Consider the following 72,089-nt stretch of genomic DNA (forward strand, 5'->3'; position numbering starts at 1 on the left):
GTCTTTGACAAAAAAATCTCAATAAACATATTTTTATTGGTTTGCGCAAAAGTTATAGCGTCTACAAACTATGGTGTAAATACTGGAATGTATGCAGCTTTTACTTTCTGACTGCCTATCTCATTTCATGAAGCGCTAAAAGGGCAGGGCAGTACACCCCCCCCCCCACAAACTTTTCATTGAAATTATATATTGCTCACGCATGCCATGGGTATATGTGTAATTACACCCCAAAATATATTCTGCTGCTTCTCCTGAGTACAGGGATCCAACATGTGTGAGACTTTTTGGGAGCCTAGCTGTGTACGGGACCCGAAACCCAATCTCCACCTTCAGAATTTCAAAGGGCGTAAATTTCTTATTGCACAAACCCCCCCAAATGACCCCATTTTGGAAAGTAGACACCCCAAGCTGTTTGCTGAGAGGTATGGTGAGTCCATGGAATATTTTATATTTTGCCACAAGTTTTGGGAATATTACATTTTATTTTTAATTTTTTTTTTTAACACAAAGTTGTCACTAAAAGATAAATTTCCCACACATGATATGGGTATATGTGGAATGAAACCCCAAAATACATTCTGCTGCTTCTCCTGAGTACAGGGAAAGCACATGTGTGAGACTTTTTGGGAGCCTAGCTGTTTACGGGACCCCAAAATTTTATCACCACCTTCATGTTTTCTAATGGCGTAAATTTCTTATATTGCTTCCTCACTACCTCTCACAGTTTCGGAGGCTCTGAAATTTCAAGATAGCACAAAACCCCCCCAAATGACCCCATTTTGGAAAGTAGACACCCCAAGCTGTTTGCTGAGAGGCATGGTGAGTCCATGGAATATTTTATATTTTGCCACAAGTTATGGGAAAATGTAATTTTTTAATAAACATTTTTAACACAAAGTTGTCACTAAAAGATACATTTCTCACACATGACATGGGTATATGTGGAATGACACCCCAAAATACATTCTGCTGCTTCTCCTAAGTACAGGGATACCACATGTGTGAGACCTTTTGGGAGCCTAGCTGTGTACGGGACCCCGAAAACCAATCACCACCTTCAGGTTTTCTAATGGCGTAAATTGCTTATTTTACTTCCGCACTACCTGTCACAGTCTCAGAGGCCCTGAAATTTCAAGATAGCACAAACCCCCACCCCCCCCCCCCAAATGACCCCATTTTGCAAAGTAGATACACCATGCTATTTGCTGAGAGGCATGGTGAGTGAATGGAACATTTTATATTTTGCCACAAGTTCCCGGAATATTATTATTTTTTTATTGTTTGTTTTTTTACACAAAGTTGTCACTTAATGATATATTGCTCACACATGCCATGGGTATATGTGAAATGACACCCCAAAATACATTTTGCTGCTTCTCCTGAGTATGGGGATACCCCATGTGTGAGACTTTTTGGCAGTCTAGCCACGTACAGGACCCCGAAAACCAATCACCACCTTCAGGCTTTCCAAGGGCATAAATTGTTGATTTCACTCCTCACTACCTATCACAGTTTCGGAGGCCATATAATGCCAAGACAGCACAACCCCCCCCCAAATGACCCCTTTTTGGAAAGTAGACACCCTAAACTATTTGCAGAGAGGCATGTTGAGTGTTTTGCGGATCTCACTTTTTGTCACAAAGTTTTGAAAATTGAAAAAAGAGGAAAAAAAATGCATTTTCCTTTTTTTTCTTCATTTTCCAAAATAAAGAGCTGCAAAATACTCACCATGCATCTTAGCAAATACCCTGGGGTGTCTACTTTTCGAAAAGTGGTCATTTTCGAACCCCCCCCCCCAAAAAAAAAAGAGGAGAAAGAAAGATTGAAAAAAAAAATGTGTCCATTTTCAGCCCACTAGGGGCGCCGGACCGTGTGGTCAGTATGGGGGGGGGGGTGGGGTTTTTGACCCCACGTGAGCCCAATAGAGGCGCCGATTGGCAGCCTTCTGGGGGTCATCGTGGCGCAGAGCAATGCGCCCTGACACTCCCCACTTTACTGGATTCCTGGCTGTGATTGGTCCAGACTCCAGCCTGGACCAATCACAGGAGGACATCCCGGGACGGTCCTGTGGTCACGTGACGCGTGGGGGCAGTCCACCGCCCCGGCGTCACGTCCTTTCCGCCCGCCCGCCCACCGGCTCAGCCGGAGAGAGAGAGGAGAGCCGCGTCACGAAGGAGTCGGATCTCACGGAGGAGTCGGATCTCGGAGAAGTCAGAATGCACTGGCATTCGGATCTGCCACTCACACGCACCGGCCGCAATGCTCGCAAGAGTCCTGTCTTGGAGTGACACTGGCTGACCGTGACCACCCGGAGGACCGGAACGTTCGTCTCCGACCAACGGTAGGAGATCTCTGCACTGGGGGGTCGGGTCATGTATCACTGCATTGGAGGCACGCATGCTGATCTCTGCATTGGGGACATGTACACTGGTCACTGCATTGGGGACATGTACACTGGTCACTGTCTGCATTGGAGGCACGCACGCTGATCTCTGCATTGGGGACATGTATCACTGCATTGGAGGCACGCACTTTGATCTCTGCATTGGGGACATGTACACTGGTCACTGCATTGGAGGCACGCACGCTGATCTCTGCATTGGGGACATGTACACTGGTCACTGCATTGGGGACATGTACACTGGTCACTGCATTGGGGGCATGTACGCTGGTCACTGCATTGGGGACATGTACGCAGGTCACTGCATTGGGGACATGTACGCTGGTCACTGCATTGGGGGCATGTATGCTGGTCACTGCATTGGGGACATGTACACTGGTCACTGTCTGCATTGGAGGCACGCACGCTGATCTCTGCATTGGGGACATGTATCACTGCATTGGAGGCATGCACGCTGATCTCTGCATTGGGGACATGTACACTGGTCACTGTCTGCATTGGAGGCACGCATGCTGATCTCTGCATTGGGGACATGTACACTAGTCACTGTCTGCATTGGAGGCACGCACGCTGATCTCTGCATTGGGGACATGTACACTGGTCACTGTCTGCATTGGAGGCACGCACGCTGATCTCTGCATTGGGGACATGTATCACTGCATTGGAGGCACGCACGCTGATCTCTGCATTGGGGACATGTATCACTGCATTGGAGGCACGCACGCTGATCTCTGCATTGGGGACATGTACACTGGTCACTGTCTGCATTGGAGGCACGCACGCTGATCTCTGCATTGGGGACATGTACACTGCATTGGAGGCACGCACGCTGATCTCTGCATTGGGGACATGTATCACTGCATTGGAGGCACGCACGCTGATCTCTGCATTAGGGACATGTATCACTGCATTGGAGGCACGCATGCTGATCTCTGCATTGGGGACATGTATCACTGCATTGGAGGCACGCACGCTGATCTCTGCATTAGGGACATGTATCACTGCATTGGAGGCACGCATGCTGATCTCTGCATTGGGGACATGTATCACTGCATTGAAGGCACGCACGCTGATCTCTGCATTGGGGACATGTATCACTGCATTGGAGGCATGCACGCTGATCTCTACATTGGGGACATGTATCACTGCATTGGAGGCATGCACGCTGATCTCTGCATTGGGGACATGTATACTGGTCACTGCATTCGGGGCATGTATACTGGTCACTGCATCGGGGGCATGTATACTGGTCACTGCATTGGAGGCATGTATGCTGGTCACTGCATTGGAGGCACGCACGCTGATCTCTGCATTGGGGACATGTATACTGGTCACTGCATTGGGGGCATGTATACTGATCACTGCATTGGAGGCACGCACGCTGATCTCTGCATTGGGGACATGTATGCTGGTCACTGCATTGGAGGCACGCTTGCTGATCTCTGCATTGGGGACATGTATACTGGTCACTGCATTCGGGGCATGTATACTGGTCACTGCATCGGGGGCATGTATACTGGTCACTGCATTGGAGGCATGTATGCTGGTCACTGCATTGGAGGCACGCACGCTGATCTCTGCATTGGGGACATGTATACTGGTCACTGCATTGGGGGCATGTATACTGATCACTGCATTGGAGGCACGCACGCTGATCTCTGCATTGGGGACATGTATGCTGGTCACTGCATTGGAGGCACGCTTGCTGATCTCTGCATTGGGGACATGTATACTGGTCACTGCATTGGGGGCATGTACGCTGATCTCTGCATTGGGGGCAATGAACTGGTCACAACATTGGGGGCACGCACGCACGCTGGTCACTGCATTGAAAGGGGGTCTGTACTGTGGGGTTTGTGCTAGGGGGCCTGTACTGTGGGGTTTGTGCTAGGGGGTCTGTACTGTGGGATTAGTGCTAGGGGGCCTGTACTGTGGGGTTTGTGCTAGGGGGTCTGTACTGTGGGATTTGTGCTAGGGGATCTGTGCTGTTGGATTAGTGCTAGGGGGTCTGTACTGTAGGGTTTGTGCTAGGGGGCCTGTACTGTTGGATTAGTGCTAGGAGGCCTGTACTGTGGGGTTTGTGCTAGGGGGTCTGTACTGTGGGGTTTGTGCTAGGGGGCCTGTACTGTGGGGTTAGTGCTAGGGGGTCTGTACTGTGGGGTTTGTGCTAGGGGGCCTGTACTGTGGGGTTTGTGCTAGGGGGCCTGTACTGTGGGGTATGTGCTAGGGGGCCTGTACTGTGGGGTTTGTGCTAGGGGGCCTGTACTGTGCAGTTTGTGCTAGGGGGCCTGTACTGTGGAGTTTGTGCTAGGGGGTCTGTACTGTGGGGTTTGTGCTAGGGGGCCTGTACTGTGGGGTTTGTGCTAGGGGGTCTGTACTGTGGGGTTTGTGCTAGGGGGTCTCTACTGTGGGGTTTGTGCTAGGGGGTCTGTGCTGTTGGATTAGTGCTAGGGGGCCTGTACTGTGGGGTTTGTGCTAGGGGGCCTGTACTGTGGGGTTTGTGCTAGGGGGTCTGTACTGTTGGATTAGTGCTAGGGGGCCTATACTGTGGGGTTTGTGCTAGGGGGTCTGTACTGTGGGGTTTGTGCTAGGGGGCCTGTACTGTGGGGTTAGTGCTAGGGGGTCTGTACTGTGGGGTTTGTGCTAGGGGGCCTGTACTGTGGGGTATGTGCTAGGGGGCCTGTACTGTGGGGTATGTGCTAGGGGGCCTGTACTGTGGGGTTTGTGCTAGGGGGCCTGTACTGTGGGGTTTGTGCTAGGGGGCCTGTACTGTGGAGTTTGTGCTATGGGGTCTGTACTGTGGGGTTTGTGCTAGGGGCCCTGTACTGTGGGGTTAGTGCTAGGGGGTCTGTACTGTGGGGTTTGTGCTAGGGGGTCTGTACTGTGGGATTTGTGCTAGGGGGTCTGTACTGTGGGGTTTGTGCTAGGGGGTCTGTGCTGTTGGATTAGTGCTAGGGGGCCTGTACTGTGGGGTTTGTGCTAGGGGGCCTGTACTGTGGGGTTTGTGCTAGGGGGGTCTGTACTGTGGGGTTTGTGCTAGGGGGCCTGTACTGTGGGGTTAGTGCTAGGGGGTCTGTACTGTAGGGTTTGTGCTAGGGGGCCTGTACTGTTGGATTAGTGCTAGGAGGCCTGTACTGTGGGGTTTGTGCTAGGGGGTCTGTACTGTGGGGTTTGTGCTAGGGGGCCTGTACTGTGGGGTTAGTGCTAGGAGGTCTGTACTGTGGGGTTTGTGCTAGGGGGCCTGTACTGTGGGGTTTGTGCTAGGGGGCCTGTACTGTGGGGTATGTGCTAGGGGGCCTGTACTGTGGGGTTTGTGCTAGGGGGCCTGTACTGTGCGGTTTGTGCTAGGGGGCCTGTACTGTGGAGTTTGTGCTAGGGGGTCTGTACTGTGGGGTTTGTGCTAGGGGGCCTGTACTGTGGGGTTTGTGCTAGGGGGTCTGTACTGTGGGGTTTGTACTAGGGGGTCTGTACTGTGGGATTTGTGCTAGGGGGTCTCTACTGTGGGGTTTGTGCTAGGGGGTCTGTGCTGTTGGATTAGTGCTAGGGGGCCTGTACTGTGGGGTTTGTGCTAGGGGGTCTGTACTGTTGGATTAGTGCTAGGGGGCCTGTACTGTGGGGTTTGTGCTAGGGGGTCTGTACTGTGGGGTTTGTGCTAGGGGGCCTGTACTGTGGGGTTAGTGCTAGGGGGTCTGTACTGTGGGGTTTGTGCTAGGGGGCCTGTACTGTGGGGTATGTGCTAGGGGGCCTGTACTGTGGGGTTTGTGCTAGGGGGCCTGTACTGTGGGGTTTGTGCTAGGGGGCCTGTACTGTGGAGTTTGTGCTATGGGGTCTGTACTGTGGGGTTTGTGCTAGGGGCCCTGTACTGTGGGGTTAGTGCTAGGGGGTCTGTACTGTGGGGTTTGTGCTAGGGGGTCTGTACTGTGGGATTTGTGCTAGGGGGTCTGTACTGTGGGGTTTGTGCTAGGGGGTCTGTGCTGTTGGATTAGTGCTAGGGGGCCTGTACTGTGTGGTTTGTGCTAGGGGGCCTGTACTGTGGGGTTTGTGCTAGGGGGTCTGTACTGTGGGGTTTGTGCTAGGGGGCCTGTACTGTGGGGTTAGTGCTAGGGGGTCTGTACTGTGGGGTTTGTGCTAGGGGGCCTGTACTGTGGGGTTTGTGCTAGGGGGCCTGTACTGTGGGGTTTGTGCTAGGGGGTCTGTACTGTGGGGTTTGTGCTAGGGGTTTGTGCTGTTGGATTAGTGCTAGACGGCCTGTACTGTGGGGTTTTTGCTAGGGGGCCTGTACTGTGGGGTTTGTGCTAGGGGGTTTGTGCTTGAGGGGTTTGTGTGGGGTTTGTGCTTGAGGGGTTTATGTGGGGTTTGTGCTTGAGGGGTTTGTGCTAGGGGGTCTGTACTGTGGGGTTTGTGCCACTCTCAGTCAGTGTATCCCATAATAGGGTGTCTCTCACAGTATATCCTATAATAGGGCCCCTGCTCCCTATTATGGGATATACTAGTACTGCTGGACCCCTTAATATGTGATATATTGGGAGAATTTGTTCACGCAAGCAAAATACAGGGGACAAAATGGGTGGAGTCTATAAGGGGTGTGGCTTCTGAGAAATGGGAGGGGTCAAAATGGAAGGGCAGGGTCTTGTGCCCCCCCATCCTAAAACTTCACCAGCCGCCACTGGTGATAGGCAGTGAGGAGTGAAATCAACAATTTACGCCCTTAGAAAGCCTGAAGGCGGTGATTGGATTTCGGGGTCCTGTACTCGGCTAGACTGCCAAAAGGTCTCACACATGGGATATCCCTGTACTCAGGAGAAGCAGCAGAATGTATTTTGGGGTGTCATTTCATATATACCCATGGCATGTGTGAGCAATATATCATTTAGTGACAACTTTGTGTAAAAAAACAAAAAAAAAATATTTATGTAGATAAATATACAAAGTATATTTCCACGCGCCACTGGGAAAGGGTATGATATAAAGTGCAATCTGTCTATATACCTGAGAGTAAAATAAATAAATAAGTGAGAAAGCAGCTGCTGTAGGAAAAATGAGGTAGTTGTAGGTGAATGGTCTATAGGACCAAATACAGCGCTTGCTGTGATGTAAATTATTGGATAGCAATATCCATTAAAATAAATGTGATTAAATATACAAAATATATGTCATAAATTAATAAAAAAAAAAAAAAAAAAAATATATATATATATATATATATATATATATATATATATATAATGTGAATCATCAATTTTTCAATAAATATTTAAAACAGCGTCATAAAGCGCATATGTGATTGGTTATAAATATATTCTTCTCCGTAGAAGTCTTCTGACGAAACGCATTAGGACGGAGATTTGCGCGGTCACCAAGGCAACGTGACGCTGGGCGGCATCTTTGGCTAAGTCCGTGAACTTCCGGGAACGCTGACGAGCGGACGGAGGATCGGTAAGCGGCCACAGATGCTCGCAATGCCAGCACAGTTGTGTTTACGCTGTAACTGTAATTGTATAGTGTAAGTGCAATGGGTGAGGGGGGGTGTTTTTAATTAAGAAGTGCATTTGTATCTAGCGGTACTGCTCTATGTGCCTTTCTTTGCTCCCTCCCATGCACTGCGATTGAGGTATTGTCACAGCTGAGAAACAGGGCTTCGGGACTCTGTATATTTTGGATGGTCCGGATTGGATTGAGAATTATCTTACATGCTCATTAATAGTGGGATCTGGTAAGTGTGTTTCCTCTGGGGAGATTCACACGTGGTGAGGTGAAGGGATACAGTGGCTGCTTCCTGTTCCATTACTGGGACCCTACAGGAGCTTTTTCCATTGAAGGAATTTTCCATTATTGGACTACTGTATATTTTATCTAATTTTATCTCTATTTATGTGATTTTAGAGAAAATTAATTTGATTTTGATTTCAGTTATAGGATTAGCGCTGCTTATGTATATTGATTGGACTTGCTCTATTGATGTACATCTGTGTTTATATTGTATCTATTCAGGCGGCAGCTTATACATTTAAATATACCGTTACATTGTGTGACAGAGTACACCATATTTTGGATACAGAGCGCTGGGTGATTGGGATTTAAGCTTCTGTTTGTTCCTTGGTCCTTTTTTTTTTTTTTTTGATGTGTACACGTTTGTCTGCTGTCTCAGAAACTAAAGGGGGGGGGGGTAGGAATTGGGCGCGGTAAAACCTTGACTCAACTGGAGGGTTTTACCACCCCCAACTTTACATGTGAACAAGCACTGTCTTAAGGGGTAACCCCTTCCTATGACAGGTCACACATACTCACAGGTAGACCACAGATTTTTAGGTTTAAAATGACGCTTAAGCCTAGGGCCTAGGAGACCCATACTCTCAACGCAAGCCCAGAGGACATACAGTAGCAGGAAACTACCTCCAATTCTTCCAGAGTCCAACCCTCTTCTTACTGCAGTCCAATACATAGAACACTTGTATACTTCACAGGAAGAAGGGGAAATCTAGGCCAAATTGCTTTATTCAAACAGATTTAATTGAAAGGAATGCAAATAGTCCATTCAACAGAACAGCTTCACAAGGTGCATTTTGTATTACACAGTCTAATTTTTCTTCACTGGAAATTCAGTGGCCATATTGGAATCAAGCTTCACAAAGTGAGTACGCCACATTTACTCATCATGGGAAAATAAAAATGTGCATTTGATAACTGTACATGGATAAGCCACCTCTGTTACTAATAGGCACGTGCCTACTGGTAAATCTGGCCGCGGCTATAGTAAATTATAAAAACAAAAGTTTGGAGCAGTGACAGGGTAAGCTTAATTGATGGAACAAATTATTTCAGTCCTCTGGCTCTTAATTTGAGGATAAATTGCTCCACAGAACCTGCAGCTAGAGAGGACACTGAGGACTTGTTTAAAGCTGGTTTTAATTTGTTGAGAGCAGGCAATTACTTTTAGGACCACAGCCTATGCCACAGGTTCAGATTAGCGTAAACTCCAGGAAGATTAAAAAAACAAAAAACAAACAAAAAATAAACACACGCACCATATAAAACATTGCTAAATAAACCCATCGAGCATATTTCTTGAGCAATCCAGAGATTGGCATTCTTTATTCTCTTAGCAGCCAAACTTACCATTGCTAAGCACCGGATGAAAGCTTCAGTCCCGGTGTCCCAGGTACTGCAAAAGGTTTCATGGATTATGACTCATAAAAAGCTTGCCAGCATAATCCAAGATTCACAAACGAGATTTGAATAAGTTTGGAGTTTCTGGGCACGCATTGCCTTTGGGATCCTTACTCTTTTTGATCTATCCTTTCCTTTTTCTCGCTTTTATTTTCTTCCTTTTATTTGGACTTGCCAACTCTGTCTGGCAATATGGCTACATTAGCATATCTCCATGATAGAGATGGGTTTAGGTTTGTTTAGGATCTTAGTCCCAGCCCACCTGCCCGATCCCACCAAGAAGCTGATACTGCACACTGCTAATCACAGGCAGTGAGACATTTCCCAGTCCACAGCTGCACAGACGAGGAAATGTCTCACTGCCTGTGATTGGCGGTGTGCAGTATGGGCTTCCTGGCAGGATCGGGCGGGTGGGCGAGTGGGTTGGGACTACGATCCCGAACAAGCCAGAGCCCATCTCTACTCCATGATTAATCTCTGAGGGCGGGGTAAAACATGTTGGAGTTGTGTTCTGGATGAATCAAGCTGAGGCTGCTTTTACCTGCTTTCACCTGCTAACCACTCAGGCCAGGTGAGGTCTGCGGCAGCCGGGCTATTTCTTCCCTTTTTTTGCAGTATACTTTGGGTCTGGACGGACCTTTCCTCAGCCTGCACCCTCACTAGCCAGCAGCATCCAACTCATCAGACCTTGACAACCTGAGCGGGAACCTTAAGCATTTATCATGGGTTACATTAACATAGTCTTTTCAAGTTTACAATTGATGATCATTAATATATGTATAATGCAATATTCTGGAATGCTGGGATGTCGTTTGAGATTCGGATGCAAGCATTTCATAAAACCTCTTTGTTTTGTTTTTTTTCAAAAGGCTATAACATTGTTTAATTGTTGGTAAGCGACGTTGTACCACAATTCTTTCTCCTGTTTTGTACACTATCTAAAAACTTTAATAAACAATATTGAAAGGAAAAAAAACACACACACACACATACACATATGAATAAGAATGCAGTTAAAGTATCTCACAAGGGTGAGTACACCCCTCACATTTTTGTAAATTTTTTATTATATTTTTTCGTGTGACAGCACTGAAGACATGACACTTTGCTACAATGTAAAGTAGTGAGTGTACAGCTTGTATAACAGTGTAAATGTGCGGTGCCCTCAAAATAACTCAACACACAGCCATTAATGTCTAAACCGCTGGCAACAAAAGTGAGTACACCCCTAATGTCTTAATTGGGCCAAAAGTGTCAATATTTTGTGTGGCCACCATTATTTTCCAACATTGCCTTAACCCTCTTGGGCAAGGAGTTCACCAGAGCTTCACAGGTTGCCACTTGAGTCCTCTTCCACTTCTGCATGACGACATCACTGAGCTGGTGGATGTTAGAGACCTTGCGTTTCTCCACCTTCCATTTGAGGATTCCCCACAGATGCTCAATAGGGTTTAGGTCTGGAGACATGCTTGGCCAGTCCATCACCTTTACCCTCAGCTTCTTTGGCAAGGTAATGGTTATCTTGGAGGTGTGTTTGGGGTGTCGTTATCATGTTGGAATACTGCCCTGCGGCCCAGTCTCCAAAGCGAGGGGATCATGCTCTGCTTCAGTATGTCACAGTACATGTTGGCATTCATAGTTCTCTCAATTAACTGTAGCTCCCTAGTGGTGGCAGCACTCATGCAGCCCCAGACCATGACACTTCCACCACCATGCTTGACTGTAGGCAGGACACACTTGTCTTTGTACTCCTCATCTGGTTGCCACCACACACGCTCGACACCATCTGAACCAAATACGTTTATCTTGGTCTCATCAGACCACAGGACATGGTTCCAGTAATCCATATCCTTAGTCTGCTTGTCTTCAGCAAACTGTTTGTGGGCTTTCTTGTTTATCATCTTTAGAAGACGCTTCCTTCTGGGATGACAACCATGCAGACCAATTTGATGCAGTGTGCAGCATATGGTCTGAGCACTGAGAGGCTGACCCCCCCACCCCTTCAACCTCTGCAGCAATGCTGGCAGCACTCATACATCTATTTCCCAAAGACAACCTCTGGATATGATGCTGAGCATGTGCACTCAACCTCTTTGGTCGACCATAGCGAGGCCTGTTCTGAGTTTTACCTGTCCTTTTAAACCGCTTTATGGTCTTGGGCACCGTGCTGCAGCTCAATTTCAGGGTCTTGGTAATCTTCTTATAGCCTAGGCCACCTTTACGTAGAGCAGGGGTGGGGAACCTTTTTTCTGCCAAGGGCCATTCGGGTATTTATAAAATCATTCGGGGGCCATACAAAATTATCAACTTAAAAATTAACCTGTTATATTTGGTCAAACATTTAATTAACTCACCCCTATTGTGATGGCTGCAACTGCTTCTCTTTGGTGAGGTGTGTGATGTTAGCTGGTATTGATGATGTTGCTACTCGCAACTGGTTTTACAGGTTTGCTTTGGTCAGTCTGGAGCGCAGTCGACTTTTTGTGATGGTACGTTTTGAAAAGAACTGCTGGTGGGTACTGCTGGTGGGTATAGCTGGCTGGTACTGCTGGTGGGTACAGCTGGCTGGTACTGCTGGTGGGTACAGCTGACTGGTACTGCTGTGGGTACTGCTGGCTCAGGCTGGTACTGCTGGCTTGTACTGTGCTGTGGGTACTGCTGGCTCTGGCTGGTACTGCTGTGGATACTGCTGGCTCTGGCTGATACTGCTGTGGGTACTGCTGGCTCTGGCTGGTACTGCTGTGGGTACTGCTGGTTCTGCTGTGGGTATTGCTGGCTCTGGCTGGTACTGCTGGCTCTGGCTGGTACTGCTGTGGGTACTGCTGGCTCTGGCTGGTACTGCTGGCTCTGGCTTGTACTGCTGTAGGTACTGTTGGCTCTGGCTGGTACTGTTGTGGGTACTGCTGGTTCTGCTGTGGGTACTGCTGGCTCTGGCTGGTACTGCTGTGGGTACTTCTGGCTCTGGCTGGTACTGTTGTGAGTACTGCTCACTCTGGTTGGTACCGCTGTGGGTACTGCTGGCTCTGGCTGGTACTTCTGGCTCTGGATGGTACTGCTGTGGGGACTGCTGGTTCTGTGTGGGTATTGCTGGCTCTGGCTGGTACTGCTGGCTCTGGCTGGTTCTGTTGTGGGTATTGCTGGCTCTGGCTGGTAATGCTGTGGGTACTGCTGGCTCTGGCTTGTACTGCTGGCTCTGGCTGGTACTGCTGTGGGTACTGCTTGTTCTGGCTGGTACTGTTGTGAGTACTGCTGGCTCTGGCTGGTACCGCTGTGGGTACTGCTGGTTCTGGCTGGTACTGCTGGCTCTGGCTGGTATACTGCTTTGAGTACTGCTGGCTCTGACTGGTACTGCTGGTTCTGCTATGAGTACTGCTGGTTCTGGCTGGTACTGCTGTGAGTACTGCTGACTCGGGCTGGTACTGCTGTGAGTACTGCTGGTTCTGGCTGGTACTTCTGGCTCTGGCTGGTAGGGATGATCGAACTTTTGAAAAGTTCGGTTTGACCAGAACACCTGAATTTCCCGAAAGTTCGGGTCCGGATTCCAGAACCCCTTTGAATTCAATGGGACCCGAACTTCGGTAATCAAAAAACACAATTTTGAAGCCCTAAAACCCAATAAATGCCCCTAAAAAGTGCCTAGGGTTCTGGGTCATGCCCCAGGGACTATTAATCACACAAAAAAAAGTTCTTAAAAATTGTCGTTTTGATAGAGAGCCAATTATTGAAAAAATTATTGAAAAAAAATGAGATTTCTTTGGATTTAGTGTCTGGGGGGGTCTAAAAATTGTACCTGTGAAGTTTCAGCTCTGTAGCATGTCCAGAACCAGAAAAAAAAGATAGTTTGTATTAGAATTGCAGTAGAGCAGGGATAGGGCTCCGCTACTTTTACACCTGGCCGTTTTTGTTTCAGGTGTTTATGGGGCATTTTTGTGGACGTCTTTGGAGGCAGGCATGACATCTGAACTTCTGTGTAGGGGTATATATACACACACACATATATGTATATATACACATACACACATATAGGTGTGATAGGAGCAGAGCCCTATGCCTGCAAATAATTTCATTAGCGCAGGCATAGGGTTCCGCTCCTATCACAACTATATGTGTGTATGTGTATTTACACATATAAGTGTGTGTGTATATATACCCCTATACAGAAGTTCAGATGTTATGCCTGCCTCCAAAGACGCCCAAAAAATGCACAATAAACGCCTGCAACAAAGACGCCCAGGTGTGTTGTTGCAGGCGTAACTTTGCGGAAAAAGTTCGGAATTCGGCCGAATTTCGAACAGTCAATGTTCGGGTCGAACTGATGGTCGACCCGAACTGTTCGATCTTCCCTACTGGCTGGTACTGCTGGCTCTGGCTGGTACTGCTGTGGGTACTGCTGGTTCTGGCTGCTACTGCTGTGAGTACTGCTGGTTCTGACTGGTACTGCTGTGAGTACTGCTGGCTCTGGCTGGTACTGCTGGTTCTGGCTGGTACTGCTGTGTGTGCTGCTGGAGGGAAATGTTGGCTAGGAGAAGTGTAGCAGCGCCACGCTGGAGGAAGAGGTGATGTTTCTTGTATTGGTCACAGGCGGAGTGCATTTGATATCACTCCGCCTGTGACTCACTAAGACTGTCATAACGGAGCAGGAACTATACAGGAAGCATTGGCTCCGTTCTGACAGATCAGCTGAGAGAGACACAGACTCAGCTGCACAGGGGGCCGGACCAAATGACTTTGCGGGCCGCATACGACCCCCGAACCATAGGTTCCCCACCCCTGATGTAGAGCAACAATTCTTTTTTTCAGATTCTCAGGGAATTCTTTTCCCATTAGGTGACATGTTGAACTTCCAGTGACCAGTATGAGAGAGCGATAACACCAAATTTAACACACCTGCTTCCCATTCACACCTGAGACCTTGTAACACTAGCAAGTCACATAACACCCGGGGCGGCTAATTGGGTCCGATTTGGACATTTTCACTTAGGGGTGTACTCACTTTTGTTGCCAGCGGTTTAGAAAATAATGGCTGTGTGTTGAGTTATTTTGAGGGGACAGCAAATTTACACAGTTATTCAAGCCGTACACTCACTACTTTACATTGTAGCAAAGTCTCATTTCTTCATTGTTGTCACATGAAAAGATAGAATAAAAAACTTACAAAATGTGAGGGGTGTACTCACTTATGTAAGATACTGTATGTTTTCATTACAACAATCATGAAATTTAATTTAGATATGTATACTTTATTGGTGATTTTCAAATTTTAAAAGCATTGATATAATATTGGCTATCAAGATCAGTTTGGTGTAGCTATATGGTTTTTGACCCCAGTGCAGACCTTTACTGTACCTAAACCCCCCAGCCCACGCTATACCACCACTACAATTATACAGAAGTAAAAGTTCTGCCTTTTGATCTGGCTACAAATTACAGCTACAAAAATTATTGGGGAGAAATAGCAAGAAGGCTGTGTACCGACTTTTCAAAATCATATGTCTTCCAGGTGACCAAACAAAGAACCAATTATACAAAAATCAGGACATAGACACCCCAAAAAAAGTAGTCATCATATACTGGACCATGTGCTATTCAACCAGCCAAACATCTTTAAATAAGTTTAAAGATGTTTGGCAGGTTGAATACCGCACAGTTCAGCATATTCCTTGATATTCATAAATGCTTACTAATATTAATGGCAAAAAAATATTTTTCAATTCAATTTGGCATAGGATTTAATTGATCATTGCTGTTTCACGAGCTTTGTTAAATATATTAACAATTTGGAAAGCAACAGGAGAAATTACTGATTAGGACCTGGGCAGAAAAAAATCATATGTCATTTTCCCTATGAACATGGTTTACGGGCATGGACAAAGTAATAGCTATCGTGATCAGAGATGTCCATTTCGGGTTTTTCAGTCACTGGAATGACCTTTAGTTTCACTATTTCATAGCCAGCATCCTTAAATGACATCTTTAGTTCTTCCTTTGTAATGGCCAGAGCAGAGAATCTCTTTTGACCAACATAATAGTATGAAGCGTTAAGCGCACTCTGAATTACTATGTGACCCCCTGGTTTAATGAGGCCCTTAAGATTCCTCAATGCATTGGTGTAAGATTCTACGTCTTTGCAGGGTGCTTCTAAACAGAGGCAACTAATCAGGCAATCAGCTTGTGGCATCTCCACTGGGTCATATGGGTTCTTCTTCAGAGCATCACATTTCAGAACTTTTGTCACTGTTCTTCTCAGTTTTTCCTCCTTCTTCTTACAGCTCTCATTGTCACTAAAAGAGGACACCATAGAGTATTATAATTGCACACATTCATAATAATCTCTATAGTAAATAGGCTCTATACCATTGATGTGGATGATGTCATGGCGCACTCTAGTATTGGTAGGTAGTACAAAGTAAGGAGGGGGGGGGGCCAGATTGGGGAGGGGGGATGAAGAGGAAAAGGGGGAGGGGGTGTGGAGCAGCGGAGAAAGGAATCCAATAGGTGGTAGGGGGGGGCACGTTCGGTGGCTGCCAGCTGGAGCAAGAAGGGGCTCTGAGGAATAGAAAGCAGGAGAGAGCGGCGCCGGCCTGACGAAGGAGCATGGATGCTCCAAACGCATGCAAACCCCTATCTTCTCCCTACCAGGAAGTGACGTTGGTCAGACCGGAAGCAGGTAGTCGGAGCCCTGCTGAGAACCCTCCGCCGCCGCTCAAACCCACGAACAAGCTGCTGAACAACAGCTTCCCCACACATACACCGGCACTCAGCCACCTTCCTCCACTGCACTTCCCTAGGAGAAGAAGATAGATGATCTCGCCATACCCACCGTACCAGTTTATCCTTACCTCAGAGTAAGTTGCTACATTCCTTATGTATCAATAAATTTATGCTACACTAAGCCGGCTCCGCTCTCTCCTGCTTTCTATACCAGTGATGGCGAACCTTGACACCCCAGAGCTTTTGGAACTACATTTCTACCATGATGCTCAATTACACTGCAAAGTGCAGGAGCATCATTGGAAATTTAGTTCCAAAACATCTGGGGTGCCAAGGTTCGCCATCACTGCTCTATACTGATTGAAAGAAACCAGGATGCCTGGCTCCAAACTAGGTAACAATCTTTGTCTGGTTTGGCACCCTCTATTAGCACTGAATGGGAAGAGTAGGTTCCATCAATTCCATTAAAGTGGTTCTAAAGGTGGTTATGCCACTTGCTTTGCCCTTCCCCACTCCTAAATACTTACCAGAGGGCTGTATTGATCCAGCGCTGTACCCATCTGTCGGTCTTCTCTCCTCTCTCCCCACCCTTACAAGCTTGGCTGAGATCAGCAGGAGCCATTGACTTCTGTTGCTTTCAGTCAAATCCTATGAGCGGTAGATGGGGCCGAGCCACACTGTATGTGTCAATGGATGCAAACCAGCTCGGGATTAAAGCTGCACGTCTGCCCTTGCTTTTTCTATGGGGGCAGACACAGAAGAGTAGGAGCCAATATCACTTGCAGAGGACTTGAGAAGAAGTTTGGGGCTGCCCTGTGCAATAACAATGCTTATGATTTTAATAAAAATAGCTTTAAAATCATTTTAAGTTATGATTTAGTACCATACGTTACAATTTACTTTTAGGAATTTTTTAAATTGTTTTCTATATTTTACTTGTGTGAACATTTTGTAGGTTTCACTTAGGTGTAAACCCCCAGAAAATGATTATGCGGGTCAGTTGCTTTTACAGCACTGCCATTTAAAGAGGAAGTAAAGTCTGTAGTTTGTTTTTATTCTTACCTGAAAAGTAAAGGCATAATGTGCTAGTATGCATCGCATACTAGCACATTATGTGACACTTACCTCCAAACGAAGCCTTCCATCATCCTCGCTGGAGGGTGCACTCATCTTTGCCCATCTTCCTTCCGTGTTTGCGGACTCCAGCTGTGCTATTGGCCAGAGCCGCGTGACGTCACTCCCGTAGAAGCCACCGGTCACGGCTCAGGGCTCTGAAGAAATGGCATGGACGGCCGTTCCTTCAGAGCGCATGCGCCAAAGACATCATCGGCGCAGTATATAGTAAATTTCTCCTAAAAGGTGCAAGTTTAGAAGATATTTACAGTACCTATAGGTAAGCCTTAATATGGGCTTACCTATAGGTACAAACATTACAGGGGGGGTTACAGCCTCTTTAACCACTTTACCACCGGAGGATTTTGCTGTCTTACGTCCAGGCCACTTTTTGCGATTCGGCACTGTGCGAATTTAACTGACAATTGCGCGGTCGTTCAACGCCGTACCCAAACAAAATTTACGTCCTTTTTTTTCCCACAAACAGAGCTTTCTTTTGGTGGTATTTGATCACCTGTGCGATTTTTACTTTTTGCGCTATAAACAAAAAAAGAGCGTAAATTTTGAAAAAATAACAATATTTTTCAAATTTTTTTATATGAAATTCCCCCTAAAAAAATGTAAAAATCAAAATTGTTTTAAATTTTTGGCCAATTTGTTTTCTGCAACCTATGTTTGGTAAAAAAAATCACAATAAGCGTATTTTGATTGGTTTGCGCAAAAGTTATTGCGTTTACTAACTAAGGGAAAGATTTCTGTCATTTTTGGTGTTTTTTTTTAACGAGTAATGGCGGCGATCTGCGATTTTTTTTGCGGGACTGCGACATTGCGGCGGACAGATCGGACCCTTGACTGACATTTTTGACACTTTTGGGGGTACCAGTGACATTTCTATAGTAATCAGTGCTGTAAATATGCACTGTTACTGTAAAAATGACACTGGCAGGGAAGGGGTTAATTTTTTTGGAGAGGGAGGGGTTAATGTATGCCTGGTGCTTACTAACGTGTGTGGGGGGAGGTGACTGAGTGACACAGGGACAGATCACATGTTCAGCTATGCTGAACCCCGCAATCTGTCACTGTTTGTCACTGAGGAGATCCGCCCGCTCTGTTTACACAAGCGGGCGGATCTCCAAACTCGATTCCCCGATGATCGGGGAAGAGCAGCGGCGATCGCCGCTGCTCCTTCCCTGGCCTGACTCCCGCTGTGAATGAATACAGCGAGAGCGAGCCTCCGTCGCTGGACGATAACGAGCCACTGTGCCGCAGTAGAGGCACAGTGAGCGGTCGTAAAGTGGTTAAGATGGTATGAGATGCTCACCTGGTCTTTAGCTGCCTCCTTCTCCTGTGGAAGATCTCCCATCTCAAGTTGAAGCCCTATTGGAGGAAACGCGTCAGGAGGGAGGCGTGCCGTCATTGCGTCATCGGCGGTCCGTGCTGCAGCCGGACCCGATGCACCTAGAGATCCTCAGCCTGTCAATACATGATTTTCTGCCCGAATTTTCAACCTAACTGTAAGTGCAAATCTGTATATCAATAAATTGCATATAAAAGGTAATGCACTATTAGTCCCATCCATTCTTTTATGTACTTTGGAACATCGCGGGGAGTCCATCACCCCAAAAGGATAGGAGACACACGTTGGTATATACAGAGGGAAGAAAGTGTGAATGATTTCATCCATCCATGGTGTTAAAGAAGCATCCTCATGATCAGGATATTTAGAGGCTTGATTGTCTCTTACATCTGGTAAGAGGCTTGTATTTATTTATCACCTGGGTGACCTTGCACGTGTGCAGGTGGAAATAGAACACTGGTTTCCATATTAGAATATCATTATCAGGCACTTACCTTCTTTCCGCCAGGTAAGGAGGCATTTCACCCGGTGGAGGGAACACTACATCATCACCTTGATTTTTAATTGGACTTTCTTCACCATTTTTTCACATTTTGGATCACATTATTCAATGGACTTTTATTTTAATGTGTATTTGTATAGTCACATCGAGTGTTATTTGACTATTTTGTTTGTTCATTTTACACCTACTCACCTATCACTGTGATTTTGATTGGGTTTTTTTTTCCCATTTTTGTTATATATTGTTCAATATATGATTTTTCACATTTAAGAAAAGCGCACCATCACTTTTAAACATATACACGTCCTATCATCTGGTTGCAGCCTTTCACCTAATCAGCGCACCCCTTTCTTTTCAATATATTTACTCAGCGCAACCAGATCTTTTATACTTTACAAACTTTTAGTAATTTGTTGCATTTGTGTGCTCTAAAATTAACTTTAGTGTATTTTTTGGCAATATTGTGTGACATAAAAAATTGGAGCTACCACTACTTTATTCTCTAGGGTGTCTGCTTTTAGAAAATATATAATGTTTTGGGGTTTTTAATCTTTAGGCCTAAAATGCTTTTGTATGTATGCAAAAATTGTTCTGGCAGTGAAAGAGTCAAGCAATTCATTTCAAACTGCATAGACCAGTAGTCTGCAAACTGCGGCCCAGGGGCCAGATACGCCTCTTTGCTTGCTGTTGTCTGGCCCTTGAGGCAATATTTTTCCCCCTGTCAGAAACAGTGGGGCAAAGTTCCTGCCACTGACACTGACATTGGGACACTATTCTTCCCACTGATACCAATGATGGTGCACTATTACACTCCCCCTCCCCAATACTAATCATAGGGGAATTTTTTACTCCCTCTGACGCCAGGACATTTGCAACTCACACTGGCCATAGTGTAGCCTCCCCAAAGTTTGAAGGACAGTAAACTGGCCCTATGTTTAGAATGTTGGAGACCCCTGTTAGACTAAGTTAGTGCAGCCGATATGTATGGAATGGAGCTTATGGGGATGGGCAACCTCTGTGCTATTTGGGAAGAATCAGCTACAATCAAAGGACCCCGACAGGGCTACACCTATTTCCACCATAACTCTGCATGGAGATAGGTGGCGGTACATTGTGTAAAAAAAGCAGACATCCTGCTTTTATTGCAACATACCACATCTCCCCTCATGTTAGTATATTTAACTGCACCACAGCAAAGAATTTACATTTCAATAAAGTTGAGAAAAAAATGTAAAAAAAATATGCACACATTGCTGCAACAAAAAGCCCGGCCCCTACACAATGGACACCAGCCTGCCCCTGTTTTAGTAAAATAAATATTAGGCTAGATACAATATAGTATACTATATACAAACTCATCAGAGAGGGCTGAGCTACTGGTACACAAGCACATTATCCTAAGCACACAATTGTGACACACCTGTTACCTTCAAGCTCACACACAAACTTGACAATTTTAGTCCAGTCGAATGCATCAGGATCATTCCTCAGCCACTTCTGTAGCTGTGTTCGGTTTTGCTCAAGAAAGTCGGAAGTGATGATATTGTTGAAAGCTTCACAAGCAGAGAGAAGCTGATAAATTGAGGGTCCAGCTCCAAAGTCAATTAGTAGGTCTCCTTTGACATTCCCTTAGAAAACAAAAACCAAGAGTGGATCTTTTTGTTTAGAAACATAGAAGAGTCAAGGTGAAATCAGATTTATTCTGATAACACTGTGGTTAATGGATAACATACTTGTATATGCGGTGTAGTCAGTTGGGTCCTGTGTATCAAATTCAAAACCTTAAAGCGGAGTTCCACCCTGGAATTTTTTTTTTTTTTAAAAATACCCCCGGGACAGTCAGGGCTAGTGCATTCCACAATGGCTAGCCTCTGATCTGTCCCGGGTTGCACTTACCTGTTAGGACAAATACTTACCTTGAAAAAGTCTTGTCCAGCGCTGCCATCTCAGATGTGGGCAGCTTGAAGCCAGCGCGTTCCTCTTCGGTGTCCTCTTCCGCCTTCTTCGGTCCCACGATGCCCTGCGTCGGCCCCGCCGTCACTTCCGGGGCGCGCGCGTCATCCCTCCACAGCTTCTGGGCATGCCCAGAAGCTGTTTAGAAGGGGATGACGCTCGCGCCCCGGAACTGACGTCGGGGGCCGGTGCAGGCGCAATGATTCCTGGGAGCGATGACGTTCAGCTCCCAGGAATCATTGCAGAGCCAGGAAGTGACGACAGGCCGCGGCCGAGGAAGGAGGAAGAAGGAAGTAAGGTAAGTATATTTTCTTCGCTACGAGGTAAGTAAAAAAAAATAAAAAATGTGATTAGCCATTTGTTTTTCAGGTGACCCGGAGCGAGAAGATGGAGGTAAGTATAAAATTAGGGTTGAACTCCACTTTAATATCAGTCTACCAGATGGATTTTGTGCTTAGTCTGTTTTAAATGGTATCCTTTAACACTGCATTACCAAAGTACGGATATTTGAATAGCACAGTAAATTAAGCAGGTTCAAAAAGAGTACATACTGTTTGTTCCAAAAGTATTTTTAACAAAATGAAACAAGAACTTAACACTAGCTGGAATTTCTTTTCATTAACCGTAGTGTCCCTGTGCGACCTTCTTGGTAGATATCTATCTCCCTTTATATTTGTTTGGAATTTGGGTGTATGAATATCATGCATTGTGTCAAATGGAAACGTGACTTGACCTTCTTCCAAGCTGCATCAAACTGCTATAAGCTGCTTTCTCCTAGACTTAGTAGAGTGTACCGGACCTTGTGATGCTGCTCAATATTCAATTCAATACTTATAGTTTGAGACACTTCCTGGCACATGATCTTCCTTCTTTTGCTGCTGAGATCCGTCTTGCTCCCTATGCCTTAGGGACCTATAAGCCAGATGTTGAAGCAATTGCCCCTCCTAAGAGATTATCTAGCCTATAGAAAGCAAATGTTGTCGACAAGAGAGGTGGTGATTAACTGGTTGAGTGAGGAATCCACACACATACCCTTCTCTGCTATACAGACTTTGAACATCGGAATCAAAATACCACTAGAATCCTAATGCTCCATTGAGCTAGGTCCCTTGTGTGTGTAATACAGCCATCATAACCTGTAAGAGAAGGAACATAGAGTCTAGAAGGATGTGCAGAAAATAGAGTCTCTTGGACAAGAAATCTTCAGATAGTAGCAACTCCTCAGAGACTCCACGCTATCTCCCTTGGATTTATGGAGTACTTTATCCCCTCTAGCAACAAGTCACATCTAAAGTCATCCAAGTAGTGGGTCAACCGTTATCCGACTTTAACAATGCCGTTGTGCCTACTATTTGCTACTATTCCTAATGTAACCTTTCAGCATGAAAGGCTATTACATACTCTGTATAGTGCAGTTCAATTGGTTATAAGCTGGAAAACAATGTGAGTAATAATTACTCACTTGATCGCGCCTAGGTATTGAATTAGTGAAAAATAAACTTTTATAGATAATTCTGATGAGAAGATATCATAAAAGATATCACAAAAGATTCAGCAGCTAGTCTAAAACAACAGTGGGTTGTGAAACATGTGAAAAATTGGGGGACAGCGCTCAATAGTGTGAATCAAGTTCAATCACTTCTATTAAATGATTTAAATAAATAAATGAATGAAATAAATAAATATAAACAGAAATCACAAACCACAATTAAATGTACCAAAAATGGGGGTTCACCCCTAAAGTGATTACATTTTAAAGTGATTGTGCATATAGTACTTTAAATCATATTTGATATACAGTCCTTGTATCTCCAAAGTGCAAGTGCAAAAACGTGCAACAAATAAAACTGAGTGATTGTTCTTAAAGTGCTTTATGTGCAGCAAAATTGCATTTCTCCATGTGAATGGGGGAATCCGTCACCATGTGCTCAGCCCACTTACCAAACCACCCCTTGGGGTCTGGCGTAGGTAAATGGTATCTTTAATGCCGGCATCTTTAAATCCCCGCTGAAGGAAGAGGGGGAGGATCAGAGAAGACCGGATCAAACAGCGGAGGATTAACCCCTTCGGTTACACAAAACTGTCGTACGTCTGAGTGGGATAGACACCGGAATCCTGATCCAGCCCTCTTCCAAATCAGCAGTAGGAGATCCCGGATATATCTTCAGCTGGGATTTAAAGATACCGGGCATTAAAGACACCATTTACCTACGCCAGACCCCAAGGGGTCGTTTGGTAAGTGGGCTGAGCACATGGTGACAGATTCCCCCATTCACATGGAGAAATGCAATTTTGCGGCACATGAAGCACTTTAAGAACAATCACAGTTTTATTTGTTGCACGTTTTTGCACTTGCACTTTGGAGATACAAGGACTGTATATCTAATATGATTTAAAGTACTATATGCACAATCACTTTAAAATGTAAGCACTTTAGGGGGAACCCCCTTTTTTGGTCCATTTAATTGTGGTTTGTGATTTGTGTTTATATTTATTTATTTCATTCATTTATTTATTTAAATCATTTAATAGAAGTGATTGACCTTGATTCACACTATTGAGCGCTGTCCCCCAATTTTTCACACATCAAATGGTTATAACCCTGAGCATTCTCAGACAGCCCCATGGTCTCAAGTTCTAATGGTAATGGACTCTCTAATGTTAATGGAAAGGATCTTCCACACAATCCAATATTCTTTGCGATCCTAGAATAAGTGGGATTGTTGGTCCTGAAGTAGTATTGTGGTTAATATTAGCTGTTGGTTTCTTTGGTCCTCCCCCTTCCAAGCCCATAATCTGTATACTCTCACAAATAGTGTGAAATTTGTATAAACTGTGCTAATTCCAGTGTATCTCTAGCTGCTCGCACTACAATGGACATGTCATTGCAATAAACAGATAATCAAAGAAAGTGCAGCGCTAAACCAAATCGCAAAATAAATATGTCTTAATAAACTGAACAAAAAATGTGAAGAAATATATATATAATAACAACAATAATAAGTTCAAGGGAATAAAGTCCACAGAATAGAAAACATATATCCCAGTGAAGTGAAAAATCGCAGAACAGGGTCGTGCCACCTTCTATGCTCAATGGGAAAACCTTCCACCACTTGTAAAACTGATTGCTTACCAGAACATATGGACTCAGTTACTCATACAGGTACTGGGTCAACCACATTTTGAATGTGTCCAGGAGTGGTACTAGAAGATTCCAAACATTTCCACATGTAACTGTAACATGTAACGTGATTAATCTGCTCCACATAGATTGGTGTCAAAACAGTGTGTTGGACCATAGAGATAAAGAAAAACTCCACTATTCAGGGCATTGCACTATGATCTTGTATACTGGATGATGTTACAAGCACCTGTTTATTGGGAATGATGTAAACTTTCTACCTTTTTAAATACATTTTGGAGATCCAGTTTTACACTATGTGGAGCCTTTCTTTATCTCTATGGTCCAACGCACTGCTTTGACACCAATCTATGTGGAGTGGATTCATCACGTTGTTACGTGTGGAAACATTTGGAATCTTCTAGTACCACTCCTGGAAACAATCGAAAATGTGGTTGACCCAGTACCTGTATGGGTAACTGAGTCCATATGTTCTGGTAAACAGTCAGTTTTAGAAGTGGTGGAAGGTTTTTCCATTGAGCACAGAAGGTGGCACGACCCTGTTCTGCGATTATTTACTGCACTGGGATATACTGTATGTTTTCTATTCTTTGAAATTTATTCCCTTGGACTGCACTGTCATTTTATTATTGTTGTTATTATATGTAGCACTGCCAACTAGAGGACTGCTGAGTATTACACTTTCTGGATTCCCCTGGGTTACCCTTAGCAACTGACAGCAGACAAACAGCATTGAAAGTCCTTGGCTCAGTCAATAATCAATCCAGGGATGTTGTTTTTTGTGTTTTATTTTAGAACTGGGATAGGAGAAGGGATGAGTGGGATACTCCAACTATGAACTATGCACAATCTTGAGGACAATTATCTGTAAAATGCAGCAAGGCCGCTGCTTCACCTTGCCACTGAAGTGAAGATAAGATTACTGTTCCCACTTGAATATTCTCTTCAGGGATAACAACTTGGCACCCCCTTTACTCTCCCTGCCTGTGTGCTGACACCCGTCTGCTGACTCTAGTCACTGGAGTGGTCCCCTTCCTGGGCAGACCCTTTGGCAAGCTCCCCTTTACTCACAGACACTGTTTTTCCAGAGTTGCTCTGCCTTCACCTCCACAGTCAGCTTCCACTGGACCTCTGGGTTCAGCCACACTTTCCTGGTCCACTAGGCCGACCGCCTGTGACCACCATCCACAGCAACAGGAGGAGAGACAGCTGTCACCCTCCTCCTGGGACCTGGCTTCCCGCCCAAAGACCCCTGTCACATGTGGCCTTGGCTTCTATAACCTATCCCAGGATGCACCACTGTCTGTGCCAACCCACTGGGACAGTTACAAAGCCTGTGTGTCACTGGCTGGGTTTCCTCCACTGTCCAAAATGCTCCCCTATTGGACACAGTGGGGACACTCCCTCAGACCAGGTGAATCACACATGGACACATGCAACAGGCCTGACTAGAAATCCTGCTCCCCTGATAAGCAAAGCAACTAAGTGTTACCTGCCACTCTCCTGATAAGCAGGCAGAGCAAATTAAACTTCCTATCTAGCACCTATCTAGGAGAGTGCTACATATATATATATATATATATATTTTTTTTTTTTTTTTTTCTTCACATTTTTTGTTCAGTTTATTATGGGATATTTATTTTGCAATTTGGTTTAGCACTGCACCTTCTTATATTATACTCTTACTAATAAAAATAAAATAAACTTCCCCTACATTATTCATCTGGACCAGTGTTTCTCAAACTTTTTTAGACAAGGCACCCTTTAAAACTATGGACAACCTCGAGGTACCCTCCAAAATTATGGACAATCATGAGGCGCCCCATTCTAAAATGTAAAAACCACTCTGATAGTTTTACATAACGCAGCAACATCAATACATGTAGAACACCCAACATTAAAGGTGATCTATTCTTCCAAAGCAAATATACTTTTGCAAACTGGTACTGACTGAAATTCCAATGTTCTTTGTTTCCCTCAAATTTTTTCAAGCAAGGATGATATATCCTCCTTATCAACTGATGATGTCATTGGTAGTTAGGAGGTTGGCAGCTAGAAGGTTGTAATGGTGCACAATGAAAACCTGTAGCTTTGTGTAACTAAAAAGCAGGTTTCATCCACCCAAATTTTACTAAGGCACCCCTGAAGAAACCTCTAGATGCCCCAGGATGCCTGGGCGCCCTGGTTGAAGAAGACTGATCTGAACACATGCCTTACATCAATTCCTTTTATTTCATGGTAATTTATGGTATTTATTTTTCAGTTGCAATGAAAGATGTTTGAGGGTCATATACCTAACCTACCACTTACTTAATCTGACTTGGTCCTCTCTGTATAATGTATGTGTGTAGCCTGGTACTTTAATGGCAGAAATAAGGTAGTTACACCTCCCACCACCCCTTTATTTGTTGCGGTCAGGTGCTCTGGACTGATGAGTCAAAATATGAAATATTTGGCTGTAGCAAAAGAAAGATTGTTGGCGAAGGCCTGGAGAGCAGTACAATGACTTTCTGCAGGCAACAGAGAAGCATGGTGGAGGTTCCTTGCAAGTTTAGGGCTGCATTTCTATAAATGCAGTTGGAGATTTGGTCAGGCTCAATTGTGTCCTCAATGCTGAGAAATACAGGCAGATACTTATCCATCATGCCATACCATCAGGGACACATGCAATGGCCCCAACTTTATTCTGCAGCAGGACAATGGCCCCAAACATACAGCCAATGTCCTTAGGAACTGTCTTCAGTGTAAAGAAGAACAAGGAGTCTTGGAAGTGATGGGTTGGCTCCCACAGAGCCCTGATCTCACCATCATGGAGTCTGTCTGGGATTACATAAAGAGACAGAAGGATTTGAGGCAGCCTACATCGACAGAAGATATGTGGTTAGTTCTCCAAGATGTTTGGAACAACCTACCTGCGGGTTACATCAAAAACTGTGTAAAAATCTACCTAGAAGAATTGATGCTGTTTTGAAGGCAAAGGGGGTTATACCACAGATTGATTTCAATTGGGTTTCTCTACTGATTATTTATTGTTAATTAGTAAAAAATTAACTGTTAACACTTCTGTTTCTGAAAGTTTTCCTAATTTACAGCATTTTTTTCCTGCCTGCCTTAGACTTTTGTGCAGTTATATACGCAGTCTATACAGTATATATACATTCAGTATCTCACAAAAGTGAGTACACCCCTCACATTTTTGTACATATTTTATTATATTTTTTCATGTGACAACACTGAGAAAATGACACCTTGCTACAATGTAAAGTAGTGAGTGTACACCTTGTATAACAGTGTAAATTTTCTGTCCCCTCAAAATAACTCAACACACAGCCATTAATGTCTAAACTGCTGGCAACAAAAGTGAGTACAGCCCCAAGTTAAAATGTCCAAACTGAGCCCAAAGTGTCAATGTTATGTGTGGCCACCATTATTTTCCAGCACTGCCTTAACCCTCTTGGGCATGGAGTTCACCAGAGCTTCACAGGTTGCCACTGGAGTCCTCTTCCACTCCTCCATGATGGCATCACGGAGCTGGTGGATGTTAGAGATCTTGCGCTCCTCCACCTTCCGTTGGAGGATGCGCCACAGATGCTCAATAGGGTTTAGGAGACATGCTTGGTCAGTCCATCATCTTTACCCTCAGCTTCTTTAGCAAGATAGTGGTCATCTTGGAGGTGTGTTTGGGGTTGTTGTCGTGTTGGGCTGTACACTCACTGCTTTATATTGTAGCAAAGTGTCATTTGTTCAGTGTTGTCACATGAAAAGATTTAATGAAATATTTACAAAAATGTGAGGGGTGTACTCACTTTTGTGAGATACTGTATGTGTGTATATATATATATATATATATATATATATATATATATATATATATATTGTGACAGGAAGTCAGGTAAATCTATGGGTGTTGTCACAGACGGGAGATACATCTCTGCCTTGTTTAGACAATTCACCAATTACTGGGCTTTGGATTCTTTGGCTTTGGATTCTCTCCGGTACTACCCCCTGGGTAGACAGTTTGAACTGGTGACGGATCATGCCCCATTGAAGTGGATGGGACAGAACAAGGAGACCAATAGAAGAAAAAATAGGTGGTTCCTGGCCCTTCAGGAATTTAGTTTTGTGGTAACGCATCGCCCCGGTGTTCAAATGGGGAATGCAGATGGTTTGTCCCGAGCACATGTGTGCCTGACAACCTGTGTCCCAACCCTAGGGTTGAAACAAGAGGGGGGGGTATGTGACAGGAAGTCAGGTAAATCTATGGGTGTTGTCACAGAGGGGAAATACATCTCTGCCTTGTTTAGACAATTCACCAATTACTATAGGGTGTCGGCTGCAGAGGTAGCCAGAAAAGTGTAAGAACGTTGAAAGCTTCAGCTATTCAGGATGAGGCAATTAAGGCCTCTATAAGTTATCCAGAGGATGACTACTGATTGCTGCCTCCTGAAGCTGTGTGAGTTGAGGAGAGCAGTCAGCTGAAAGACTTCTGAAAGTGAGGTGATGGACTTTTTCTGTGTGAAAAGAAAACAAATGGACTATTGGTTGTCTGCTGTATGACCAGCAGTGTCTGCCCAGCAGTAGGTGGGGACAGACTCCCTAGGTAGGTTCCTGTGTGTGAAGGTAGACGCCCACAGTGGCCAGGGTTTATTTTATGTTTGTTTTGGTTCATGCTGTTTTGATGCTTGCACTTGTTTGAAGAAAATTGCAAGAGTAAACCATAGACTGTAGTTTTCAAGTACTCCTCGGCTATCTCTCTGTGTAACGAACCCCCCCAAGGGGTCACCCTCTCCCGCTACCGAGCTAACCCCTCACATATGGTGGAGTGCCGCGGGCAGTTAAAGTAAACCCAAAATGGAGGAGATGCTGAAACAACTGGTTATAGCAAATGCAAATCAACAGCAGGCAAATGCAAAACAACAGCAGGCAAATGCGGATTTTCAGCGGAGCCTTGCAGCTCAACAACAGGCTCACCAAGAGAGCATGGCAGCTCACCGAGAGAACATTGTAGGCTTGGAACAGAGACACCAGCAGCAAATGGAGGCCATCGTGAAACAGCTTCAGAGACAGCAGACCAAGGCTGGGAGTCAGGCCAGTAACATACCGACTTTTCAGGTAAGCCACTTATTGCCAAAGATGACTGCAGATGAGGATCCTGAGATGTTTCTGACCACGTTTGAAAGAACAGCGGAGAAAGAGAGTTGGCCTAAAGGACAGTGGGCTGATGCAAAAAACTATGATCGATTAAAAGAGGAAATATTGGCACGTTTTGGGGTAACCTTGGATGTCCGTGCTCAGCGCGTCCACAATTGGAGTTATCAGCTGAGGAAGCCACCTCGGTCGCAGATGTATGACCTCATCCATTTGGCTAAGAAATGGCTGCAGCCAGAAATTCTGTCTGGACCAAAAATTTTGGAGCGAGTAGTCATGGACAAATTTCTTAGGTCTCTTCCTAACACCCTGCAGAAATGGGTGAGCCATGGTGGACGGGAAACCGCAGACAAACTAGTAGACCTGGTCGAAAGGTACCTAACAACAGAGAATTTGACCTCTTTTCCCAGAGATGCACAGACTTTTCACCCCAAGACCAGACCCTCCCCACCTATAAGTAAGACTGCATCAAAGGATGGGGGTGGAGAGAGGGACCAAAGAGCAACTAGAGTTATTATTGGGACTACTACTAATGTTTGGCGAGAGTGGCCTGGAAGACCCATCCCACAAGAGAGGACCAGAAGGTTGATTTGTCACCGTTGCCGGGAAGAGGGACATGTAGCAGCGGTTTGCCCAGCGGTTTGCCCAGCGGATGATGAACCCATGCAGTGTGACTTTCTGACAGAGAGACGACAGTCCCTTTTTGCAACCACATGCACTGCAGTAAAGGGGAATGAGAAACCTTTATATAGAATGTGTTTAGATGGTAAAGATGTTGTGGTATTGTTGGATTCAGGTAGCTTGGTCACCTTAGTGAGAAGTGATCTAGTGGTGAAAATATACGTACATCCTAGGAAAATGGCTGTAGTTTGTGTACATGGGGACACTCGAGAATATCCGGTGACTACAGTTTCCTTTGAAACCTCCCTTGGTAACTTGTGTCACCAAGTGGGTTTAGTTCCCAAACTGCCACATGATGCCATTGTGGGAAGGGATTTCCCAAAGTTCTGGGAACTCTGGGATTGCCCAGATTCCCCAGTAGGTGGTTCTTCTGAGCCTGAAACATCTACTCCAGAATCCTCTAACTGTGAGGATTCTCCTTAATTTCCGTGCTCAGTCTTAGCCGGGGAAACACCAGTCCCTAGGGAGGAGCCTGCTACCTCAGAAGAGAAACAGCGGCCGTTAGGGTTGGATGACCTTGAGGTGCACCGAGAAAATTTTATCACTGAGCAATTGAGGGACCCCACATTGCTAAGAGCCCGGGAGAATGTAGTGAAGATAGATGGGGAGTTAGTTAACCCTGACAAGAGGATTGCCCTCCCTTACTTCATTATTGAAAGGGACCTCTTATATCGAGTGTCACAGAGGATAGAGGACACCCTTGAGCAACTGGTAGTGCCAAAACCGTACCGCAAGATGGTTTTGGAACTGGCCCATGGGCACATTCTTGGGGGACATTTGGGAGCAGAAAAAACCCGGGAGAGAATCACCCAGAGGTTTTATTGGCCTGGGATCACTAAGGAAGTGGAATTGTACTGCTCTTCCTGTCCAGTGTGTCAGATTAATGCACCCACACCACATTTCCGCAGTCCGTTGGTACCCCTGCCCATTATCGAGGTCCCTTTTGAGTGGATCGCTATGGACTTGGTTGGCCCCTTACTGAAGTCCACTAGAGGGCACCAGCACATCTTGGTAATAATGGACTATGCCACCCGTTTCCTCTCCGAAATACCTCTGCTAAAACCATTGCCAAGGAGTTATTTCAAGTTTTCAGCCGTGTGGGTCTTCCTAAGGAAGTCCTAACTGACCAGGGCACCCCGTTTATGTCTAGGGTGACCAGAGAACTTTGTAAACCCCTGAAAGTGACCCAATTACGTACATCAGTATATTACCCTCAAACAGATGGGTTAGTGGAGAGGTTTAATAAAACTTCAAAACAAATGTTGAGGAAGGTGGTGGATAAAGACGGAAAGAATTGGGATTATCTGCTCCCTTATCTGATGTTTGCCATAAGAGAGGTTTCCCAATCATCCACAGGGTTCTCTCCGCTTGAGCTGCTGTATGGGAGGCACCCCCGGGGCCTACTGGACATTGCCAGGGAAACATGGGAGAGTGAGAGTTCCCCTCATCGAAGTGTGATTGAGCATGTGGCACAGATTTGTAACTCCAGACGGATCTTTCCGATATCGGAGGATGCCTTTTGGGTTACAGAATGCTCCTGCCACATTCCAACGCACCATGGATAAGACCCTTCGGCCTCATCGAGCCTATGCTGCTGCATACCTCGATGACGTGGTCATCCACAGTGAGGATTGGGACTCACACTTACCAAAAGTTCAGGCTGTGTTGGATTCCATCTGGAAAGCTGGGTTTACAGCCAATCCAAAAAAATGTACCATTGGGCTAGAAGAGGCGAAGTATCTGGGGTATACCATTGGAAGAGGTCTAATCAAGCCCCAAATAAACAAAGTTGAGGCTATTCAGGATTGGCCACTAGGGATGATCGAACTTTTCAAAAGTTCGGTTCGACCAGAACACCCGATCTTCCCGAAAGTTCGGCCCGGATTTCAGAACCCCATTGAAATCAATGGGACCCGAACAACTTCGGTAATCAAAAAACACAATTTTGAAGCCCTAAAACCCAATAAATGCCCCTAAAAAGTGGCTAGGGTTCTGGGTCATGCCCCAGGGACTATTAATCACACAAAAAAAGTTCTTACAAATTGTCATTTTTGATAGAGAGCCAATTATTGAAAAAATTATTGAAAAAAAAAAATTAGATTTCTTTGGATTTAGTGTCTGGGGGGGTCTAAAAAGTGTACCTGTGAAGTTTCAGCTCTGTAGCATGTCCAGAACCAGAAAAAAAAAGTTTGTTTGTATTAGAATTAATATAGAACAGGTTAGTAGCTTTGCTACTTTTACACCCGGCTTTTTGTTGCAGGCGTTTTATTGGGCTTTTTTGAGGACATGTTTGGAGTCAGGCATGACATCAGAACTTCTGTGTAGGGGTATATATACACACACACATGTATGTATATATACACATACACATATATAGGTGTGAAGTAGCAGAAACCTATGCTTGCGCTAATGAAATAATTAACAGGCATATGGCTTCTCTGCTATAACACCTATATATGTGTATGTGTATAAATACATAAAAGTGTGTGTGTATATATACCCCTATACAGAATTTCAGATGTTTTGCCTGCCTCCAAAGACCCCCAAAAAATGCCCCAAAAAAAAAAACGCCTGCTGCAAAAACACACCTAAGCGTTTTTGTAGCTGGCGTTATTTGGGCATTTTTTGGGTGTCTTTGGAGGCAGGCATAACATCAGAACTTCTGTGTAGGGGTATATATACACACACACACATGTATGTATATATACACATACACATATATATGTGTGAAAGTAGCAGAAACCTATGCTTGCGCTAATGAAATAATTAACAGGTATATGGCTTCTCTGCTATAACACCTATATATGTGTATGTGTATAAATACATATAAGTGTGTGTGTATATATACCCCTATACAGAAGTTCAGATGTTATGCCTGCCTCCAAAGACCCCCAAAAAATGCCCAAAAAAAACGCCTTCAACAACACACCTGGTCGTTTTTTTGGGCATTTTTTGGGCGTCTTTGGAGGCAGGCATAACATCTGAACTTCTGCATAGGGGTATATATACACACACACATGTATGTATATATACACATACTCATAAATAGGTGTGAAAGTAGCAGAAACCTATGCTTGCGCTAATGAAATAATTAACAGGCATATGTCTCCGCTCCTATCACACCTATATGTGTGTATGTGTATAAATACATATAAGTGTCTGTGTATATATACCCCTATACAGAATTTCAGATGTTTTGCCTGCCTCCAAAGACCCCCAAAAAATGCCCCAAAAAAAAACGCCTGCTGCAAAAACACACCTGAGCGTTTTTGTAGCTGGCGTTTTTTTGGGCATTTTTTGGGTGTCTTTGGAGGCAGGCATAACATCAGAACTTCTGTGTAGGGGTATATATACACACACACACATGTATGTATATATACACATATATATGTGTGAAAGTAGCAGAAACCTATGCTTGCGCTAATGAAATAATTAACAGGTATATGGCTTCTCTGCTATAACACCTATATATGTGTATGTGTATAAATACATATAAGTGTGTGTGTATATATACCCCTATACAGAAGTTCAGATGTTATGCCTGCCTCCAAAGACCCCCAAAAAATGCCCAAAAAAACGCCTTCAACAACACACCTGGGCGTTTTTTTGGGCATTTTTTGGGCGTCTTTGGAGGCAGGCATAACATCTGAACTTCTGCATAGGGGTATATATACACACACACATGTATGTATATATACACATACTCATAAATAGGTGTGAAAGTAGCAGAAACCTATGCTTGCGCTAATTAAATAATTAACAGGCATATGTCTCCGCTCCTATCACACCTATATGTGTGTATGTGTATAAATACATATAAGTGTGTGTGTATATATACCCCTATACAGAAGTTCAGATGTTATGCCTGCCTCCAAAGACGCCCAAAAAATGCCCAAAAAAACGCCTGCGACAAACAAAAACGCCCAGGTGTGTCGTTGCAGGCTTTTTCTTTGGGCATTTTTTGGGGGTCTTTGGAGGCAGGCATAACATCTGAACTTCTGTATAGGGGTATATATACACACACACTTATATGTATTTATACACATACACATATATAGGTGTTATAGCAGAGAAGCCATATGCCTGTTAATTATTTCATTAGCGCAAGCATAGGTTTCTGCTACTTTCACACCTATATATGTGTATGTGTATATATACACATACATGTGTGTGTGTATATATACCCCTACACAGAAGTTCTGATGTTATGCCTGCCTCCAAAGACGCCCAAAAAATGCCCAAAAAAACGCCAGCTACAAAAATGCCCAGGTGTGTTTTTGCAGCAGGCGTTTTTTTTGGGCATTTTTTGGGGGTCTTTGAAGGCAGGCAAAATAGGTGTTATAGCAGAGAAGCCATATGCCTGTTAATTATTTCATTAGCGCAAGCATAGGTTTCTGCTACTTTCACACCTATATATGTGTATGTGTATATATACATACATGTGTGTTTGTATATATACATCTACACAGAAGTTCTGATGTTATGCCTGCCTCCAAAGACGCCCAAAAAATGCCCAAAAAAACGCCAGCTACAAAAACGCCCAGGTGTGTTTTTGCAGAAGGCGTTTTTTTGGGCATTTTTTGGGGTCTTTGGAGGCAGGCAAAACATCTGAAATTCTGTATAGTGGTATATATACACATACACACTTATATGTATTTATACACATATATAGGTGTTATAGGAGCGGAGACATATGCCTGTTAATTATTTCATAAGCGCAAGCATAGGTTTCTGCTATTTTCACACCTATATATGTGTATATAAGCATACATGTGTGTGTGTATATATACCCCTACACAGAAGTTCAGATGTCCTGCCTGACTCCAAACATGTCCTCAAAAAAGCCCTATAAACGCCTGCAACAAAAAGCAGGGTGACAGGGGAGAAGCCACCATCCTGTTCTGTAAGTGTTCTAAGAGAAACAAACTTTTCTCTATAGCGGTCACCCTGACATGGAAGGGTTTTGTCACCCTGCCATAGCAGTCAGAGTCAGTTAACCCTACACTACACTACGGTCACCTTTACACTTAACACTTTCCCTACAGAAACTAGATTATGAAATCTAACTATAGTGGAAAATAGTACCCTAACTACACTAGATATCCCTTTCCTCACACTAATAATTGCTAAATGACACTTTGAGAGCAGAAGTAACAGAACTGCTTTCACTCTCTTCCACATCCCTGTATTAAAATGGTAGAGATTTGGCGGGGCTATCTTATATACTGGGGGGCGTATTCACTAATGATTGGCCTCTGGACCCCCTAGTCACTCCAATCACATTCCTAGCATTCTCCTGCCCCCCTCAATTGGCTTTTACTGATGGTTCTGGTCCAATCACGGGCTTTTAAAGCCCAGTTCCTGTCCCATTGCATTTTGGTCAGTTCTGGTTGCCGAATTCCGAACTTTTTCAGCAAAAAGTTTGGAATTCGGCCGAATTTCGAACAGTCAATGTTTGTGTCGAACCGATGGTCGACCCGAATCGTTCGATCATCGCTATTGGCCACGTCCCACCAACAAGAAACAGGTTTGTGCATTTTTGGGGATCGCAGGTTATTATCGCTGTTTTATACCCCATTTTGCCTCACAGGCTGCCTCCCTGACCAATTTGACCAAAGGGAAGGAGTCTGTCATGATCAAATGGACTCCCGAAGTAGAAACAGCTTTTCAGGCTTTAAAAGAGGCCTTATGTAGTCAGCCAGTTTTAAATTCGCCTGAGTTTTCACGGGACTTTGTGGTCCAGACAGATGCATCAAATGGGGGTTTAGGAGCTGTACTGTCCCAGATTATCAAGGGGGAAGAACACCCTGTTATGTACCTCAGCTGAAAGTTGAAGGCCCATGAGGAGAATTATGCCACCATTGAGAAAGAGTGTTTGGCGGTGAAATGGGCTTTGGATTCTCTCCGGTACTACCCCCTGGGTAGACAGTTTGAACTGGTGACGGATCATGCCCCATTGAAGTGGATGGCACAGAACAAGGAGACCAATAGGAGAATAAATAGGTGGTTCCTGGCCCTTCAGGAATTTAGTTTTGTGGTAACGCATCGCCCGGGTGTTCAAATGGGGAATGCAGATGGTTTGTCCCGAGCACATGCGTGCCTGGCAACCTGTGTCCCAACCCTAGGGTTGAAACAAGATGGGGGGGGGGTATGTGACAATTCACCAATTACTATAGGGTGTCGGCTGCAGAGGTAGCCAGAAAGGTGTAAGGACGTTGAAAGCTTCAGCTATTCAGGATGAGGCAATTAAGGCCTCTATAAGTTATCCAGAGGATGACTACTGATTGCTGCCTCCTGAAGCTGTGTGAGTAGAGGAGAGCAGTCAGCTGAAAGACTTCTGAAGGTGAGGTGATGGACTTTTTCTGTGTGAAAAGAAAACAAATGGACTATTGGTTGTCTGCTGTATGACCAGCAGTGTCTGCCCAGCAGTAGGTGGGACAGACTCCCTAGGTAGGTTCCTGTGTGTGAAGGTAGATGCCCACAGTGGCCAGGGTTTATTTTATGTTTGTTTTGGTTCATGCTGTTTTGATGCTTGCACTTGTTTGAAGAAAATTGCAAGAATAAACCATAGACTGTTGTTTTCAAGTACTCCTCGGCTATCTCTCTGTGTAACGAACCCCCCCAAGGGGTCACCCTCTCCCGCTACCGAGCTAACCCCTCACAATATATACAGTACGCATATACATACTCACACACACAACCACCTCCTTATCCTCGCCAGGTGTGTCAGAATACGGGGCTGTTCACAGAGTTGTGGGCACAAGAACAAAGGAACTGACACATCAAGTGGCTCCTTTGGGTTTAATGACTATGTGTATAACCACAAATGGAACAATTTTTTCTTTTTTTTTTTTCTAAAATGTTTTAAAATCATTTCTCTAAGAAGCTCAAACTTTTCACGAAAAATTGGAGTAATCAAGTTCAGACAGGAGAAGAGCCTGCACAACTGTGCAAGACTGAAGAGAAGGATGAAGGATGCGTGACGATTCTTGCAGCAATAAGGCAAATAAAGCAGTCAGTTGTTTACCTGAAGTGAAAGTTTCATGAAGATTCCGCAATGCAAAATCAAGCCATTCTCCAGTCAAAGCTCCTTCTTCAGGATGATAGCGTGTTCTGTAGTAATCTACAGGATTAAACTCATCAATGTAGGTTTGAGATGATGTGTACGGAGTCTCCATGCTGATCTATCTTTACTCTAGGAGAGTAAAGGAAGCTTGATTCTGGTAATTGCAGTGCACTGCAACTAAAACAGGGAATGCAAGTTATATTAGGAAGGAGGGATAAAAGGATCTGGCTCAACCTCAAATAATGTCTCAGTGGAGGAGGAATAACTTCAGATTAACCCCCACTGACTCAACAATCACTCACAAGTGTATTAACTAGTGAGACTGTCTTCACTAATTGTAACATATAGTACTAAAAAGGGAAAGACCCTTAATAAATTCATCACAGAGGAATATTTTTGATTAAACAGACTATTTTATTGAAAAATCGAAAAAAATTAACAATATACAAATATAGTAACTATCACCTTCACCAACAAAGTTAAAAACTGACAACGTTGTTATAAAGGGAATACAATACTTATAGTTAGAAAGGACTTTGCTCATTATGAAATGTTAAGCAGGTCAAACATAATTCGCAGTTTAAATGTTGGCACTAATTAAATTTTCAGTGTAAAATTTGTGTGTTCTCCACAAAGGATTAAAATATATTTGCAACTTTATGAAAATGAATCACAAACTGGCATAAATGTTTTTTTTGGCTTAGAGGAGTTGTAAAGTCAGAAGTTTTTTTATCCTAATGCATTCTATGCATTAGGATAAAAAGCCTTCTGGGTGTAGCAGCCTCCCCAGCACCCCCTAATACTTGCCTGTGCCCCATCTCACTCCAGCGATGTCTACGAGTCCCTCAGCTGCCCAGGACTCTCTCTCCTGATTGGCTGAGACACAGCAGCAGCGCCATTGGTTTCCGCTGCTGTCAATCAATGTAATTTAGCATATCAGGAGAGAGAGGGTGCAGTGCCGAAGAGCAGCCCTGTGTCTGAATGGATACACGGAGCTGCAACTCGGCTCGGGGGCCCCCATAGCAGGCTGCTCACTGTGGGGGCGCTCGACAGGAGGGTGGTGCCAGGAGCAGCAAAGAGGGACTTGAGAAGAGGAGGACCTGGGCCACTCTGTGCAAAACCAACTGCACAGAGGAGGTAAGTATAACATGTTTTTTTTTTTTTTTTAAATACGAGACTTTACATTTACTTTAATTAGGAGAAGTAGGTAGCCTGTATCTGAAATGCTAAAGATGTTCTGTTACTTATGTTAGCAGCTTCTTCAGTTCTAATAAATGTCAAACACAGAGGCGGCCGGTCTATTGAGGGCGCAGGGGCGCCACCCCCCCTTCCATGCGTCCGGCCCCCTAATCTGCATGCAGGGCGCCAGACGCATGGAGCTAAATGGGTTTTTTTTATCAATCACCTGATTAGAGCCAGAGGCTCTAATAGGGTGATGCAAAGGGTGGTCCCGGGGCGCAGAGCAGTGCGCCCAGAGCCCACCCATTGTGTGACAAAAGCGAATGAAAATTCGCTATTGTCACACCGATCCTCCTCCTGGCCAATCAGGAATCCGGTCTAATACCGGCTTCCTGATTGGCCGCATGGCAAACCCCATGCCATTGGCCCGAGGAGGAGATGGGAGCGGAAGGAGGACTCAAGAAGACGCGCCCCCGGAGTGAGGAGAAACCGCCCGCCGGGACAGAAGACAGAAGCCGTCGCCGAGTGAGGAGAAGCTGCCCGCCGGGACAGAACACAGAAGCCGTCGCCGCTGGGCTGCTCCAGGTAAGTGCACTTGTCTGGGGGGGGCCACACTGCCATTGAAGGGGGCACGCACGCTGGTCTCTGCATTGATGGGGCAGGCAAGCTGGCACAGAAGGGGGCACCCGGCACGGCGAGCTGGTCACTGGATTGATGGGGGCAGGCAAGCTGGCATTGAAGGGGGCACCTGGCATGGCAAGCTGGTCACTGGATTGATGGGGGCAAACAAGCTGGCATTGAAGGGGGCACCCGGCACGGCAAGCTGGTCACTGGATTGATGGGGCAGGAAAGCTGGCATTGAAGGGGGCACCGGGCACGGCAAGCTGGTCGCTGGATTGATGGGGCAGGCAGGCTGGCATTGAAGGGGGCACCCGGCACGGCAAGCTGGTCACTGGATTGATGGGGGCAGGTAAGCTGGCATTGAAGGGGGCACAGCATGCTGGTCACTGCATTGAATGGTGGCACGCTGTGGTAAATCTGCTTGACGGTGGCATGCTGTGGTAAATCTGCATTGATGGTGGCATGCTGTGGTAACTCTGCATTGATGGGGGCACGCTGTAGTAACTCTGCATTGATGGTGGCATGCAGTGGTAACTCTGCATTGAAAGGGGGCACACTATACTTTGATTACTGAAGGCCCCTTTCACACTTTTGTGACCTCAAAGTCATGCAATTTTTTTCCACGTTTTTTGCCCCAAAGCAATGCCTATTAGATTTTTCCTGTTTGTGCCCCCCTCCCCCCCAAATATTTTGAGTACCAGCTGCCACTGGTCAAACATACTCTGATATTCAAAGCCCAAACACAGACAAAGTACCTGGATTTGCATTCCAGTGTACCGAGGAACTGAGGAGCCAAAACAACCTCTCAGTATATAGAAGGGTGAACTGTGTAGGTCAGGGCTCAGCATTCTTCTACACCTTAACGCTAAACATTAAAAAAATAAAAAAAAAGACTCTTAGTTTGGGGCTACTCCAGCACTACAAGGAATCATCTAGGGGTAACGGAAAAACCAGCTATACTTATCTTGCCCCTTGCTTGCCCAGCAGCTGACTCTCCCTGACACCAAAATGTAGTTGAAAAAGTAAAAGTCAAGCACCGACCCACAAAAAATGTCAGTGGCCTTCACCTTTAAAGCATTAAAGTGAGTAGAGATGCTCACTTCCCATTTAATTACTCCAATCTAGAGCAAATAAGACCTCAACTAGGGGAACCTGCAAATCTAAAATTACGGCTAGATGCAATAGTGAATTCCGATTAGAGTAAACGGATTTGCGATCGCGTTTTCATAACCGGTAAATTCCTATATTCCGAATTAATATTACAGAGCAATGTCAGCTATTATGGTTACATTCCTTTTTTATGTATAGTTATGTATGTTATGTGCATTTGCAAGATGTTCCATTGTGTGTACAGTAAAGAAGTGGAGAAAGGAAAGGGTTAATACTTGATGTGCCACATTGAGAATAGGGAACCATTGATTCTGACTCTGACATGGGGAAGGGCGTATAGCCATTAGGGATGAGCTTCGAGTTTGAGTCTAAGGTAAGTTTGACTCGAACATCGCTCGTTCAATCATTTGTCGAATGGCGAACAAATGTGCTTCTTTGCGGGAAATTTAAGTTTCCCATAATGCACTGCATGCACGCCGCGTGTGTAGCGCGTTATGTGATTGGCCAAAGCATGCACCCTGACCTCATGCTTTTGCCAATCAAATAATCTCTGCCATGATTGGAATAAGGCAGGCTGCCTTTAGCCAATCATGGCTTAGGGACCAAGTACATGCCCCACACTACATAAAGGCTGCTCGCGCAGCCGCAGCGTGTGGTATCATTGTGCGGGCGATGAGACAGGGACAGGCACGCAATTCAGGCAGGGCAAGAGTAGTTTTTTTTGGAGTTTGTAAGACAGTGGAGAGACATTGCTAGCAGTGTAGGGAGGGCTAGATTTCTGTGTGAGGTAGGGAGAGATTGATTTCTTACATCAGATAAGACAGTGCAAGAGACATTGCTAGCAGTGTAGGGAGGGGTAGGTTCCTGTGTGAGGTAGGGACAGATTGATTTCATTACATCATATCAGACAGTTTAGGAGACATTGCTAGCAGTGTAGGGAGGGGTAGGTTCCTGTGTGAGGTAGGGACAGATTGATTTCATTACATCATATCAGACAGTTTAGGAGACATTGCTAGCAGTGTAGGGAGGGGTAGGTCCCTGTGTGAGGTAGGGACAGATTGATTCAATTACATTATATCAGACCGTGCAAGAGACATTGCTAGTAGTATAGGGAGGGGTAGGTTCCTGTGTGAGATAGGGACAGATTGATTTCATTACATCATATCAGACAGTGCAAGATACATTGCTAGCAGTGTAGGGAGGGGTAGGTTCCTGTGTCAGGTATTGACAGATTTATTTCTTTACATCAGAGACCAATCAGAGTATTGTTCATTGATCAGTTGTGGAACATTTTATAATATTCACAGACCTATAGGGTTCTAGATCACTTCAGATATCAGTCACAGTATTCATTGGTCAGTTGTGGAACATTCTATAATATTCTCAGACCTATAGGGTTCTAGATCACTTCAGATATCAGTCACAGTATTCATTGATCAGTTGTGGAACATTCTATATGTAGCAATATTTGCAGGCATTGGGCCTGATGTGGGTCTGCCATGGTCACTGGTAACACCAACAGCACATTTAAGCTGATTGCCCAAGTGTGAGAATTTAGACAATGAACAGTCCGGCATCTTTGGTTTGTTTTGTTTTATATGGGGATGGGAGAAGTGAATGTGTGGGATACTCCTCTAGCTCAACTAGGTACAAATTGGGACACTTGAGAAAAAATGCCTTTCAGCGCTGACTTGACGCCGGCTGGATGCTGACCAACGCTTGCTGGCGCTTGAAATCACTGACTTGCTGAACTGTATCGAAAACTGACTTCTGACACTCTGGTTAGCTCAAAAGTCCTTGACTGTACTGAAGACTAACTTCTGACGCTCTGGTTAGCTCAAAAGTCTTTGACACTGCTCCCTCCAGTCCTTCCTGACTGAGGTAGCCTCTTGTAATGCTGCTGCAACTCTTAACACTGTACACACTGCACTGTACACTCTGCACTGTACACTCTGCACTTCAGGGCCCAACCACTGGCACCCCCTTTTACTCTTCAGGGTCAACACTGGCACCCCCTTTACTTTGTTCCTGCACCTGCTAGCTAGCGCCTGGATCCCTCTGACCTTCTTCGGAGTGGTCCCCTCTCACTAGGCAGACCCCCAGGGGCAGTTTGCAGTACTTACGACTGGGAATGCTTTCCTGAAACCAGTCCCCTCTCACCCCCCCCCCCGGTCCTTGGCACACCGGATCCTCTCTGCAGCTCAGCTCAGCCCTGTACCCCCTGAGGCAAGCCGCCAGGGATACCCGATCCTTCCTGTCAGGAGGAGAGACAGCTGTACCCTCCCTCCTGGGACTCTGCTTCCCGCCAAAGGCAATCTGTCACATGCTCCCCACAGACCTATATCCTCTCCCAGAATGCTCTGCGGCAGAATCTGCCCTTCCAGGATGGATACAAGCCCTGGTGTGCTATTGGTCAGGTTTCCCCCACTGCCCAACAAGAGCCCTCACAGGGACACAGTGGGGAGACTTCCCAACTCAACAGGCACACCCGGGAACACATGCCAGCCTAGCTGAAAATCATGGCCCTGCTGATAAGCAGAGAAGACCTATTACACTTTACCTAGCACCTACCTTGTAGGGTGCTACATCTAATTATCACAGACCTAGAGGGTTCTAGATCTTTTCAGATATATGTGTGTATTCATTGATCAGTTGTGGAACATTCCATAATATTCACGGACCTATAGGGTTCTAGATCACTTCAGATATTAGTCAGTGTATTCATTGATCAGTTGTGGAACTTTCTATAATATTCTCAGACCTAAAGGGTTCTAGATCACTTCAGATATCAGTCAGTGTATTCATTGATCTGTTTTGGAACATTCTATAATTATCACAAACCTATGGTCCTGGATCACTTCAGATATCAGTCAGTGTATTCATTGATCCGTTGTGGAACATTCTATAATATTCACAGACCTATAGGGTTCTAGATCACTTCGGATATCAGTCAGTGTATTCATTGATCAGTTGTGGAACATTCTATAATTATCACAGGCCTATAGGGTTCTAGATCACTTCAGATATCAGTCAGTGTATTTATTGATCAGTTGTGGAACATTCTATAATTATCACAGGCCTATAGGGTTCTAGATCACTTCAGATGTCAGTCAGTGGCATGTCACAAGTCATGGAACAGGTCATGGTACAGGCATGTCACAGGTCATGTCACAGGTCAGTACAGGCATTTTACAGGTCATGGTAAGGGCATGTCACAGGTCATGGCACAGGCATGTCACAGGTGATGGTATAGGCATGTCACAGGTCATGGTAAGGGCATGTCACAGGTCATGGTAAGGGCATGGCACAGGTGATGGTACAGGCATGTCACAGGTCATGCTACAGGAGATGGTATAGGCATGGCACAGGTCATGGTAAGGGTATGGCACAGGTCATGGCACAGGTCATGGTACAGGCATGGCACAGATGATGGTATAGGCATGGCACAGGTCATGGTACAGGCATGGCACAGGTCATGGTACAGGCATGTCACATGTCATGGTAAGGGCATCGCACAGGTGATGGTACAGGCATGTCACAGGTGATGGTATAGGCATGTCACAGGTGATGGTAAGGGCATGTCACAGGTCATGGCACAGGTCATGACACAGGCATGGCACAGGTCATGGTACGGGCATGGCACAGGTCATGGTAAGGGCATGGCACAGGCATGTCACAGGTCACGGTAAGGGCATGGCACAGGTCATGGTACATGCATGTCACAGGTGATGGTATAGGCATGTCACAGGTCATGGTAAGGGCATGTCACAGGCCATAGCACAGGTCATGGTACAGGCATGTCACAGGTCATGGCACAGGTCAGTACAGGCATGTCACAGGTCATGGTAAGGGCATGTCACAGGTGATGGTACAGGCATGTCACAGGTCATGGTACAGGCATGTCACAGGTCATGGTAAGGGCATGGCACAGGTCATGGCACAGGTCATGGCACAGGCATGTCACAGGTCACGGTAAGGGCAATGCACAGGTCATGGTACATGCATGTCACAGGTGATGGTATAGGCATGTCACAGGTCATGGTAAGGGCATGTCACAGGTCATAGCACAGGTCATGGTACAGGCATGTCACAGGTCATGGCACAGGTCAGTACAGGCATGTCACAGGTCATGGTAAGGGCATGTCACAGGTCATGGTAAGGGCATGTCACAGGTCATGGTAAGGGCATGTCACAGGTCATGGTAAGGGCATGGCACAGGTCATGGTAAGGGCATGTCACAGGTGATGGTATAGGCATGTCACAGCCTATACAATAACAGGTGGGCACTGGGGTCACAAGTAAAAACTCATAATAATAAGTCACAAAGATAAGTCACAAAAAATGTATGGCACATTTATTGAAAACTGTTGGAAATGCTGTTGAGCAGGATACATCCATACAGTGAGGCAGTACCTGTTGTAGGAGCCAGGGGGGTGGATGGAAACGTCTCTCCAGCCTCTCAGATGGTGAAGGAGCCTGAGGTGTCAGCTAAGTATCAGCCGTACAAACCTATTGAGGACATCTGCACTCACCTATTGCCAACGATCCCCGCAGTGTAAACTTGTGTATGTGCAATAATAAACAATTCCCTCCTGAACCATGGATCAGCTGAGTGTCTCTCGTGGTGAGGAACCGGCTCAGGTACACAGTATCAAACAGCCACAGGGGGGGAGAAATCCCTTAGGGATGGATGGATGGGCTGAGCCACATCAAATGCAGGTGGACTGGGGGTGGAAGCAGACCGAGTGGAAGTACAACACTGCCCAAGCAGGGCAGTGTTGTACTCACCGTTCCGTGGGTGAGAGCACCACAGATGGATGGTGGGATTACTCTGGCTGGTGATCTGTAGTTCAGAGAGTCTCTTGATCCATGCTAGCCGACATCACTGAAGCAGAGGGTGAAGGCAGCCTCACAGGGACGTAGGATCGGGCGGTGATGGTGAGTGACTGACGCACGCACCGGCACCACCCCCAACGACGTCAGCAGGGTCAGGATGTCCTGAATGATGATTGGTCCAGGCTGGAGTCTGGACCAATCACAGCCAGGGCATCACAAAAGTGGGGAGTGTCGGGCGCATTGCTCTGCGCCCCAGTCACCCCCAGAAGGCAGCCAATCAGCGCCTCTGCCCGCCGCGCGTGGGGTGGAAAACCCCACCCCCCCATAGCCACCACTAAGTCCGGCGCCGCTAGTGGGCTAAAAATTGAAATTTTTTTTAATCTTTTTTTTTCTTTTTTTAATCTTTTTTTTTTTTTGGGGGGGGGGGGGCGGCGTTCCTGCGCCCCCTATAGACAGGCCGCCACTGTTCACAGACCTAATTGTTTATAGATCACTTCAGATATCAGTCAGAGTGGTCAGTTGTTGAACATTCTATAATATTCACAGACCTATTTGATTATAGATCACTTCAGATATCAGTCAGAGTTGTCAGTTGTGGAACATTCTATAATATTCACAGGCCTATTTGAATATAGATCACTTCAGATATCAGTCAGAGTGGACAGTTGTGGAACTTTCTATAATATTATAAAACAAAAAGTGTCAGCGCTGCTGTAAATACCCAAATATAATAAATACTTTTTCTGCAATAAAGTGCTAGTGTGCAAATAATGTGCAATGAAGTGACTCAGTGCAATGGTGTCTGTAAACAATACTCATATATCTCGAATATACAGTAATTGCACATATCAATAAAGTCCATAAAAGTGCTCTTACTGCTCAATAAATTCAGTGCTTAAGGTGCTTCAAACATGCTTGTGATGTGCTCCCCTGTGGTTTACCAGAAAGACTTATAATGAAGCCTGTGTAGTTATTTGTTGCTTCTAATCTCATCTGGGATTGCAAGGATATGGACAGTATTGCATCCTGGTAAGAGGTTGCTAAGTATTCTCCGTGACCAATATAAAGAGAGGATTCTCCATAGTGAAAGTACGTTTTAAAGATTTATTGAAAAAAATATCCACTTACATATAAATAAAAACTGTTCTCCTGTGTGCGGCTTGGTAGTTCAGATGTGTCTCGGCGTGCGTTCCACCAGTCGGAAATGACATTGTACTCTTGGTATCAAACTAGACGCGTTTCGCCCTCCCACAAGGAGTCATCAATAGATCACCTCAGATATCAGTCACGGTATTCATTGGTCAGTTGTGGAACATTCTATAACATTCACAGACCTATTTGATTATAGATCACTTCAGACATCAGTCAGAGTGGTCACTTGTGGAACATTCTATAACATTCACAGACCTATTTGATTATAGATCACTTCAAATATCAGTCAGAGTGATCAGTTGTGGAACATTCTATAATATTCACAGACCTATTTGATTATAGATCACTTCAGATATCAGTCAGAGTGGACAGTTGAGGAACATTCTATAATATTCACAGACCTATTTGTTTATAGATCACTTCAGATATCAGTCAAAGTATTCATTGGTCAGTTGTGGAACATTCTATAATATTCGCAGACCTATTTGTTTATAGATCACTTCAGACATCAGTCAGAGTGGCCAATTGTGGAACATTCTATAATATTCACAGAACTATTTGTTTATAGATCACTTCAGATATCAGTCATTCAGAGTATTCACTGATCAGTTGTGGAACATTCTATAAGCATCACAGATCATCCATCTATAGGATTATAGATTACATCAGATATCAGTGAGAGTATTATTAATTGATCACTTGCGTACATCTATAACCACCACAACTCATCTATAGGGCTATCAATTACATCATATAAAGTCATTGAGTAGCTATTGGTCAATTGCGTATACCCTTTATTGATCTGAATCAACATCATGTCTGAAAGGCCGACAAGGAAATGCCGACGCTCAACAGCCCCTGTGTCCATTGTGAAAAGGGGTGGTCACAGTCGACATAGTGCATCCTCTGCAGGCGGGGCATGCCCGTCCTTTATTTACGGTGCTGCCCGTGCTATTCAGCCACAACATGTGGAAGAGTTGTTGGAGTGGATCAATAGGCCTCATCCTCATCTTCCTCTGACACCCATGCTCCTAGTAGTTTGCCTTCCACTGCAGCTGCAAAAGCGGCTCATTCCACAGGCTCCTTCTCCACAGCTACTCCTTCAGTCGCCCCACCAACATGCTCGGAGGAGTCACCTGAACTATTCGATCATAGTGTCAGTGATATGCTCCTGTAGGATGCGCAGCAATGTGAAAGCTTTGATGTTGTTTCCCAGGTTGATAAAGGGAATAACGTGAGCCTTGAGAGAGGGGGAGACAATGACGGACTAGAGACCAGCAGTCATGTTGCCACAGCTGAAGCATATTGCCAAGTTTGCTTCAGTGACGAGGAGGGAGGGGATGATGAGGTCACTGACTGTACTTGGGTGCCTGACAGGATAGAGGAGGAGGATGATGCACACCTCCAATGAGACAGGATGTGCTCCATGGGCCGCCAAAGCAGTAGCCAATCTATTGCGCCACAGCACAGAGCTTCACAGGTGCAGGATGCTGTGAAATTCCCGCTGACTCCAAAAAGTTCATTAGTGTGGGCTTATTTCAGCACCCGTGCAGTAGACCGCAGCGTTGCTGTTTGCAGCATCTGTCTAAAGCGGATCAAGCGCGGCCAGGACACCAGCCGCTTGGGCACCACTTGCTTGACAAGACATATGATGACCTGCCATGCAGTGCGTTGGCAACAGCACCTGAAAGAGGCACCAGATCAAAACAAGCATACATCACCTTGCTCTTCATCTGTGACCTCTAACCCTACTATACCTCATGCCTTCTCAAATACCAGCATTGAGAGGGATGATGGTATAGCAATGAGTGGCACAGAAACTTGCACCCAATCTGCTAGCAGTACACCACTGCTTGATTTGAGCAGCAGGCAAATTTCACTACACAGTTGCTGAACCGTAGAAAGAAATACTGTCCCAGCCATCCACTTGCTCTGCGTCTTAATGCTAGCTTGGCCAAATTGCTAGCATTACAGTTGCTGCCTTTTCAGCTGGTAGACTCGGCTCCCTTTTGCGAATTTGTGGAATGTGCTGCACCACAGTGGCAGGTCCCAAAAAGGCATTACTTTTCACGTAAGGCCATTCCGGCTCTCTACCGTCATGTGGAAGGTAGTGAAGGGATCGGTAGTGAAGGGATGATCGAACAGTTTGGGTCGACCATCGGTTCGACCCGAACATTGGGTGTTCGAAATTCGGCCGAATTCCGAACTTTTTGCGGTAAAAGTTCGGAATTCGGGTCAACCGAACCGCCCAAAATACAATGGGACAGGAAGTGGGCTTTAAAAGCCCGTGAATGGCCCAGAAACGTCAGCAAAAGCCAATGAGGCGGCATGAGTCTGCTAGGAACGTGATTGGAGTGACTACGGGGACCAGAGGCCAATCAGGAGTGAATACGCCCCCCAGTGTATAACATAGCCCCGCCTAACCTCTAGCACTGTAATACAGAGGCTTTGGAAGAGACTGGAAGCATTTGTGTTTCTCCTGCTGTGTTAAACAACGTTTGCTGCATAGCCGATTGCTTGTAAAGCTCCAGATCAGCAGAAGAGCAGTCAGCTTACACAAAGATTGTCAGTGTAGTTAGAGTTAGAAAAAAAAAAAAAAAATTAAAGGGACAGTGTCAGTTAGAAGTTATCTTCTGCTGTATGGAGCTGTTCTTTTAGTGTGAGGAAAGGGATATGCAGTGTAGTTAGGGTACTATATACCACTATAGTTAGATTCAATTCAATAGTTTTTGTAGGGATAGTTTTAACCACTTAAGCCCCGGAGGATTTTCCTGCTAAAAGACCAGGGGGTATTTTGCGATTCGGCACTGCGTGACTTTAACGGACAATTGCGCGGTCGTGCGACGCTGTACCTAAACGAATTTGACGTCCTTTTTTTCCCACAAACAGAGCTTTCTTTTGGTGGTATTTGATCACCTGTGCGATTTTTTGATCACGCGCTATAAACAAAAAATGAGCGACAATTTTGCAAAAATAGCAATATTTTTCACATTTTTTTATATGAAATTCCCCAAAAAAAAAAAGTAAAAATCAAAATTTTTTAACATTTTTGGCCAATTTGTTTTATCCTACCTATGTTTGGTAAAAAAAATCACAAAAAGCGTATTTTGATTGGTTTGCGCAAAAGTTATCGCGTTTACTAACAAAGGGAAAGATTTTTGTCATTTTTGTTGTTTTTTTTTTAACGCGTAATGGCGGCGATCTGCGATTTTTTTTGCGGTACTGCGACATTGCGGCGGACAGATCGGACCCTTGACTGACATTTTTGACACTTTTGGGGTTACCAGTGACATTTCTACAGTAATCAGTGCTATACATATGCACTGTTACTGTAAAAATACACTGGCAGTGAAGGGGTTAACTTTATTTGGGAGGGAGGGGCTGTGTGTGTCCCTAGGGGCGTGATTCTTACTGTGATTGGCTGTGGCTCTAGCTGTAAGGACACTGATCAACGGATCTACATACTAGATCTGAGTAATCAGTGTCTTTACAGCGATGAGAATGACAGGCAGCTTGTTTACACAAGCTGCCTGACATTCTCCCTCTTCCCCCGACGATCGCCGAGTGGCCGGCGGACATCGGGTCCGCTGGTCACACGCGCGGGGGGGTGCGTGACCGCGCGGGAGCGGGAGCGCGCCTCCGCGGGCGCGCGCTCGCTCCCCAGACCCTCCCAGGCTAGTGACGTTAATTAACGTCACTCTGCCTGGCAGGGGCTGACCGCCGCAGTAAATCTACTTGCGGCGGTCGGCAAGCAGTTAAGTGTCAGGGTTCCGTCTAGTGAGCACGTTGCACTGCTGATATATCTACAGCAGGTATACGTGCTTGCTAGTCAGCTATTGTGCAAAATTGCAAAATACATTTCAGCGATACACACATCTGCTGTATTTAGCGACAATTTTGGGTCGCATAGCAGTGTGTGTTTTGCAGGTGAATTTCACCGCGCAGAGTTGCCAAAGCCTCAGTCAGGCCCGGATTGGCTAATCGGGAGCACCGGGACATTTCCCGCTGGGCTGGTCTTTCATACCTGCCAATTGGGCTGCCCGTTACTGTTTTTTTTTTTTCCTTAACTCTAAATCCTTCTGCCGGTCAATGGGAGAATTACGGCATTATGCTGGTCTCTTCCTCCAGCCTCTAGAGGCCTCCACTCTGGAGAGAGCACACAGGAAAGAGTGCGGGATTGGAGGTTAGCGCAGCCTCCAGCCTTCGCTCTAGTAGCGGGATGCCGCCGGTGTTCAGTGTGGGGCAGTGATGACACAGGAGGAGGCGGAAGTACAGAGATAACAGACAGGGAGAGGAGTATCGGGGCCAGCTGTGAGTGACACTGGGGGGTGGGAAGGGGATTAGGTGGGGATCATGGCGGCCCGGCCTGTGTTATCTGAGGGGAGATGTTGGGTGCTTTTTGTGCAGGGGAGGGGGTATTAAAGAGCCACCCCAACACCCGCCCGAGATGTATTCCACTGTCACCACACGCACTATAACCTATGTATGCTCTGCTGGCTTTGCCATCTCACTGACACTGCACTATAACCTATATATGCCCTGCTGGCTCTGCCATCTCACTGACAATATCACTATAACCTATGTATGCCCTGCTGGCTCTGCCATCTCACTGACAATATCACTATAACCTATGTATGCCCTGCTGGCTCTGCCATCTCACTGACACTGTACTATATAATATAGTACAGTGTCAGTGAGATGTCAGAGTCAGCAGGGCATACATAGGCTATAGCGCAATGTCAGTGAGATGGCAGAGCCAGCAGGGCATAAATAGACTATAGCGCAGTGTCAGTGAGATGGCAGAGCCACCAGGGCATACATATAATATAGCAGGGCATACATAGATCATAGTGCAGTGCCAGCGAGATGGCAGAACCAGCAGGGCATACATAGATTATATAATCTATGTATGCCCTGCTGGCTCTGCACTATAATCTATGTATGCCCTGCTATATTATATGGATGCCCTGCTGGCTCTGCCATCTCACTGACACTGCGCTATAGTCTATGTATGCCCTGCTGGCTCTGCCATTTCACTGACACTGCATTATAATCTATGAATGCCCTGCTATATTCTATGGATGCCCTGGTGGCTCTGCCATCTCACTGACACTGTGCTATAGTCTATGTATGCCCTGCTGGCTCTGCCATCTCGCTGACACTGCATTATAATCTATGAATGCCCTGCTATATTCTATGTATACCTGGTGGCTCTGCCATCTCACTGACACTGTGCTATAGGCTATGTATGCCCTGCTGGCTCTACCATCTCGCTGACACTGCATTATAATCTATGTATACCCTGCTGGCTCTGCCATTTCACTGACACTGCATTATAATCTATGAATGCCCTGCTATATTCTATGTATGCCCTGGTGGCTCTGCTATCTCACTGACACTGTGCTATAGTCTATGTATGCCCTGGTGGCTCTACCATCCCGCTGACACTGCATTATAATCTATGTATGCCCTGGTGGCTCTGCCTTCTCACTGACACTGTGCTATAGTCTATGTATACCCTGCTGGCTCTGCCATCTCGCTGACACTGCATTATAATCTATGAATGCCCTGCTATATTCTATGTATGCCCTGGTGGCTCTGCTATCTCACTGACACTGTGCTATAGTCTATGTATGCCCTGGTGGCTCTACCATCTCGCTGACACTGCATTATAATCTATGTATGCCCTGGTGGCTCTGCCTTCTCACTGACACTGTGCTATAGTCTATGTATACCCTGCTGGCTCTGCCATCTCGCTGACACTGCATTATAATCTATGAATGCCCTGCTATATTCTATGTATGCCCTGGTGGCTCTGCTATCTCACTGACACTGTGCTATAGTCTATGTATGCCCTGGTGGCTCTACCATCTCGCTGACACTGCATTATTGTCTATGTATGCCCTGGTGGTTCTGCCATCTCACTGACACTATGCTATAGTCTATGTCAGTGTTGCCAACCGCCCGTAGATTTACGGACAGCCCGTAAAAAAAGGGCACTTTTCTCCTGCCCGTAAATGCACATAGCAGGAGAAAAGTGCCCGTAAATCTACTGCGGTGGCGGCACTGTCAGAACTGCGCATGCGCAGCGCGCAGTTCCGGAGATGCCCGAGTTCTTCTCTCGACTCTCGCACTTGCAGCGATGCAGACTGCCAGACTCGCACTGTTCGTTGGACGAGTGTCACTGCACTGCCCGCCTGCGCCCGCCCCTAAGTCCGCCCCCGCCCCTGCCATAATTTAAGTTTTCCCGCCGCCGCCGCCGCACCGGCCATGCAGAGTCACTCTATCTGGAGTGGACTAGGAGATGCTGCCGCTAAATGGATGCCTGGTGGAGTGGACAGAGCAGTCACAGACTGACAGCCGAGGCAGAGGACTGGTAAGTGCTGGGGCTCCGAGCCTCCGACAGCTAGCAGGAGCAGACTGGAGTAGAGAGATGAGTCAGGGGGCAGAGGACATCAGTGTCCTGCTCCTGTGCCCCCTTCACCTCTCCACAGGCAGTGTCACAGCTTCACTCTGCACTAGTAATGTCACTGATGTTTGTGGCTGTGGAGAGGTGAAGGGGACTTAGGAGGAGGACACTCATGTGGAGAGCTCTGACCATCTCCTGTACCATGTACACAGTCCCTGACCACCCCTCTGTACCATGTCCGCAGTCCCTGACCCCCCCTCTGTACCATGTCCGCAGTCCCTGACCCCCCCTCTGTACCATGTCCGCAGTCCCTGACCCCCCCTCTGTACCATGTCCGCAGTCCCTGACCCCCCTCTGTACCATGTCCGCAGTCCCTGACCCCCCTCTGTACCATGTCCGCAGTCCCTGACCCCCCCTCTGTACCATGTCCGCAGTCCCTGACCCCCCCCCTCTGTACCATGTCCGCAGTCCCTGACCCCCCCTCTGTACCATGTCCGCAGTCCCTGACCCCCCCTCTGTACCATGTCCGCAGTCCCTGACCCCCCTCTGTACCATGTCCGCAGTCCCTGACCCCCCTCTGTACCATGTCCGCAGTCCCTGACCACCCACTGTACCATGTCCGCTGTCCCTGACCCCCCCTCTGTACCATGTCCGCAGTCCCTGACCCCCCCTCTGTACCATGTCCGCAGTCCCTGACCCCCCCTCTGTACCATGTCCGCTGTCCCTGACCCCCCCTCTGTACCATGTCCGCTGTCCCTGACCACCCCTCTGTACCATGTCCGCAGTCCCTGACCACCCCTCTGTACCATGTCCTCAGTCCCTGACCACCCCCTTTACCATGTCCTCAGTCTCTGACCACCCCCTTTACCATGTCCTCAGTCTCTGACCACCCCCTTTACCATGTCCGCAGTCTCTGACCACCCCCTTTACCATGTCCGCAGTCCCTGACCACCCCCTCTGTACCATGTCCGCAGTCCCTGACCCCCCCTCTGTACCATGTCCGCAGTCCCTGACCCCCCCTCTGTACCATGTCCGCAGTCCCTGACCCCCCCTCTGTACCATGTCCGCAGTCCCTGACCCCCCCTCTGTACCATGTCCGCAGTCCTTGACCCCCCCTCTGTACCATGTCCGCAGTCCCTGACCCCCCCTCTGTACCATGTCCGCAGTCCCTGACCCCCCTCTGTACCATGTCCGCAGTCTCTGACCCCCCCTCTGTACCATTTCCGCAGTCCCTGACCCCCCCTCTGTACCATGTCCGCAGTCCCTGACCACCCCTCTGTACCATGTCCGCAGTCCCTGACCACCCCTCTGTACCATGTCCGCAGTCCCTGACCACCCCCTTTACCATGTCCTCAGTCTCTGACCACCCCCTTTACCATGTCCTCAGTCTCTGACCACCCCCTTTACCATGTCCTCAGTCTCTGACCACCCCCTTTACCATGTCCGCAGTCTCTGACCACCCCCTTTACCATGTCCGCAGTCTCTGACCACCCCCTTTACCATGTCCTCAGTCTCTGACCACCCCCTGTACCATGTCCGCAGTCTCTGACCACCTCCTGTACCATGTCCGCAGTCTCTGACCACCTCCTGTACCATGTCCGCAGTCTCTGACCACCTCCTGTACCATGTCCGCAGTCTCTGACCACCTCCTGTACCATGTCCGCAGTCTCTGACCACCTCCTGTACCATGTCCTCAGTCTCTGACCACCTCCTGTACCATGTCCGCAGTCTCTGTCCACCTCCTGTACCATGTCCGCAGTCTCTGTCCACCTCCTGTACCATGTCCGCAGTCTCTGACCACCTCCTGTACCATGTCCGCAGTCTCTGACCACCTCCTGTACCATGTCCGCAGTCTCTGACCACCTCCTGTACCATGTCCGCAGTCTCTGACCACCTCCTGTACCATGTCCGCAGTCTCTGACCACCTCCTGTACCATGTCCGCAGTCTCTGACCACCTCCTGTACCATGTCCGCAGTCTCTGACCACCTCCTGTACCATGTCCGCAGTCTCTGACCACCTCCTGTACCATGTCCGCAGTCTTTGACCATCTCTTGTCTTTTATCATGTCTGCAGGGGAGTCTGGACTCTGGAGAGGAGTCAAGAGTGAGAGCGCTGCCAGGATGGGGGGTCACAGGAGAAGTCAGATGTGCGGGGCCTGCGGAGTGGAGACAGGGGCCATCTGACTGAGCCCTGCACAGTGCACCTGAGAGGAGGTCAGTGACAGAGCCGCCAGACCAGTCTGATGGGGGGGGGGGTCACTGATGTAAGGGGGCACTGATATAAAGATCCCTCTATATTAGTAACCCCCCCATATCTTAATGTATTCACTCCACTGTGTAAGGTGGTCTCTGGTCACAAGATTGCCCCCCACATCAGAGTTCCTGGCGTTCCCCTTTACATCAGAGTCTGCAGGATTCTCCCCTTACAGTGCGAAGAGGGAACTCTGCGGACCCTGATTTAAAAGGGAACTCTGATGTAAAGGAGAATGCAGTGGACTCTGATATATGGGGGAACGCTGTGCTGGCTGGGTTATATTAACCTGATCTTCATGTTAATGGAGAAATATGGTTTTTGACTTTTGTTTAACCTAAACACGTTGCTAATAGCTCTATCTACATGTTTATAGTTTAAGTATTGATATTTGCACGGTTTAGCACTGAAAACAGCCTGTTTATGTACATTTTTGCACTGCCAGTAAAAAATTGGTGCCGTCCGTAAATTTTGCACGTTCTGCCAGTAAATTTCCCTCTCGGGGGTTGGCAACACTGTGTATGTCCTTCTGGCTCTACCATCTCGCTGCCGCTTTACTATAATCAATGCATGCTCTGCTGGCTCTGCCATTCCACAGTTTTTTTGAAAAATACAATGAATTACAAGGCTGTAGAGAACAGTGCGCCATTGCAAACTTATATTCTGAGGTTTTAATTACATTATTTTAATATAGTCAGTCGTGAACTAAAGTGGGCCGGTCTAAGGTATGAAACTCCAGGGCTGAAAATGAGTCCCACTCCGGCCCTGGCCTCAGTGACAAGCTAACACCTGTTCTTGTTGTAAGCGTTAGGTCCACTGCAAAAGGCTTTGCTACTCTGCGTCACACACATCTGCTTTATTTATCGACAACTTTGGGTCGCATAGCAGTGTGCGTTTTGCAGGTGATTTTCACATTGCACAGTTGATAAAGCCTCAGTGACAAGTTAACGCCTGTTCTTGTTGTAAGCGTTAAGTCCACTGCAAAAGCCTTTGCTACTCTGCGTCACGCACATCTGCTTTATTTAGCGACAACTTTGGGTCACATAGCAGTGTGCGTCTTGCAGGTGACTTTCACATCGCACAGTTGATAAAGCCTCAGTGACAAGTTTACGCCTGTTCTTGTTGTAAGCGTTAGGTCCACTGCAAAAGGCTTTGCTACTCTGCGTCACACACCTCTGCTTTATTTAGCGACAACTTTGGGTCGCATAGCAGTGTGTCTTGCAGGTGATTTTCACATCGCACAGTTGATAAAGCCTCAGTGACAAGTTAACGCCTGTTCTTGTTGTAAGCGTTAAGTCCACTGCAAAAGGCTTTGCTACTCTGTGTCACACACATCTGCTTTATTTAGCGACAACTTTGGGTCGCATAGCAGTGTGCGTTTTGCAGGTGAATTTCACCGCGCAGAGTTGCCAAAGCCTCAGTGACAACTTAACGGCTGTTCTTGTTGTAAGCGTTAAGTCCACTGCAAAAGGCTTTGCTACTCTGCGTCACACACATCTGCTTTAAGTATAGGCTGCAAAAATTAGCTCACATGGTTTGAACTTACAGCAAAAAACGTAGTTTTTGATGGCTAGAGGTATGGTTGGTAGGTGTTCACAGTACACAGAACCGTAAGTGTCGGCCTGTATAGGCTCCAAAAATGAGCTCACATGGGTTGAACTGACAGCAAAGAACGTAGTATATGATGGCTATAGGTACAGTAGGCGTTCACAGTATACACAAGTTGGTGGCGGGCTCTTTAGGCCGCAAACATGAGCTCACATGGGTTGAACTGACAGTAAAGAACGTAGTATATGATTGCTAGAGGTACAGTAGGCGTTCACAGTATACACAAGTTGGTGGCGGGCTGTTTAGGCCGCAAAAATTAGCTCACATGGGTTGAACTGACAGCAAAGAACGTAGTATATGATGGCTAGAGGTACAGTAGGCGTTCACAGTATACACAAGTTGGTGGCAGGCTGTTTAGGCCGCAAACATGAGCTCACATGGGTTGAACTGACAGTAAAGAACGTAGTATACGATTGCTAGAGGTACAGTAGGCGTTCACAGTATACACAAGTTGGTGCCGGGCTGTTTAGGCCGCAAACATGAGCTCACATGGGTTGAACTGACACCTTTTTTTTACGCTCCAACATTTGAGCCACAGAAGCTTGCCTTTTTCCATAAAAACGTGACGACGGCATCATGGAAGGTGGAGTGTTGGACAACTGTGAGGAGACAGGAGAAGGAGAAGAGGCTGGAGTGTGGCTTTGTGGGTTCTGACAGTTTTGCTCCCACTGGGATTGGTGATGGGATTTCAGGTGCCTTCTTAAGGCGGTTGTCCCTAGGTGAGTGTTGGGCTTACCACGACTTATGCGTTGACTGCAAAGGCTGCAGATGGCAACACTGCTGTCAGCAACGGACACATTAATAAAAGCCCAGATGTGACTGTACATGGTTGATGGCTCGCTCCTGATACATTTGCAGTCTGCTTTGTACCTGTTGTGCAATGCAAGTTCTGCCTGCCTCTCTTCCCTATCTGCTGGTCCGTCAGTCTGCCAGTTCTACAAATAATTGGCCAGTAACTGTTGTCACTGTGTGTAGCAGAGTTAACACAGCAAAAGAGGCCAAATGTTTGCAGGACTAAAATACACTCTTAGAAATGTATACTGTTAAATAACACCCCACTTCAATATGTGGAATTGGGGGGGGGGGAGCATTGGTGTAGCACACCAGTTCAAAAAATTGGCCAGTGAGTTTGGCGCTGTGTGTACCAGACTTCACTCAGCAAACTAGGCAATATTGTTGCATGACACAAATACACTTGAAAAAGTTTACTCAGAGAACATCCCACTTCAATATGTGGCATTGGGGGGGGGGGGGCACACAGGTTTATTACACCAGTTCTACAAATAATTGGCCAGTATCTGTTGTCACTGTGTGTAGCAGAGTTAACACAGCAAAAGAGGCAAAATGTTTGCAGGACTAAAATACACTCTTAGAAAATTATACTGTTAAACACCCCACTTCAATATGTGGCATTGGTGTAGCACACCAGTTAAAAAAAATTGGCCAGTGAGTTTGGCGCAGTGTGTACCAGACTTCACTCAGCAAACTAGGCAATATTGTTACATGACAGGGGTCCTCCCCCCTCCTCCACAAGGGACAGAATATGCAGGCTGCTTCTTCTTCTTCTCCTGTAATGGCATCTACAGGAAACAGTGAGGACACTGCTCCCCTCACCAAAGCTGATCTTGATCACAGTCTAGAGACAATCTATGCAAAGCTGATTACTAATTTTCAGACAGAACTCACAAAAACTACCAATACCCTAACACAGGAGATATCTTCTCTGGGGGGGGAGAAATGACCGTTTGGAGACAAAACATGACGAGCTATGTCTTGCTTACAAGGAACTGAGTAGAGACCATGAGTCTCTTAATACAGCCTTCATACAGCTCCAATCTCAGGTTGAGGATCTTGACAACCGTAACAGACGGAATAATTTACGCCTGAAAGGAATACCAGAATCATATACTGATTTAATTCCTACTGTCACCGTCTCTTTAAGTCTCTTCTCCCAGAGGTTGAAGACTCAAATTTTGTATGTGATCGCATTCATCGCGCTCTAAGACCCAAACCTCCAGCGGACAAACCGCCTAGAGACATTGTATTATGCATGAAAGACTTCATTACAAAAGAGGAGATTTTTAGAGCAGCCAGGAATACCCCTAATATCATGATCGATGGATATAAATTACAAATATTTTCTGACATCTCCCAAGCCACACTGGAGAGAAGGAGAAACATGAGGGAAATGACTTCTGTTCTCCAAGGGGCTCGCCTGCGTTACAGATGGGGCTTTCCTTTCAAACTAATCATCCCACATAATGGCACTACATATGTGTTGACTAATATACAAGAGGGAAGAGAGACTCTGATTAAACTTGGTCTCATGGAAGCTTCAGAGGTCCCGGCCCCCTCCCCCTCTCCTCGACTTTCTCCTCTTTGGCAGACTCCAGCATCAAGGCGCAATCGCAGAAGAGGCAGGCAAGACATTGGATGAGCCTGTACACGCAGTGATATATGCATTTCCCTGCTGCACTCTGATTCACATGGATGGATTATTTTCCATGATATTTCTCTTTCAAGTTTTTATACATAATGGAATAGGCAGATCTGATAGGTTTGCCTATATTCTCAACTATTTGCATATAGGCATATGTTCTGTTTTCTTGTATGCCCGCTTTAAATATTTTTGAAAGGAGGTTTTCTTTTTTCAGTTCATTTGGTTTTTTTTCTTCTCATCTTACTTTTGCTGACACTCCAATTGTGGGAAGGAGGAGAAGATTAAAACTACTGTATGTGCAATCTTAAACAATATTCTTCCCAACAGTGACATCTAGTGGATGGTTTATATAGAGCACCAGACAGCTTTTTTGCATTCCTCCCCTTTTTTCCTTTTCAGGTACTGAGCATAATACGCTGATTTGAGACCAAGGGGTAGAACTTTTAAAACTTGGCGGTACCCCCGACATAGTTCCAGTATACTCTAGGGTCAGGACAGTAAAATGGGCTTTTCATATGTCCTATATGGAAGTATCAATTGGTGCTCTATTAATAACGCCTCGGTGGTCCCTCCATCACATATGTGGCAGTTATGTCGGATTGTATCACATGGACCACATTCACACTAGTATTCCTGTCTTCAACAGTGGGATTCAGCTATAGGATGGACTGGAACAGGATTTTCTCCAAACGGCAAAGTAACCAGCTTCACGTGCTCTCTCCGCCCCCTTTGGAAAGGAAAAGGGGTAGAATGATTAATGTTAGCACTCTATTAAAATGGCTTCTGAGGTGGAAGGTTTCATGTCAGTTTAACCGCTTGACGACTGCGCACAGTATATTTACTGCGGCAGTCGGCCCCGGCCAGGCAGAGTGACGTAGATCTACGTCGCTCGCCTGTCACTCCTTCCAGAGCCAATAGCGGGCGGGCGCGCGCCCGCTGAGGCGTGCGCCCGCCTCGGCTCGTTCACGGAGGAGTGCGGGAGTGTGACTGGCGGACCCGATGTCCGCCGGTCACACTACGATCGCCGGTACAGCGGGAGAAAGACAGAGCGGCTTGTGTAAACAAGCCGCCTGTCAGTTCTCCCTGTGTAAAAGTGAAGATCAAACAGTTCTACTATGTAGAACTGTTGATCTTTGTTTTTACACTAGTAGACCTGTCCCTGCACAGTTAGAATCACGCCCCTAGGACACACTTAACCCCTCCCTGTCCAATACTGTTAACCCCTTCCCTGCCAGTGTCATTTTTGCAGTAACAGTGCATATATATAGCACTGATTACTGCAGTAATGTCACTGGTACCCCCAAAAGTGTCAAAAATGTCAGTCAAGGGTCCGATCTGTCCGCCGCAATGTCGCAGTACCGCAAAAAAAATCGCAGATCGCCGCCATTACTCGTTAAAAAAAAAAACACCAAAAATGACAAAAATCTTTCCCTTTGTTAGTAAACGCGATAACTTTTGCGCAAACCAATCAAAATACGCTTTTTGCGATTTTTTTTACCAAACATAGGTAGCTTAAAAACAAATTGGCCGAAAATTTTAAAAAATTTTGATTTTTACATTTTTTTTTGGGGGAATTTCATATAAAAAAAAGTGAAAAATATTGTTGTTTTTGCAAAAATTACGATCTTTTTTTGTTTATAGCGCGTGATCAAAAAATCGCACAGGTGATCAAATACCACCAAAAGAAAGCTCTGTTTGTGGGAAAAAAAGGACGTGAAATTCGTTTAGGTACAGCGTTGCACGACCGCGCGATTGTCCGTTAAAGTCACGCAGTAAAAAATCGCAAAATAACCCCTGGTCTTTTAGCAGGAAAATCCTCCGGTGGTAAAGTGGTTAATACTCTCAGGTTTTTGGAGTTATACTTACTTCACTGAAACCCTTTTTATGATCTCCAGTCAGGTCTTAAGTTAACTCTTGATACAGCATTATATGCAATCCAAATCGCGCGCTTGTACTAGCCGCACCCACTCAGCCTGCTGGAGACGGATAGTACCAGGGAGATAGGAGCTTCCCCTCCTGTTCTCCTCATGAGATTTTTTTCATTCTCATGGTTCTCTCCCTCCTCAATGGGCTGTTTTAGAGGTTTGTTACCTCGACAATACTTTGAATTTTTTCAGTCCCTCTTCGGAGAACTGAACGTTTGTTCTAGTTTTTTGTTTGTTCAGGTTCTCATTCTTCTAATAAAGTTATTTTCTTTTGTTTCATTTTACCTTTTTTGGTCCAAAAGTCTTTGCAATAGAGGGTTTAGATGCACCCCTAATGTCATATCTACTAGGGTCAGACACGGTCATAAAAGTGTACAGCTGATGATGGGCGATTGTGGGACGTCACGGCAAGCTCTGTATTAGTTTATGCTCTATTGATCTGTTTCAATGCTCCCCTTCAATGCATTATTTTTCCTCTTAATTTTTTACAATCACTTTCACTCTACAGAAAATATTAACCTAAAATATGTTGATTAAATGCATCTCTCACAATGTACAGGGATTAAACTCGCCAAATAAGAGACGCAAAGCCTTTCATCAGTATAAAAGGCTAAATGCTAAAATAATCATGTTACAAGAAACTAATTTCTCTAAAGACAATCATCCTAAGTATTTCCATAGAGCTTATGCCAAATCATACTACACACTGTTTTCCTCGAAAAGTAGAGGAGTTGCAGTATTTTTACATAATTATTTTCCCTTTGAAGTCCTAGAGGAGAGCAGATATATTATTTTAAAAGGGCTCATTTTAGGTAAGGAGTTGACAATAGCGAATCTAAATGCTCCCTCAGGAGCTCCTACACAATTCTACTTGGAATTCTTTGAAACACTAGATAAATACAGATCATCGCACATGATCTTGGGAGGAGATTTTAATATGGTGGCTCACTCCACATTAGATCGCAGTAACCCCTCCTCAATTTCAAAAACCCTTCCCAAAAGTATCACTAGAAAATTACAAAATCTGCAGTTAATGGACACCTGGCGCTGCATTAATATGGGCGCTAAAGAATTCACATTCTATTCCCATCCACACTATTCTTCTGCCAGGCTAGACTACATCTTTGCTTCCCAAAACATTCTAGCCAATTCTAAGTCTGCAGAAATTGTTCCATGTGTATGGTCAGACCATCACATGGTATCGTTTGAAACTAAACAAATTGGTTTTCCCCCATCATCCTTCAACTGGAGACTCAATGATTCGCTCTTGTCTGACCCTTTGATAGTACAGGAACTTGCTACTGCCATCACTGACTTTTTTGCTCTTAACCCTCCTGATGACACCTCTGAGGCCAATCCATGGGTAACGCTGAAAGCTTTCATTAGGGGGAAACTGATAGCATTGGCGGTCAAGAGAAATGGAGAAAGAACAGCCAAGATACACTCTCTTAATATGGCCCTCCATAAACTTTATAAAAACCCTAACACACTATATGAGGAACATACCAGACAACAAATAACAGCCAAAAGATCGGAACTAAACGCAATTCTTTCAGAAAATGCTGAAAAAGCATTAAAGCACTCCAGAGCTAAATTTTTGCTTTATGGTAATGCTGAATCCACCATGTTAGCCAGAAAGCTAAACCAATCCATAAAACCCCCTCACATCTTCAAATTAAACATTGCCTCGGGCAACACCACTTCTCATCCTAAGGAAGTGTTAGATATTTTTGTACACTTTTATTCCAAATTATTGACCGCCCCTCTTCAGTTGTATCCCCTGATTCGGAGAAATGGTTTGATGATATCTCAATCCCACAACTATCCCCCTCAGATATTGAGCATTTAAACGCTCCTATCACAGACTCTGAGATAGCATATGTCATTAAAGATCTTAGGAACTCCTCCGCCCCAGGCCCAGATGGTTACACAGCGATATATTATAAAAAAATTTCGGATATACTCTCTCCCAAACTATCATCCCTTTTCAATAAGATATTACAAGGTGATAAATTTCCCTCAGAAATGTTGATGGCGAATATGACCTTATTGCCAAAACCAAATAAGGATCTTTCCCATCCACAAAATTTTAGGCCCATATCTATAATCAATAATGACCTTAAAATATTCAGCAAAATTCTGGCGAATAGATTATCACTTATTATACACAAATTAATCTCACCATCCCAAACCGGCTTTATTCCTAATAGGCAAATAACCGATAACATAAGATTGGCTTGTAATATCATCCAAGACTCTATGCTTTCGAAACGTAAAGTCTTATTGCTGGGTTTAGACATACATCTCCTGGTCTTACCTTCAAAAATTGCTACCCAAATACGGCCTAGTAAATGAATTTATAAATGGTTTTTCGGCATTATATGATCACCCTTCGACTAGAATTAAAATACCAGGATGCAACTCCCCCTTTTTTTTGTTAGGCAGGGGAACGAGACAGGGTTGCCCACTTTCCCCTCTCCTGTTTGCCCTAGCTCTAGAGCCACTTTCTCTGGCAATAGAAAAACATGCAGAGATCGTTGGTTATAGGAAAGGTATTAACCAATATAAATTAAATTTATATGCAGATGATTCTCTCTTGTTCCTTTCTGATCCTATGAAGTCTATGCCGCATCTTTTAGATACTTTGGAACTTTTTGCAAACATCTCAGGCTTAGGGGTTAATGTCAATAAAACGGTTGCACTTCCCCTGGGCTTCATGGATACAGAACTCAGTCATTTGAAAAAAACGTATCCACTTTCCTGGTCATCGGACAATATCTCTTACCTAGGGATTAAACTCTCCAAAGAATTTAAGAACTTGTTTGATTGTAATATTCCCCCTTTATTCTCCAGAATCAAAGAAACAATGGCTATCTGGTCCTCATATCCCCTCTCATTACTTGGTAGGATCACAGCCATAAAAATGAAATGTCCTTCCTAAATAAACTTACCTTTTTAGAGCGCTACCCATATCTATCACAAAAACCTACATCAATAAGATACAATCTTCAATAAATAAATTTGTATGGCACAACAAAAAACCAAGATTCTCTCAAAATATACTTTACCAACCCCAAATTACGGGAGGCTTGGGGGTACCCAATATCTGGACATATTACACTAGCTGCCGCCTTACGCAGACAGCACATTGGCACTCAACGGGGAGAACTGCACAATGGGTGCAATTCGAGGGTGACTCTGTTTAACCTTATAATGTATCCAGCATTCTTTGGTCAGACGTGGTTGCCACAAAGTCTATCTCGGTTAAAAATAAGATTGTCTCTGATACTTTGAAAATATGGAGTAAAGTGGGGGGTTTGGAGAGGATAGCTTCCACTCCTCCATTTGCGGCCTCATTCCTGGGTGACCCCAGACTAAAAAAAGCTTTCTCCAGAAACCTTTTTATGGTGGCAGGAGAGGGATTTACATAGACTTAGGGATCTATATGATGGTGGGGTCTTTCACACCTTTGATAGACTGAGAGATACGCACATTATCCCTCTGTCTGAAAGAGAGAACTATAATGAAATAAAATCCTTCTTTGAAACACACTTCTCCCGACCGTCCCACGGCTCCTTCAGGGTTTTTGAACACATATGTTTGATTGATCCTCTTTCAAGAGGTTCGATCTCCAGACTCTATACTGATCTAATCTCTAGTGACCCAAACCTGAAGTTGAAATATATGTCAGATTGGGAACAGGATTTGCAAACGACTTTTTCAATTCAAGAATGGCATTGCATGATTTTAAATATGCGCAAAGCTATAAAATCCTTGAGTGTCAGGGAGACAGCTGTGAATGTCCTGACTAGGTGGTACTACACCCCAATGCAGTTAAACAAGTTTTACCCGGAGGTCCCCTCCACTTGTTTCAGAGGATGTAGAAACTCAGGCCCCCTGAAGCATATTTTTTGGGACTGTTCTGAAGTGACTCCTACTTGGGCAAAGATTTTCACCCTAATAGAGAAAGTAACGGGAAAAAAAATTACCCTTACACTACCGCAGTGCCTATTATTTCACAATATTGCAGATATTTCCACACACACTACAAAACTAATTCATACCATATGCATTGCGGTGATGTGGACAGTAGCAATGCATTGGAAAAACAAAGAAGTTCCCTACTCTATGGTAATCAATAGGATTGAAGATATTCACTCGATGGAATTCCTACACCATTCCACCACTAATACTAAAAAAACTTTTGATAATAAATGGGATCCTTGGTATCTATATAAGTGCTCTTTAGTAGCATAGACATAGCTAACCCGTATTGAATTACTTTTTATCTTACAACATTTGATACTGACATAGATTTTTTCTATTCTTCTTGACACTGGACCATATCATTTAGTCGATACTGCTCTCATATGTTTAATGAGAGCAGCTATCTCTGAATTTTTATCAAGTTTTTACAGTTTTTCTTACTTTCTTGTTTTTTTTTTTTTTTTGTGATTTGAGATATTCTCTTTCTCATGAATTGCAAGTATTATTGCTCTTGAGATTTTGATGTATGCTATGTAACAATACAGATATTTGAGATATGTCTTCATCTCACTCAAAGCTATATATCTCAGGGATCTTATGTTGCTTTCCTTATTGTAAGTCAATATATAGATATAATTGTCTTGCATGTATACTTGCTCCATGTTATGTTCATAAATTTGTATGTATTATTATGACTTTTCAATAAACGTTTAAAAAAAAAAAAAAAATTGGCTAGTGAGTTTGGCGCAGTGTGTACCAGACTTCACTCAGCAAACTAGGCAATATTGTTGCATGACACAAATACACTTGAAAAAGTTTACTTAGAGAACACCCCACTTTAATATGTGGTATTGGGGGGCCACAGGTTTATTACACCAGTTCTACAAATAATTAGCCAGTATCTGTTGTCACTGTGTGTAGCAGAGTTAACACAGCAAAAGAGGCCAAATGTTTGCAGGACTAAAATACACTCTTAGAAAATTATACTGTTAAATAACATCCCACTTCAATATGTGGCATTGGTGTAGCACACCAGTTAAAAAAAATGGCCAGTGAGTTGGCGCAGTGTGTACCAGACTTCACTCAGCAAACTAGGCAATATTGTTGCATGACACAAATACACTTGAAAAAGTTTACTCAGAGAACACCCCACTTCAATATGTGGCATTGGGGGGGGGGGGGCAATTGGTCTATCACACCAGTTATAATACATTATAAGTGCTTTTGTCACTGTGTGTAGTGTTGCTGCAGAAACGCTCAGTCTCACCACCACACCTGTCACAATGCTGCACAGTGCACAATAATAGTACTAATCCACTATAATATGCTTTCTAAAAAGTATATTATACTGTGGATTACCCCCCTCCCCCACCCCCATCCCCCCTTTTAGTGCACTGCACAGCCATACCAAAAAAATTGCAGCCCTTTACATGACTTTTGTGGACATTGACAAAGCGATTTCTGTGCGACTGCAGCCGATATCTAACTGCCCCTAAAGCAACCACAGGATACCTGGCCATAATGTTAAACAGACTGTAATAAACCCTAAAATGACATTGGAGCATTTTAAATGACTTTTGTGGACATTGACAACGCGATTTCTGTGCGACTGCAGTCGATATCTAACTGTCCCTAAAGCAACCACAGGATACCTGGCCCTAATGTTAAAAAGACTGTAATAGATCCTAAAACGACATTGGAGCATTTTAAATGACTTTTGTGGACATTGACAAAGCAATTTCTGTGCGACTGCAGCCGATATCTAACTGTCCCCAAAGCAACCACAGGATACCTGGCCCTCATGTTAAAGAGACTGTAATAGACCCTAAAACGACATTGGAGCATTTTAAATGACTTTTGTGGACATTGACCAAGCGATTTCTGTGCGACTGCAGCTAATATCTAACTGCCCCTAAAGCAACCACAGGATACCTGGCCCTAATGTTAAAGAGACTGAAATAGACCCTAAAACGACATTGGAGCATTTTAAATGACTTTTGTGGACATTGACAAAGCGATTTCTGTGCGACTGCAGCCAATATCTAACTGTCCCTAAAGCAACCACAGGATACCTGGCCCTAAGCTCAAAAGATACTAGACCTATACCGAAATACCAGCCCTGAGAAGGACTTTTGTGGATCTTCACAGTGCTATATGTGTCTAGCAAACTCTCCCTAATCAGCACAGCAGACCTCTCCCTACACTGGCAGAAAACGGAATGTGAAATGGCCGCCAGGTCAGGTCTATTTATAGGGTAGGGGGACTGTCCATGTGCTGGAATGTTTCAATTGGCTGTCCCTTTCCACCTGACGGCTGTGTCATGGGTCAAAGTTCTCCCCAATGTAAACAAATATGGCCACCGCAAATGACGCCATGTGTCCGAAAATTTGGCGGGTAGAGAAGAAACAAAGTTCGCCGCGAACCGACCGCCGGGCAAACCGCAAGGCCATCTCTATCCCCCAACACCCAAAACACAATGTTTGCTCACCTGATCCACAGGTACACATCTTCTTAATTTTTTCGCCTACTTCAACACCAGCTCTTTGGGCTTGCAGTGGTATGGCTCCGCCAACACCCAAACAACAATTTTTGCGCACCTGTTTCACAGATGCATATCATTGCAATTTTTCCTTACAAAGGCAATTATTGCCTTTATGACCAGCACTTTCATAGGGTTATGGTGTCAAGACATCGTCAGCACCACCAAAGGCCCAATTTTTAAGCATCCTTTACTTTTATTCAAAGTCAAGAGACAACAGTATTCATCCAAAACATCTCTAATCTTGTTCACTGTGCACTACATTGTGGCCCCTACCCCTACCCCTAACCCTAACCATCAATGTATCAGTGCATATATGTCTGTTTCTTGTAAGAATTCAAGTTAAAGTGCACCAAACACCATTTTACATGAAATAAAGTGCATCTACATACATCTTTTGACTTCTTGAAAACATTTGATAATAATAACCCCATTGTGAAAATACACCCTTTAATTATAGCCACATTTAAAGAGACCGCACTTTTTTTCCAAAAAAAAACCTCTAATCTTGTTCCCAGTGCACTGCATTATGTCCCCATCACACACATTGGCTGTGCAGTTGATTAGGAGCAAAAGAAAGGCGCAGTTAAGCAAAAAAAGTCATTTTTGAAGGTTTGGCATGCTATAATTCTGGTTCTGGACATGCTACAGAGCTGAAACTTCACAGGTACACCTTTTAGACCAACCAGACACACAATCCAAAGAAATCTCATTTTTTTTTTCAATAATTTTTTCAATAATTGGCTCTCTATCAAAAACAACAATTTTTAAGAACTTTTTTTTGCCTGATTCATAGTCCCTGGGGCATGACCCAGAACCCTAGGCACTTTTTAGGGGCATTTATTAGGTTTTAGGGCTTCAAAATGGTGTTTTTTGATTCCCGAAGTTTGGGTCCCATTGATTTCAATGGGGTCCGGGAATCCGAACCAAACTTTTGGGAAATTCGGGTGTTCTGGTCGAACTGAACTTTTCAAAAGTTCAATCGTCCCTACTGCTGACTCTTGGTCCAGCAGGCATGGACTGGAACATTACATTTTTTTCACGGTGCACTGGGTAACTCTGCTGGCAGCTGGGAAGGATGCAGGACAGGGTTCGGTGCTGGAGCTTGTTTTGCCACCACTCCTCCAAAAAGCTGGTGCTGGTTCTGGCTACTCCGCCACCTCCTCCTCCTCCTCTTCCTCCATGTCCTCTTCTGTGCAATTCTCCTCTGCAGCAGCAGTGCTCCCTAAGCGTTCAAGGGGTTAAACAAGCAGTCAGGCTAAAAGATGCCATGCTGTGCTTCAGTTGGTCTGTCTAGGGGATAGGAGTCACACCGGGGCAGAGATTCTGTCAGCTCTGCAAGGGCAGGCTCAGAGATGGTTGATGACATGACAGCTTGAGCCAGGAATGGTTGTATGCGATAATGGCACCAACTTGCTCTCCGCCCTCCGACAGGGACACTTGACACATGTTCCATGCTTGGCACATGTTCTGAATCTGGTGGTGCAGCGTTTCTTGAGCAGATACCCAGGCTAGAGATGGCCTTGTGGTTCGCCCGGCGGTCGGTTCAATGCAAATTTTGCTTGTTCGCAAAAAGTCTGACTTTTGCCGATGTTAGCGAATATGTCCGCGCCGCCATTTTCTTTTTCATTCAGAAGAACTTTGACCCATGACACAGCCGTCAGGTGGAACGGGACAGCCAATTGAAACATTTCAGCACATGGACATGCCCCCTACCCTATAAATAGACCTGAGCTGTCGGCCATTTTACATTCCGCATTTTGTCAGCGTAGGGAGAGGTTGCCTGTGCTCATGAGGGAGAGATTGCCAGACACAAATAGCTCTGTGAAGATCCACAAAAGTCCTTTTCAGGGCTGGTTTTCCGGTATAGGTCCAGTCTCTCTTCAGTATAGGGTCAGGTATCCAGTCTGTGCTTTAGGGGCAGTTAGTAATCGGCATCTGCAGTGACACAAATCGCTCTGTTAATGTCCACAAAAGTCATTGAAAGGGCTGCAATGTCGGTATAGGTCTATTACAGTCTCTTCAGTATAGGGTCAGGTATCCAGACTGTGCTTTAGGGGCAGTTAGAGATCGGCATCTGCAGTGACACAAATCGCTCAGTTAATGTCCACAAAAGTAATTTAAAGGGCTGCAATTTTTTTGGTATTGCTGTACAGTGCACTCTATAGGGGGGGGAGGGGGGTAATCCACAGTATAATATACTTTGTAGAAAGCATATTTTAGTGGATTAGTAGTATTATTGTGCACTGTGCAGCATTGTGACAGTTGTGGTAACTGAGCGTTGCTGCAGCTCTGACGGGAATAATAAATGGGCACTCTGACCGCAATGTTAAAGGGGCACTCTGACCGCAATATTAAAGGGGCACTCTGACCGCAATATTAAAGGGGAACTCTGACAGGAATAATAAAGGGGCACTCTGACTGCAATATTAAAGGGGAACTCTGACCGAAATATTAAAGGGGCACTCTGATGGGAATAATAAAGGGGCACTCTGACCGCAATATTAAAGGGGCACTCTGACCGTAATATTAAAGGGGCACTCTGACGGGAATAATAAAGGGGCACTCTGACTGGAATAATAAAGAGGAACTCTGAGTGGAACACATAAAGGGGCACTCTGATGGGGACACACTGGATGTAAAGGGGCACTCTGATGGGGACACACTGGATGTAAAGGGGTCCTCTGACGGGGACACAATGGTTGTAAAGGAGCACTCTGATGGGGACATGGATGTAAAGGAGGGACTCTGACAGGGACACAGATGGGGAACACAGGCTGGATGAGGGGGGACACAGGCTTACAGTGTGTCCCTGTCAGAGTGCCCCTTTATGTCCAGTGTGTCCCCGTCAGAGTGCCCCTTTATGTGGGCTAATTTTTGGGGCCTATACAGGCCGACACTTACTTCTGTATCCTGTGAATGCCTAATGTACCTCCAGCCACCAAATACTACATTCTTAGCTGTCAGGTAAACGCATGTGGGCTAATTTTTGGGGCCTGGAATGGCTGACACTTACATCTTTATCCTGTGAATGCCTAATTTTTCAGACTGGAATTGAAAATCAATGGGTCTGTAAAGGTTCCGCCAAATTGTGGAATGGATGCGGACCCATTTTACAGATGTGTGAATGGACCCTATATGTATTAGACATGTATTTACCGGCTGCTGTCAGTTCTGGCTGACTTATGGAAAAAAAAAAACTTTTTGCAATTGCAATACTTCTCTTATGACATTGTCCATGTGCTGGGACTATTTGTGCACAGCTAGTATGTCTTTTGTGGCTGCAAATATGACCTAAAGGTTTTTAAAGTTCGCCTCCCATTAAAGTCAATGGGGCCCGCCGCATACTTGCGATTCGCGGACTTTTGAGAAAATCACTAACCCATCATCCATCGTCCATCATTGGCCCCGGCCAATGTTCGTCCATCACTAACCCAGGCTTCCAAGATCTACTGAGGCAGGCCAGGAAACTCTGTGGCCATTTCCGCCGTTCGTTCAATGCCAGTGCTCGCTTATCTGACATTCAATGGGAATTCAACCTGCCCACCGTCCCCCTTATTTGTGACATGCCCACCAGGTGGAACTCAACGTTGGCAATGCTGCAGCGGCTGCACACGCAGCAGAGGGCCATAAATCAATACCTGTGTGAGTATGGCACAAGGACAGGGTCAGGGGAGCTTGGCTATTTTTCGCCACGCCAGTGGCTTTTGATTAAGGATTCATGCATCGTCCTGTCACCATATAGAGGAGGCCACTCGGATGGTGAGCCGGGACGATGCATGCATCAGTAACACTATCCCGCTAGTCTACCTGCTGGAGCACACGCTGCGTGGAATCCTGGACAGGGCACTTGAGGCAGAACAGCGGCAGGCAGAGGAGGACTTCCTTTCCTCACATGGCCCCCTTTATGCAGATATCATTCCTGCAGGGCCACAAAACACACAGGAGGAAGAGGAGGAGGAGGATGAGGATTTCGGCAGCATGGATGTAGACGAAGAGGATAGCATACAGCAGTCTTCAAGGGATGGTTTTGATTCCCCAGAAACCACAGGAGTTGTACATGGTTGGGGAGAGGTTGCTCCTGCTTACAATGTCATCCTTAGTGATCTAGAGGACTCAGAAGCTCATGCCTCCTCCAACTTACGTTGCATGGGCTCCCTGATTCTGCAAAGCCTGCGAAAGGACCCGAGGATTCGTACTATCAAGGAGAGGCATAATTACTGGTTGGCAACCCTTCTTGATCCACTTTATATGGGTAAAGTTGCAGAGCTGATCCTGCCTTCGCAGAAGAAGCAGAGGATGAAACATCTTGAGGAGGCCTTGAAAAAACAATTGTTTACCGTCTTTCCAGACACTGGGAGGTCAACATTTTCTGGATGTGTTTCGGAGGCATCGTTCAGCCAAAAGAGGAGTGATGGAGAAGGCGGCCGGCTGACCGATGCTTTTAAACAGTTCTTTTATCCTCAGCAGCACCCAGGGCTGTTAGGTTTAAGCAACCATCGCCAGCATCTCCATCATATGGTGCATGATTATCTAGGCGCAAGAGCAGACTTGGAGACCTTTCCAGCTGCGCATCCACTGGCTTACTGGGTCTTGAGGATGGACCACTGGCCAGAACTTGCTCAATATGCAATGGAGCTACTGGCCTGTCCTGCTTCCAGCATGCTTTCCGAACAGATGTTCAGTGCTGCTGGAGGTTTTGTGATGGACAAAAGAGTGCGTCTGTCCACAGATTCTGTTGACCAGCTGACTTTTATCAAAATAAACCAGTCCTGGATCAACAAGAGC

At 45.4% G+C, this 72,089-nt stretch overlaps 1 protein-coding gene across 1 annotated transcript; it reads right to left on the bottom strand.

Moving 5' to 3' along the window:
* Positions 1-15,235: 15,235 nt before the first annotated feature.
* LOC309567873 (nicotinamide N-methyltransferase-like) lies at positions 15,236-37,406 on the bottom strand. Its single transcript, XM_082273381.1, has 3 exons — positions 37,206-37,406; positions 20,675-20,882; positions 15,236-15,852 (listed from the first exon to the last, which is right to left on the bottom strand). The coding sequence occupies exons 1-3, from the start codon at positions 37,354-37,356 to the stop codon at positions 15,414-15,416; spliced, it is 798 nt and encodes a 265-aa protein (XP_082129507.1). The 5' UTR covers positions 37,357-37,406; the 3' UTR covers positions 15,236-15,413.
* Positions 37,407-72,089: the final 34,683 nt, after the last annotated feature.

This window comes from Pelophylax lessonae, assembly GCF_965119305.1.
Source record: "Pelophylax lessonae genome assembly, chromosome: 12".
In the NCBI taxonomy this organism is placed as follows: domain Eukaryota; kingdom Metazoa; phylum Chordata; class Amphibia; order Anura; family Ranidae; genus Pelophylax; species Pelophylax lessonae.

Bases quoted from the DNA above. Each gene is read 5' to 3' on its own strand.
- LOC309567873 (XM_082273381.1), bottom strand. From the start codon at position 37,356: ATGGAGACTCCGTACACATCATCTCAAACCTACATTGATGAGTTTAAT. The intron at 20,883-37,205 runs GTAAACAACTGA...TTGTTTTCTAAG, and splicing joins TCATGAAACTTTCACTTCAG to GGAATGTCAAAGGAGACCTA. The intron at 15,853-20,674 runs GTGTGTCACAAT...GTCCTCTTTTAG, and splicing joins TGTGAGCTTGAAGGTAACAG to TGACAATGAGAGCTGTAAGA.